The sequence below is a fragment of the Populus trichocarpa genome, chromosome 6, assembly GCF_000002775.5.
Source record: "Populus trichocarpa isolate Nisqually-1 chromosome 6, P.trichocarpa_v4.1, whole genome shotgun sequence".
Classification (NCBI taxonomy): Eukaryota; Viridiplantae; Streptophyta; class Magnoliopsida; order Malpighiales; family Salicaceae; genus Populus; species Populus trichocarpa.
This window is the reverse complement of record NC_037290.2, coordinates 8,874,241-8,929,328: the sequence shown is the minus strand read 5'-3', so window position 1 is coordinate 8,929,328 and position 55,088 is coordinate 8,874,241. Positions and strand designations below refer to the sequence as shown.

At 32.3% G+C, this 55,088-nt stretch overlaps 6 protein-coding genes across 7 annotated transcripts in view; 5 read left to right on the top strand and 1 right to left on the bottom strand.

Moving 5' to 3' along the window:
• Nucleotides 1–1,070, top strand: part of LOC18100057 (serine/threonine-protein kinase KIPK2) — a 4,803-nt gene extending 3,733 nt beyond the window's left edge. Inside the window, exon 3 of the mRNA XM_052453934.1 lies at nt 67–1,070. Within this exon, the coding sequence (XP_052309894.1) occupies nt 67–901 (835 nt within the window). The 3' untranslated portion in view covers nt 902–1,070. The remainder of the gene's footprint in view (nt 1–66) is intronic.
• A 5,884-nt stretch (nt 1,071–6,954) lies between these two features.
• On the top strand, nt 6,955–11,080 carry LOC18100056 (monodehydroascorbate reductase). The gene is made up of 10 exons (XM_006381238.3): nt 6,955–7,151; nt 7,714–7,785; nt 8,554–8,605; nt 8,756–8,836; nt 8,989–9,107; nt 9,209–9,428; nt 9,541–9,659; nt 9,761–9,886; nt 10,208–10,348; nt 10,600–11,080. The coding sequence occupies exons 1-10, from the start codon at nt 7,101–7,103 to the stop codon at nt 10,921–10,923; spliced, it is 1,305 nt and encodes a 434-aa protein (XP_006381300.1). The 5' UTR covers nt 6,955–7,100; the 3' UTR covers nt 10,924–11,080.
• Nucleotides 11,081–20,027: 8,947 nt separating this feature from the next.
• LOC18100055 (IQ domain-containing protein IQM3) lies at nt 20,028–23,952 on the top strand. Its single transcript, XM_006381237.3, has 9 exons — nt 20,028–20,424; nt 20,516–20,624; nt 20,739–20,804; nt 20,923–21,011; nt 21,408–21,495; nt 21,824–21,961; nt 22,070–22,162; nt 23,077–23,178; nt 23,373–23,952. The coding sequence occupies exons 1-9, from the start codon at nt 20,162–20,164 to the stop codon at nt 23,859–23,861; spliced, it is 1,437 nt and encodes a 478-aa protein (XP_006381299.3). The 5' UTR covers nt 20,028–20,161; the 3' UTR covers nt 23,862–23,952.
• Nucleotides 23,953–30,723: 6,771 nt separating this feature from the next.
• Nucleotides 30,724–34,263, top strand: LOC18100054 (uncharacterized). Of its 2 annotated transcripts, none has more exons than XM_024602706.2 (6): nt 30,724–31,180; nt 31,565–31,717; nt 31,794–31,871; nt 32,430–32,495; nt 32,708–32,773; nt 32,899–34,263. In XM_024602706.2, exons 1-6 carry the CDS (start codon nt 30,965–30,967, stop codon nt 33,772–33,774), a joined length of 1,455 nt encoding a protein of 484 aa, XP_024458474.1. In that variant the 5' UTR covers nt 30,724–30,964; the 3' UTR covers nt 33,775–34,263. The 2 variants fall into 2 exon arrangements, with proteins under 2 accessions (XP_024458474.1, XP_006381298.1); XM_006381236.3 differs by having other exon boundaries at nt 30,725–31,180; nt 31,562–31,717.
• A 486-nt stretch (nt 34,264–34,749) lies between these two features.
• Nucleotides 34,750–39,192, bottom strand: LOC18100053 (subtilisin-like protease SBT4.15). Its single transcript, XM_006381235.3, has 11 exons — nt 39,026–39,192; nt 38,430–38,518; nt 38,019–38,116; nt 37,754–37,897; nt 37,551–37,656; nt 36,689–37,193; nt 36,468–36,568; nt 36,046–36,267; nt 35,812–35,920; nt 35,533–35,746; nt 34,750–35,435 (listed from the first exon to the last, which is right to left on the bottom strand). Exons 1-11 carry the CDS (start codon nt 39,110–39,112, stop codon nt 34,888–34,890), a joined length of 2,223 nt encoding a protein of 740 aa, XP_006381297.2. The 5' UTR covers nt 39,113–39,192; the 3' UTR covers nt 34,750–34,887.
• A 7,535-nt stretch (nt 39,193–46,727) lies between these two features.
• Nucleotides 46,728–52,499, top strand: LOC7497615 (leucine-rich repeat receptor protein kinase HPCA1). Its single transcript, XM_002308256.4, has 19 exons — nt 46,728–47,222; nt 47,473–47,596; nt 47,692–47,763; nt 47,967–48,041; nt 48,146–48,217; nt 48,304–48,465; nt 48,593–48,667; nt 48,763–48,834; nt 48,929–49,000; nt 49,089–49,157; nt 49,232–49,306; nt 49,387–49,458; nt 49,545–49,679; nt 49,781–50,250; nt 50,343–50,495; nt 50,792–50,931; nt 51,008–51,227; nt 51,396–51,631; nt 51,729–52,499. Exons 1-19 carry the CDS (start codon nt 47,126–47,128, stop codon nt 52,260–52,262), a joined length of 2,925 nt encoding a protein of 974 aa, XP_002308292.2. The 5' UTR covers nt 46,728–47,125; the 3' UTR covers nt 52,263–52,499.
• Nucleotides 52,500–55,088: the final 2,589 nt, after the last annotated feature.

Below are 55,088 nucleotides of genomic sequence, written 5' to 3'. Positions count from 1 at the left end.
TTTTACTGTTGGTGTTCATATTATATGTCATATCCCATACCTAATCTTAACTGGTGACATCTGTAGGTTTTATGTTGCTGAAGTTCTTCTTGCTTTGGAGTACTTGCACATGCTTGGAGTTGTCTACCGGGATCTAAAACCGGAGAACATTCTTGTTCGAGAAGATGGCCATATTATGCTCACCGACTTTGACCTTTCACTGAGGTGCAGTGTAAGTCCAACTCTCCTGAGATCTTCAACCGATTCAGAGCCTGTAAAGATGTCTGGTCCATGTACAGAGTCTAGCTGCATCGAGCCATTATGCATTGAACCATCCTGTCAAGTCCCATGCTTCAGTCCTAGGTTTCTACCTGCTACTGCAAAAGCAAGGAAGCTAAAAGCTGAAGTTGCTGCCCAGGTTAGATCTTTGCCACAGCTTGTGGCTGAGCCCACAGATGCCCGCTCGAATTCCTTTGTTGGGACCCATGAATACCTGGCCCCTGAGATTATCAAAGGAGAGGGCCATGGAGCTGCCGTTGATTGGTGGACTTTTGGTGTTTTTCTTTACGAGCTTCTGTATGGCATAACACCTTTTAAGGGTTCTGGAAATGAAGAAACGCTAGCCAATGTGGTGTCAGAGAGCCTCAAGTTCCCTGATAGCCCACTTGTTAGTTTTCAGGCTAGAGATCTTATCAGGGAACTGCTAGTCAAAGAGCCGGAGAATAGGTTGGGAACACACAAAGGGGCTACTGAGATCAAGCAACACCCTTTCTTTGAGGGCTTGAATTGGGCACTCATACGCTGTGCCATCCCCCCTGAGGTACCAGAATTGTATGATTTTGGGGTTTCAAAGCATGGAAAGAATACCCAGTATTTGGAGTGTAAAGCTACAGGAGAGCTCCTTGAGTTTGAATTGTTCTAAACGTCGCCTCTCCTTCCCCGTTGTAACTTGTATCTATAAATGTAAATTCGAGAGACTATTGTTGTCAAGTTGTCATTTATGGCATGAGACGTCAATTTGACGGCCGAGGGAGTACTCTAAACAGAGAGACATGTCAATAAATTTGTCAAAATTAGGTTCTCGTGCTTTATGTTGTTGGTATGGATCCCAAGTTGTGAAGTAGGACCGTGTTGAGATTTATGGTCCAGACGTGGCCTTGGGTAATGAAAATTCCTTGTAAATTCCATGACATCTAGAAGACCATAGCAACTTCTCACGTCATATCATTGATCCATTTTAACCCTTCTAGATCATAATTTAATGTCACCTCGTGGATACCGACTCAACTTGACTTTAGAATAAATAAATATTTTTTAAATAGTTATTTTGATTGATAGATAATTGATAAGGTATAAATATTGTAAAATCTGATTTAAAACCTGATTAAATTGAAATATATATTTATATTATAAAAATATATTTATAAAACATTTATATTTTTCTTAATACACACGAGAGAGATAAAACGCATCTATATGTATATAATATTTATCATTTAATATACATATATGTACTTCAAATATATATATATTAATTATTTTATTTTTTATTAAATAATAAATAATAGTGAATACCTAAAATTTGATAGATAGTTTATGAATATCTAAATTTTTTATCCGATGAATAATAGATAAGATATGAATATCAAGAAATCCGATGTAGGTATCCATTGCCATCCATAAATTTCTCCCTCTTATTAATTTTTCTATTACATAGATATCTTTATATATTCATATTTTCTTATGCATGATTTTTAATCATTTTTATAAATGAAAATGCCCCTCAAAACTACAAAATAAAAATATAGAATAAGTTGAAAACACCATAATAAACCCACAAACATAAAATCTTTAACAGCTTGTTCGAAACCAAATCATATGTGAAATTGAATTCAATTCCATATGTGATTTGAATTCAATTGATAACTATTATAATTTTTATATTTGAAATAAAATATCAAACTACATAATTGAATTCAATTATATTGTTTGGAATACATGTGGAATTGAATTAAATTTAACTATTTTGTTTTTAATTCAGAATTGCATAACACACATTCTTAATGAATAATTTAACATTGTAAGTTGTAACAAATATTATAAGGAACTACCTTTCCATGATAAGATGAAAGATCAAGAAAAGAAATGTATTAGTTACTGGGTCTCCCATTTTATTTTTTTTATCTATCTCGTGTTTCTATTTGTTAAAAGGCAAAGATTATAAGATGACTAAGTGCCAACATCAATTTAAAAAAAAACCTTATATTCAAGTTTCAGTTTTATCATTCAACATCTAGATTATTGAGAATTGAACTTTATAATTTATATCAATTTTTTTTTATAAATTTATTCTAGTATTTTGATTCGGGTTAGTAGGTTAATCTAGGTGACACACCTTATCTTAGAAGTTGTTGAGCATCAAGGTCTCACATAGTAGATATGCTCTAAAGTGGAATAAATAGGTGTTGCTCTAAGAAGAAAGAAAGGGAAATTGTTTGACTATGGTTATTTTTTTGATATTTTTTATTTTTTTTTAATTTAATCTCTGAACAGTGGGTGATTGAGAATTGAACTTCATATCAAAAATTTATCCACTTTATTTAGGTTTACCACGATCTTATGACCCGCGTCGCGAATTAGGCAAGTTAACTAAGGTTTTTTTTTTTTTTTATCTTTTTTAGTTGATGTTTTTTAATTTCATACTTTAATATGAAATTGATTGAAAATTAGGCTTTTTAACTTGTTTTAGTTTGTGTTCTATGAGGTTATTCTGGTTTTATAACCCGAGTCACGAGCTTGGTTAGTTGAATCGAGTGGTTTTTTGTGTTATTTTTTAATTGTTTTTTTTTATTTCATTATTTAACATTAGACCGATTGAGAATTGAGCTTCATAATCTATTTTAATTTTTCTTTCTATGAGATTATCTTAGTCTCATGATCTATGTTTGATAAGTTAACCTAAGTTGACTTGACTTATTTTTTTTATTTGATTTTTTTATCTTTTAAAATTGGATTAATTGAGAATTGAGTTTAATAAAAAAATTATTTTCTTTCTATAGGGTTATTAGGGTCTCATAATCCCGGTAGTAGATTTAATAGGTTAACTCAAGTCAATCTAATATGATGTTGTTTTAATATTTTTAAAAAGATGTCGTCTTAATTTTTTTAATTAAAATATATTTTTATCGGTTGTCCAGGTTTTTTTCAAACATGCCAAGTCAACCAGGTCACATCAGGCTAGTCCTCATAAAGTTTTTTTTTTCTGCTAAAAAACACATTAAGAGTACTTGAATATTTTTTTACATCCAAAACATATTTGATCTGACCCACAATATAGAACGAGCAATGATCTAGTATATTACTAAATAATTTAACACGTGAGACTCTTAGTCTTATTTTATTGAAAAATTTACTCCATGCCTATGAAGTTTTACTTGCAATTATACTTTGCCTTTTAATTTCATAAATTATGATTTGCATACCGGTCAACACAAAACTAAAGTTTCAATGTAAAGATAAATTCACCCTCATATATAATAATAATACAATCTAAACAATAAATCAGTCCATCTAAAATCTACTCTTCATAAAAAAAAAAACCCCAAATTAAATTCAAACTTTAATGAATTCATTCTCTCCTCTCCATGAACACAAAATCTCCTAAGAATCATAGCATAATCTTTTTTGTTCAATTGACTTTTTTTCTTTACTTGTGATGTAATTTCATTTAGGTTGTGGGTTGTAGATCAATTATTCTTGTGTTTTCTAAAATCCTAGAAAAATCCCCGAATTTATCTCAAAACCTATTTTTCACCTTCAAAAGCTTCGAGAATTGCTTGATTGATTTACATGTTGTTGTAATGGTAATTTATTGATTACTAAACTTGTTGATGGGTAGATGAAGAAATCAAGGATTAAAGTCTTATTAAAGTCTTTTTGTATATAAATTCAACATGGGTTGATTGAGAATTAAGTTTTATAATTTGTTGTAATTTTTTTATAGGGTTATTCTAATCTCATTACCCGGGTTGCGGATTTGATAAGTTAAACTAGGCTGACTAAGGTCATTTTTGTGTTTTTTTTTTAATTATTTTGTTTTTTAATTACATCCTTTAACATTATGTTGACTGAAAATTGAGTTTCATAATTTATTTTAATTTATTTTTTATGAGGTTATCCTAGTCTTACAGGTTTTGCAGGTTAACCTGTATTAACCCATGATTTTTTTGTTTTTTTTAATTGTTTTTTTATTTCATCTTTTGATATTGTGTTGATTTGAAATTGAGTTTCATAATTTATTTTAATTTGCTTTCCATGGAGTTATCACGGTCTCATGATCCAGATTACGGACTTGGCAGGTTAACCCAAGTTAATCCAATATATTTTTGTAGTGAATCGACAGGGTTATATCGAGTTGATTTGTATACAGTTTAATTTTTTTTCACTAAAAAAGCATGCTAACAATACCAAAATATTTTTTTTACTTTAAAAATAATTAAAGTAAATAAATAAATCTTACCTGCATCTAAAAATTTAATCTGACCTGTATCTAGTGATACGTTGAAGGAATAGTAAAATAGTGTTGATTTGCAATTAAGTTGATAACTTGCTTTTATTCATCATTTTTGCCTAGCAGAAAAATATCTGAGTAGAATTGAACTGAATAGAGATTGAGAAGAATGATAATAAAGTAGCAGCATTTGAAGGTTAAATGGAGAAGGACTGGAATGAGGGGATCCAATGTAGTTTTGTTCTTTAAAAAAATCCTCAAAGTATTGGTACAATAAATTTGCGTGGATTCTGGTGAGAAGGTTATTTCTTTTAGTAAAATTATAATATTAAATATGTAAAGGCTATTTAGTTATTAATTTAATTTAATTATAATAACAATCTTTTAACTATTTTAAATTATTTTATTGATTTTCTTACGTGTTCCAATGAGAATACAAAATAGAAATTATGATCTGGAAACTGTAAATCTTGAAGCTAATATGTAAAATATAGTAATTTTCCCTATTTCACGGGACAAATAATGAATCCGGGAATGACGTCATTTGCAGATGAACCAGTCATCACCAATGACGTCTTCTTCCACACCGACGTCAACGCTATCTGCTATCGTATCTGCGTGGAACAAGCCCTCCCCTAAAATTGGATCTCAATTCTAGGAGTCAAAGTCCATACACGCTACCTAACAACCTCACCTTTCTGTCGTTCAAAACCCCAAACGGCAGTTCAATCACAATGTGAACGGAATAATCCTCGGCAATGTGAACCCATGCCTCCAACGGTGTCTTTAAAACTCTTCTTATATAGACTATCTAGATGGTGCCCAATAATAAAAACTTGGAATTAAGGGATTTGTTTTTTCTATGATCTCAGGTTCGAGTCCTGTAATTGCTTATATGATGATCACTGGAGGCTTACATGGTCGTTAACTTCAGGGCTTGTGGGATTAGTCGAGGTACGCACAAGCTGGCCCGGATATCAACGTTAAACTAAAAACAAAAAAAACTTCATATATATATATATATATATATAAAAGGAAGCATACAATAGAGACGTGGAGGATGAATTAGGTAAGGACGTCTGTCTGGGTTCATATCTCTAAAATAGCTATCCACGTTGTATCCCTCTCAAGTAACTTTTCATCATCTTCTTTTTCCTCTTCTTCTTTAAGAAAGGAAACATGTTACTCTCCTATCTATTTAAAACAAAAATACGTTACTCTTTGCAATTGGATCGATCTAATCATCAATAAATTTTACTTCATTTCTCAATTTTTTAAATTCAATCTTTGAAGTTATCATTTAAAATAATTATTAGAAAAAAAAAATTTCAATCTAAAAAAATTATCAAAGTAAAACAAATAACAATCAAAAGAGTAAAAATAAAATTTGAAATAAAATATCGAGGGATGAAATTGAAAAACAAATTCAATTAAGAAAATGGTTCAAAACAAAACAAATAACATTCAAATCGAAGGATTGCTTTAAATTGAACAGAGACCAAATCTGACAGGTAAAAAATATTGAAGGATAATGAAATTAAAAAAAAATTAATTTTATAAATCATTTTAAATAAAATAAATAGTAATAAAAAGAACATGGATCAAATATGAAGGCAACACAATTTGAAGGGTTGCTTAAAAATTTGGTGGTTTGGACGCAATAATCAAGAAGAAGAGGAAAGAAAAAGAAGAAGAGAAAATGTTGTTGGTGCCAAAACAGTGGTCCGTACACCACACGTGTTATTCAAGGATGAAAGGATCACCGAGACGATTCGAACCACACTCTGTAATCTACTATTTGGCTATCAAACATCTCCTTGTGTTTCGCCAGACTAGCACAGAGGTGTTCCGTATGGTGATGCGTGCAATGCATATATTAACCAATTTTTTTAAATAATAGTTTAAATTTATTAAAAGATCAAATTGTTCTCATTTAACTTGATTATAATAAAAAAACCAAGATGAAAATACAAAAAGTTCATATATGTTGGTTAAAGAAATTTTATTTTAAGTATAATTTAGTCATTTTATTATGTTTTAAAAAGTGAAGAGTAAAAAAGTGCTTAGATGTCAATTTAAATTTTTTTTAATAATAATTTAATTTTTTTTATTGTACTTGAAAAAGTTAAAAAGATAAATTTATTATTCATCAATCTATAATAATTAACAGGTATTGTAAAAAAAAAATTGAATTACCTAGTATCAAGGCTATCGATGTTTTTTTTTAAATAAAATAATAATTATTAATGTGTCTAGCGATGCAAAGAATTGGCGTTGGATCTTGGCTTATTGTTAAATTAATTTAATTCGAGGAGGTAAAAAGTAAAAAAAAAAACTAGTGGACGGGATTCAATGCTGTCGTGGCAAGTGGACGGTCAACATTTGTTAACGGTGATAGGCCTGCAATGTGGCGGAACACCTTTTACTAAAAAAAGGAAATAAAAAAAATAATTTCTAAACAAGACAATAAAAAAGGCTTAAAAACCTCACCAGTCACACAACCATTTCTCTCGGTTACACACAGCAATACTTTTATAAGAAGATAAGAAGGAAGCACAGAAATAGTCGCAACGTATTCAGAAAGAGAAGGAGAAAATCAATCACAATATCAATGGCGGAGAAGAGCTTCAAGTATGTGATCATCGGCGGTGGTGTATCTGCTGTGAGTCTTTCTCGATTGACATTCCTTCTTTTTTTATATGATCACTTCTAGCATGTGTTTCTGTTTTTGAAGATCGATCCAAGATGTGTAGTTGATGTATTTTTTTAATCTCTTCTTTTTTACAGATCTAAAATTTAGTACTCTTTATTTCTTTAATTTGATTACCGGTCGTTTTCAGAGAGCATACTTTCTCTTTTTAATATTATTAGATGAATGAAATAATTAGTAAGAAACTATGGACTGTTCGCTTAGTGAATTATAAAGGAAGCAAAGATTAGGCTAAGACATTAAGGCAAAACCTAGCCGAGGAAAACATTTTGCTGTTGTAGTTTCGGTTAATATTGTTTTTTGGTTCAACTAGAAAGATTCTGTTGGTTTTTGTTTGCTTAACTTGCTAAATTGAAGCATAATATAATTGCCCAATCAGTTTCCCCTCTTTGATGATTTGACAGAAAGGAGATAAGGCTAATTGCTTTTTGTTTTTCTTTCATTTGTTCTTCTTTTTTTCGGGCATGGTAATTGACGACCTTTTTTTTGCCTGAATTTTTACTCTACATTGCAGGGATACGCTGCTAGAGAGTTTTGCAAGCAGGGGGTTAAGCCCGGTGAGCTTGCAATCATCTCCAAGGAGGCGGTAAGCCTTTTCTTTTGACCACATGTGAAATAAATTTCAGATCATTGCTCGCAAAGTCATATCATGTGTTTTGTTACTCCTGCAAGAGCAAGATTGGTTCGAACGATAAAGTTTGTCTGCATGTTCTTATCAGTGTTTCTACCAGTTCATTTTGTGGACTTATACTCAAATAGTTTTAAACAGAACTTTAATGTTTTCGGTATACCCAGAGCTTGTTTCATGTTTATTGCAACGATGAAGATGTGGTAACTTTTAAAAATGCAGCTTGGTTCTTCTTTGATAGAACTTCAGAACTTGGTGTTGTATTTTACAGGTTTGAATTTTCTTATTCAAATTATGACTAAAATGAAAGAAATAAAAGGGTTTCAGAGAAATTTGACGAGTAAGAATTTTAATTAATTAAATGGCACTTTAGATAAATGAAGTTGATCCTGCAAACAACACATGTTCACATTCTTGCTTTAGTGTTCTCACAGGATGCTAATCAATGATTTTTTGGTTATGCTGCGGTTAATTAGAGTAGATGGATAAAGTTTATCTTGTGAGCAGTATGTTATTATTTTATTAGCATGTGTTATGGTCATGGTTTCACTGTGATGCAGTCTTATACAATGTAGTAAAGTTCATGAAACTATTGAAATATTGGGATCCTTTAATATAGACACATGGTTGTGGTTTTGGATCTGCTTTCTTCCTGCTCAATATGCTGTTTCTAGTACCTTTTTTACGGTGTCCTACAGTAAACTTGTATTTCTGCTATTTCTACAGGTGGCTCCTTATGAACGTCCTGCACTGAGCAAGGCTTATCTTTTTCCTGAGGGTAATCTTGTTAATACCACAAACAATTTTTTTTGAATGCAGGGTTATTTTGTTGTACTCCTTTGACAGGATTTTATTGACATCAAACTTGGTTTCTTTTCCATTTATACTCAAGACAGCTTTGTTTACCATGAAAACTTGTTTCATGTAGGAACTGCAAGACTTCCAGGATTCCATGTCTGTGTTGGAAGTGGAGGGGAGAGATTACTTCCTGAGTGGTACAAAGAGAAAGGTGAGTGCTACTTTAATTTCCCCATGGAGTCCATTCTTTACCTTTCATATAATGTATGAGAAATTATAAAGCACAAGAGAAAAGTCTGTTATTGCTGGAAAAATAAGGAGAATGGATGAGGTAACATTATCCTATGGATCTAATGCCTGCAGGGATTGAGTTGATCCTTAGCACAGAAATAGTGAAAGCAGATCTTGCTGCCAAGACACTTGTTAGTGCAGCTGGAGAAATATTCAAGTATCATATTTTGATTATTGCAACTGGTTCCACAGTAAGTTTTATAGCTCTGTTTCAAATAATTTCCTGATCAAGCATCCTCCTTCCTTTGGCCTTCTTTCCATGAGCAATGATTTATTTATTTCTTTGATACAGGTCATTAAGTTGACAGATTTTGGTGTCCAAGGAGCTGATGCCAAAAACATTCTCTACTTGAGAGAAATTGATGATGCTGACAAACTTGTAGAAGCAATTAAAGGAAAGAAGAATGGAAAGGCTGTAATTGTTGGAGGAGGATACATTGGTCTTGAACTTAGTGCAGCTTTAAGAATCAACAATATTGATGTTACAATGGTTTATCCCGAACCATGGTGCAGTAAGTGGATTACTTTTTTAATATTTGTTAAAAATAAATGAAAGTCCATCTCACTTGCCAGATATCTTACAGTAGTTTCTCCAAAATCCTAACATAGACAATGTCCGTGCAGTGCCTCGCCTTTTTACTGCTGGTATAGCTGCCTTCTATGAGGGTTATTATGCTAACAAAGGAGTCAAGATCGTTAAGGGAACAGTTGCTGTTGGGTTCAATGCTGATTCAAATGGAGAGGTGAGGATTCAACAGACCGTCTGAAAAGGCTGGAGATTGCATATTCATGGGAATGAAAGTATTATTGGTTGAATTTTGTTTTGTGTTCTTCTTCTTACCAGGTAAAGGAAGTGAAACTAAAGGATGGCAGGGTGCTAGAAGCTGACATTGTTGTTGTTGGTGTTGGTGGAAGGCCTCTTACAACACTATTTAAAGGGCAGGTTGAAGAGGAGAAAGGTGGAATAAAGGTCAGTGATGACTTTTGACATCACATCAATGCCACTATCATAGTATGTTAGGATTGGGGGTGAAATATTCTGATATATTAAGTACAACAGCAGAACATTATCATCAATGCTACCATCATATTATGTTAATTGTTAGGATTGGTGGTAAAATATTCTGATATATTAAGTACAACAGCAGCAGTATCTCAGCTTGCCCTTGAATATTGATCTATTGAGGGGGATGATGTATGTGCGGGTTGGGTGTGTGTGTGTTTTATCCCACAGTAATGACTAGAACCTAGAATCTGTTCTTAACATGTTCCACAACTTGCTTAATTGCAGACTGATGCGTTTTTCAAAACTAGTATTTCTGATGTATATGCTGTCGGTGATGTCGCCACATTTCCTTTGAAGTTGTACAATGATATCAGAAGAGTTGAACATGTTGACCATGCCCGTAAATCAGCTGAGCAGGCTGTGAAGGTAGGCAGTTTTCCTGCTTTTGTGGTTTCGTCTTCCTCTAACCCAAGTGAGCTCAATTTGTCTAGATCCATTTCTGTAAATGGCGCTTTTATATCCTGTTTTACAATCCTACTGGAGATATCAACATGGAGGGTTTTCAGGGATATTTTTGCAGTAAACAGTATCCTTGGCTATGCTAAGTTTCCATCTATTGGAACTGATGTATTTACTCTCTTTTTATTTTTTTGTCTTTTCGTCTATCTTTTTGGCAGGCCATCAAGTCAAATGAAGAGGGGAAAACAATTGATGTATATGATTACCTTCCATTCTTCTATTCTCGTTCCTTTGATCTGTCCTGGCAATTCTACGGTGACAATGTTGGTGATGCCGTGCTATTTGGAGACAATGATCCAGCATCACCCAAGCCAAAGTTTGGATCATACTGGATCAAAGATGGGAAGGTTGTCGGAGTTTTTCTGGAGGGTGGAACTCCCGATGAGAATAAAGCAATTGCCAAGGTTGCTAGGGTCCAGCCTCCTGTTGAGAATTTGGACGTGCTGACAAAAGAAGGTCTTTCTTTCGCCTGTAAGATATGAAATTTCCTTGCTTACGAGATCAAAAGATTATATCAAAGGTGTTTCTATCAAGAATGTAATATGAATAGCTTGCGAGCTCTAATAAGGTGGTTCTTGTAGTTGCTATCTTGCTTGTTGGATGATGTTTGTTTTAATACATGTTTCATGTTTGGGATTAGTCTCTCATTTCTATTGTTTGAAGGAGCAGCGCCGCCCTGCATGAGCAAAAACTTCCAATGGAATTTGGTGGCTTGTTTTATGAATATTTGCTTGCTGAAATTATCTGAGAAATGCATACGAATGATGATATGACTATGACAGCACGTCCTTCTTGATTGATTTCTTTAAAGCATGTGCATGCTCTAGGATTTTCTTTCTCGTTCAAACATGTTTCTACCAGCATCTTCATGCGATAACATGCTGCTTAGAACTTTTCGACACGTGTTTGCATTTTGATGATGTGATTTGGTCAAATACTTGTGTTTTGATGTTTTTCCAAGCATATTATTCTAGGATTTTCGTCGTGTTGCTTTCTAATGTTCTACTGAATAACTGATTTTCTAGTGCATACACAACTGAACCGCTATCTCTATGTTATGGTTGTAAGAAGATATTTGATACGTATAACACACTACCTATCAAATATCTATTGTGGCTGTAAGAAGATATCTAGTGAATAACTAATTTAAAGCATGTGCACACACACTACTCTACTACAGGTTGGATAAAAAAGGATTAAAATGCAAAAAAAGAAGAATGTTAGGGTGTGTCTCCATACTTTTAAAAACTTTAATTATTAATCGAAAGCTTGATAGGTATGTTTAATATAAAAAAAAAATTAGAGAATTATATGTGTTAAATGTTAGAAAGAATTGTTAATATTAACTAAAGATTTAGGAAACTTGAAATTAAAACAAATTAAAATATCTGATTTCATAATAATTTTTTTAAAAAAATTTATTTACTCACATGGCGTTATACTTTTAAGAATAGTAAAACAAAATAATTTGCTAATATGATTCCTTTTTTTTCTTGTTAATATATTTTTCCCATCAAAAACATTTTTTATGTTGTTTATTTAATAAAAATCACAAGCAATAAGAACAAATATATATATGATAATTTGAAATAAGTATAAGAAAGTATCTCTCAATTTAAAGCCATTTTATCTTATTAATGCGGTAAATATATTGAAAAAACATAAGAACAATATATTGGTCGTGCACAGGGAAATTTTTTTTTTTTTTTTTTTTTAAGTATTACCAAACTTAGCTTGGCTTAGGGGGCAACCGGGAGCCCCCAAATGAGCCCCTTATCTAGCTAAGGTTTTAAATCAAATGAGAGCTAACCTGAATATAATCTGATTAAAAAAAAAAAAAAAAATAGCATTGTTTTAACCTCTTAATATATATAATGTTTTAGATCAACTTGGATCAACCAGAATTTATAAGTCAAACCCATAACTTAATTCATGGACCCAATTTTAATTAGGGTTTTTAAGAGTTTTCATTCTTGTCCTGTACTTTAATTTCATCATTTGCGTCATCAATTAACCCGAAAACTTCTTAGTTTTTGCAATTGCATTTATAGGAGTATTGATCGGAATCCTTTAATTCACGTGCCTTCTACAAATTAGTGATTGGTTTTCAAATTATGCAATTTTCCTTTATTTGACCACTAAATTTTCAATTTGTCTCAATTTGGCCACTGATTTCATCAATTTAAATCCTTAAATGTACGTGCCTTTTGCTATTTGATCATTGGGTTTGAATTTTTACAACTAAATCCCTAACTGGCCTCCAAACCTTTTGTTCTTTGCAATTAAGCCCCCAATTAAGTTAATTAAGCTCATTAAAAGCTTGATTAAGTCCTTAAACTTAATTAAGTTTTCTAATTTTTATTTAATTGACTTCAAACTTAATTTTTCTTCATTTAAGCCCCCAATTATGTCAATTAAACCTATTAAAAGTTTAATTAAGTCCTTAAACTTAATTAATTCTTCCAATTTTGGCCAAATTGACTTGCAAACTTAATTTTTATTCAATTAAACCCCTTATTAAGTTAATTGAAACCATTAAAAGAATAATTAAGTTCTTTATCTTAATTAATTCTTCTAATTTTGGCCAAATTGACTTGCAAACTTAAATTTGTTTCAATTAAGCCTTTTTTTACAACCTATTTTTTTCATTTTCAAATCTCTTATCCATCTATGATCTTAATATACATTTATTTATTTATTTATTATTATTATTATTACTACATAAATTTTGTGGAACCTACGTCTTTTTTTTAAAAAAAAGGCCATTTGTTGTTTGAGTTTTCAATTTAGCCCCCAAAGTTTTAGTTATTTGTAAAAAATAAAATAAATATTATTTTCTTAAATTGAGCATCAACGTAGCATTGTAAACTTTTTTTGAGACAACAAGAATTATATAGCAAGTTAATTAAAATAAACTATATGGAACAAAATAAAAAAATGTTAAAGAAATAAAAAAAAATTGAAACATTGTGCAAATCCACAACGAATCCTCTCACACTGCACAATAAAACAATGAGAAGTTTTAGTTATTTTTTTAATAATTATTTGTCATTAGTTAGAAAAGGTAATATGCTCAATATAGAAAAGGAAATACAACTAATAATAAGTTATATATAAAAAAGGGGAAGTTAATACAACTACTAATAATAATTACTAGATGATTGACCCGCGCTATGTTTTAAGTCAAATTATTTTTTTCTTAAATGTAAAAGAAATATTCAAATGTTGCTAATTTTTTTTTCCTACCAGAAAAAAATTAAATCGTGTGAGGGTTTACTCGATGTAACTCGATTGACTTTATTGGTCCAAAAACAACCTATATAACCCGTGAAAATAATATTTAACTAAACAAAATTTTAAAACGATATATTTTTTTAATATTAAAATAACAACATATTAAATTGACTTGAGATAACCCAAGTTAACATGTCAAATTCATAACCCAGGTTATGAGACAATCATAATAAATAAATGAAAATCAATCATCTTCTTTATAAAATATACAAAAGATATAAATTTAAAAGATAGTTATATTTAGTTCTTTTCAATATTCTTTTTCAATAGAAAATTTAGTTAGTTAATAGTTTGCACATATGCGATATGTTATGGGTTGACCAAAATGTTTTTATACATAAAACAATATCCATGTCTCGAAGAATTATTTGACATTGTTATTAACCCTGAAAATATAATTGTTTTGAAAATATGTTTTCAATCAAGATAGTTTTTCATTGTAAAATAAAAATTTCATACGTGTGTTCAATAAAATAAATCAAGAATTTTATGTGTCAATAAATAATAATAAATATGTTGATTTAAACCAAAGATTGAGTTAGAAAGCTAAGATAAAGATGCATATTAGAATATTTGATATTATATCGCTTGTAGTTTTTCAAATTATTTTTATCTAATCATAGAACAATTTTTTTTGTTAAAAAATGTAAATTATTTTAAATAAGCATAAAACATAAATCTCTCAAGTGTAAAATCAATTTTCTTATTAAAGTATCACTTATTTATCTCAGAATGCAAGGTTTTTAACTGAAATCATGATTTCTGTTAAAAACATTATTGTTAAAACAAGTTAAGAAAATATCAAAATAATATTTTCATATTTTACGCATGATTGAAAGTTAAAAAAAACCATAAATTTGGTAAAATAATTCTTATTTTTATTTTTTTAATTCCTAAATAGATTTTTAAAATGACTTATTATTAATATTATTTTATTGTATTAGATACATAATAATTGAAAAATAAATTATTAAAATTCAAATAAAAACTTATAATATTATTTAGATAACATGACAAAACTGAATTGTAAGTGACATCTTGATAAAAATTTTAGTGCAAAAAATAAACCCAAAGAAAAAAAGAAAAAGACAAAAAGAGCTAGGCCCACAAACCTAGCCTTAGTTTTTTTATATTTTTTTTAATTAAGGGGATGACATGTACATTTTCAAGTAAAACAAGGACCCGCCACCACCTTAAAACACTTCCATTGAATAAAATATTTTAACACCAAACTTTGACCATACCAAATAATTTTACAGGTCTATCATAATTTCATGGCACTTTCATCCAATTAGATTAGAGAGGGGCTGAATTAAACAAAAAAGAAATTAAAAAATGAAAAATAAATAAATAAAGAGTCTCCCTATTCATATGAATAGGGAAGCAGCACCCTATCAAAAACCATAGATGTTTTAGACATTTAGGTAATCATCTAACTGCAATCGATAACAGTAATAAATAGAAAGAAAGAAATGAAATATAAATAGTAATTATAATTAAGAAAATATAATTTTAAATACACAAGTGTGAAAAAAACAAATTAACATCACGTGGCCACGCCACCGATGACATGGACGCTTTCGGTGAGCAAACATTGAAGAAAGACAGACAGTGCATGTTGCTAGCTTGGCTTCGGCGACCAAGTACAGAAGGAACAATTGTCAATACTCCACCGACAAAGATTTTTGGCGAGTAAATAACATAGCAGAGGCCATAATAATAAATGTTGAAACCATTGCGTCAGCGCTGTTGACTTGGCAGGAAGGTGGTGTTTGGTTTCGTGTTTTAAAAATATTTAAAAATTTTTATTTTTTTAAATTAATATTATTTTAATGTTTTTAAATATGTTAAGTGATATTAAAAATAATTTTTTAACATGTATCACATTAAAAGTATTTTTTAAAAAAAATGCATGTATCGCATTAAAAGTATTTTCGAGTTTCAACGCCATAAATATTCTTAAACCATAGTCAATTTAAATTTATTTTTTTCTGACATGTTTTTTATATGGATACAATATGTATATAGACAAAATAAATTCCCTTAAATGCTGATAAAAAAGGAAAAAAAAACCAGAAAACAAAATCGGACGATCCACTATACATAGAGTTGCGAACTTGAAATTTTATTAACTTCACGATGACTAGAATAAGAATCTTTGATACCTATTTTTCTTATAAAACTAATTATTATTAATTATATTAACTTCTTTTTTCGTAGAAACTAATTATTAATTAGTAGTTGTATTCAATTAACAAAGATACCAAAATGATAATATATATAATTTTTAAAAATCAAGTCAATCCCTTTTTTCTATAATAAATAAACTAAAAGGAAAGGGGATTAAAACAATGTTTTTATTTATTTATTTTAGATCTATAGATTCATATTCATTGTGAGTTGTGACAGTAAAATTACGACTTTGTTTCTCATGGTATAAAAATTCAACTTGATGGTTTTTTTTTTTTTAAAATAAATATATTAAAATGCCTTTCAACCAAAAATGACATATAGGGTACTCTTGTCTTTCCAACTTCAAATATACAGTTAAATTACTATAATGTTCTTAAGATAAAAAAAAAAATTAGCTTCGGTCAAGGGTTATTTATGTCATTTTAACCTTGATTCTCCGTTGCTGTTAGGTTGAATCACGAGTAAGACTTGAATCTTTTTATATTGTTAAAATTAATTATAATATTTTTATTTTTATTTTTATTTTTGTTAATAGACAAGTCACTAGTAGCCATAAAAAAAAAACTAGTGGTAAACATCACCGCTTCATGGTGATCATACGAGTAAGACTTGAATCTTTTTATATTGTTAAAATTAATTATAATATTTTTATTTTTATTTTTATTTTTATTAATAGACAAGTCACTAGTAGCCATAAAAAAAGATTAGTGGTAAACATCACCGTTTCACGGTGATCACACGAATAAGACTTGAATCTTTTTATATTATTAAAATTAATTATAATATTTTTATTTTTATTTTTATTTTTATTGATATGCAAGTAACTAGTAGCCATAAAAAAGTACTAGTGGTAAAAGTCACAGAGCTTGACGGTGACCAGCTCCCAAATTTGAACGAGACTGGCTTTGTATTTTAATCGTTTATTGTAATATATGAATGGTTGGATAACGTCCTTCTCGTTGACGGACTTTGTACCCATCAATTTTCGAGTACTAGTTGTAGTATCTTTGCTAACCTTTAAGCCAAAATAAGCCGACAAGACAAACCACTGCGTATAGCTCCGTTCTGCTCCGTTCTTTTTCTTATTATTATTTTTACGCAAATCCGGACAAACATCAATTAATAGCAGGTTTAGTATTATTGCGGAGATTGGATTTTAAATTATTTTTATTTAAAAATATAATAATATAATATTAATTTTAAAACAAAAACTTAATTTTTTTCAAAAACATTTTTAAAACACAAAATCAAATGTTTTTCTAAATTCATTTTAGGTTTGGTACAGCTCCTCTCCTTTCTATTACCTTTTTTCATTAAAATTCATATGCTCCTCACTTCTAATGTAATTATATCTGGATTTAGGTGTGTTTCAACTAATTAAAGTATTTAAAAATTCTATTTGTACTTCAAGTTCATATATATATATATATATATATATAGATTGTCTTGATGTGCTATGTTAAAAATAAATTTAAAAAAATAAAATAATATTTTAATATATCTCCAAATAAAAACACCTTTAAAAAGTAATAATTACTTGTGTTCCAAACCATCTAAAACCTAGCAGCTTTACTTTCTCGTTCATCTACTTATAATGCCATTCGCACCCCCAAATTATAACATTTTTTCCCCTAAATTTAAAGAAAAAACAATGGAGGTCAGGGAAGAGAGGAAGGGGATAGCTGCCTACTGTTTAAGGATGCATAAATCCAATTTTCTCCCCGCTTCCTGCTCCCTTCATTTGCGAAGGAGCTAGGGAGGAGACAAGAAAGAAAGCATGAACCATAAAGAACACGTGTGCTTAGGAATCGTGTCTAGTTTTCTTTCCTTTTGGCTTTGAATCAAAATCCCTAGTTTTGATGTTGCGGTTTTACGTGGATGTTTTGGGGATTTTCCTAATAGAGATTCTCGACAGTCCATTTATTCTGTTTAATAGATACATTATCTCATCATTGTCTGTGTCTGTGTCTGTGTCTGTGTCTTCATCACTGTCTCAGTGGTTTTTGTTTTGTTTTCTTTTTTCTTCTCCCGCGTGCTTTTCCATTGATATAACTATTGGGAGTCGTGTAAGAGGAGATTAGTAGTAATTCTAATTTCAAGGTGTCATTACACGTAAAAAAAACACAGAGAGAGACGGGAGCGAAAATGGATTGGCAGGCAAGACAAGGATCCGTAGTTTTCAAAATGCAAAAGGAATAAAATGATTTTCCAACTTTCAAGAGTAAGTTTGACAATTTAATTTCTTACAAGGAAAAAAAAAACATCATAGTAGGAGATTTGGAGAAAAATCAAGATGTTTTAATAAAATAATGGTCAAAAAGAGTCAGCTACAATCACACGTACAGGACTGTTTAGTCAGCCTGCAAACATGAGAGGCCTGGGTTATGATTAGGTTGAAAACACACGGATTGAAGAATAATTTACCTAACAATCAGCGATGTTCAAGAAAAAACTAAAAAGGATTGATGACCAAGATTCGTTTTACTGTTAATTTGCACCCTGTTTCTTTTGACTTTTATTAAATTGAAAAATAGGACAAAATGCTTTATTTCTTCATTATAAAAATTAAAAAAAGTAAGAATTATACTAGCTACATGTAATTTTAGATTTATTTTATTAAATAAACATATTAAATTTTCTTTTCATAGTTACAATTTTTTTTATACTAAAAAATATCTTTTTTTTGTTTTAAAATATTTTAAAAAAAAATTACATTTTACAACTTATAGTTTAGTCGTTAAGTACTCACTTACTCACTATACTTTAAAAATTTACAATTTATATTTCAGATGAACAAGAATTTTCATATCTAATAAAATTACAAATCATCCTTTAATATATATATATATATAAAAAATTTAACCAAACAACATATTTAATGTCTCTGCAATTGAGGAATAATATCTCTCATTAAGAAATTAATTTCTCCTCTTTCCAAACTCAAATTGAATAACAAAACACAACCTGTTGATCTAATCAATTTCTCACATGATTTCTTTTATTTCATCATGCTTCATGTAACGATGCTAGAATCTCCCATGGGTTTCATCTAGAACTTTTTAATAAAAAGTATGTTTTTATTTTTTTTTTCAAATGAAGACTGAAAAATCATTGCCGGTGCATTTTGGTTTTGTTAAACCTAGTTAATTCATTTGTTTATAGTTGTTTTTACTCTATGTAAATAAAAAAATTATAAATTTATGAATGTCCATATGTAAATCTCAAAGCTAGAAACACCCTAAAAAAAGTCAATTAGTTTTGTTTAATTGACAATAATCAACATCTAAAACACAATTTTTAGTCTTGTTTTCTAAACACCTTATAAAAAATCATAATTTAAAGGTCATGGGTAATTATTAATAGGACTCTAATTTTATTTTTTATTTTTATCTTTCCTTCAAACATGTTTAATTAAACTTTAACACTTATATTAACTTTTTTTAAACAATTATGGAACCTAATTATTTAGATTTTATTGGAAATCCTAAAAAAAATCCAAATTGTATCCCATGGGTTACTTATTTATAGAAACCTAATTTTGTAATCTTTGCTTAAAAACATGTTTGATTGTGATAAAGCTTCTATTTTAAAAGAAAAATTTGCAATGGTAATTTCATGTATTTTTATTATTTTAATCTAACATAGGCTTTTTAGCTATTAAAAAAAATAATTATAATTTTATAAATGATTAATTTTTTTTGTTATTTTTTTTTGTGTTAGAGCGAGGGTAAAAAATACGGGTCTCCTAAAGTTCAGTAATTTTCTAAAATATAGCAAGTGCAGAAGCTTTTATTTTTAACATAGGTTTTTTTAGTTATTAAATAAATTTTTTTTTTTTTGTAAATAATTAATTTTGTTTTTGTTAAATTTTTTATGTTAGAGTTTTTTTTTTTGTGCACAATTTTATAGAATAAGACTAATCTCATTTAGGATTTATAATTATTCCTCTTAATAATTGCAACTTGTATTTTGATTATTCCTAGAATATAATAATATCTTAACTGGTATGATAACATTTCATTGGGTGATGTTAGAGCGAGGATAAAAAGTGCTGGTCTTGGTCTACTATTATTTTATTTTATTTTATGTGTATGTCTCATTGTCTATATAAAACCGCACAATAAGCCTGTAAGCATCTGCGAAGACGAAGGGAAGAGACCGAACAAGTGCGAGAGTGAGATTCTTTCTGCAGAGGATAGTATTATTCTGTTTTCATTTCCACAAAATTACTGTATGGAGGTTGAAACTCAAACTCTCTCTCATTTCTCCTACTCCCTTGATGGAAATGACATTTCTCACGATCTCCGTACTCACGAATCACCGCGATTCGAAATGCTGAGTGAGGAAGCCCAGGTCACCAATTCCTGTGATACGGACGATCCAGTTGGCGGCGCGTGCTTGGACAGTGCTGCTGCTGTCAAGTTGCAGAAGGTCTACAGGGGTTATCGCACCCGGCGCAGGTTAGCGGACTCCGCTGTCGTCGCCGAAGAACTCTGGCAAGTAATTTAGTTGTTGGTGCTTCAAAAATCAAAATTTCTCTAGATTTTATTTTATTTTAATAAATTAATGTTTGATGAATTTTTAAAGGTGGCAAGCTATAGACTATGCTAGACTGAATCATAGAACCATTTCCTTCTTCAATATGCAAGAAAGTGCGGCTTCGAGGTGGAACCGTATTAGCTTGAATGCTTCTAGGGTCTCTTCCTTCATCTCTGCTCGTTTATTTTTATTTTTATTAAATAATTAGATGTCTTTTGTTTTTTGTTGCTTTTTTCTTTCTAACATCATATTTCGACTATTTCTTTGACAGGTGGGAAAGGGTTTATCCATGGACGTTAAAGCACAAAAATTGGCTTTTCAACATTGGATTGAAGCTGTAATTATATCGTTTTCTTCTCTTAATAATATTCTCATATGGGAACACCTGATATTGTGTTCTTCTTTCTTTCTTTTTCTCAATTTGCTGACAATATTTAATATTATGATATAATTAGATTGATCCAAGGCATCGATATGGGCATGTCTTGCATTTGTATTATGAGGAATGGTGTAAGGCAGATTCTGGTCAGCCATTCTTTTACTGGTAACCCAATTTTGCTTTTCACCTCTAGCTATGTGATTTTTCAGGGTTTTTTTTTTTATTTATATAATTTCCTTTTTGTAGTAAAAAATGAATTTTCAATTTCAAAAGTTTATTCCTATTGGATTTGCGTGCTATTTTTTTAATTAATTAATTAATTCCACTCCTTTCAATGATAATTTTCTTATTTAGATTTAGCCATAGAGTGAAAATGAGACAGTGCACAAAATTCCATAAAACATTAATTCATATCCATGTTCTTCCTAAATGCAGGAGTATTTTATTTTGTTTTTATCTTAGTAGTTTTAGAGGCATAACAATGCCAATATGTGACTAGTGTTAATAGTTGTAGAAACCTTATTTGATAGCTAAACGTGTTTGCAAATGTACTCTATTTAGGTTGGACGTAGGAGATGGAAAAGAGCTTGATCTCAAAGAATGTCCAAAGTCGAAGCTTCGAGAACAATGCATCAAGTATCTTGGACCAGTATGTGCGCCCATACTCCACCACTACACACTTATCATTAAGAGCAAAATAGTCAATATTGCAAATTCAATTCATTTCCATAGATAATCCAAACAGTAAAATTGAATTCAATTCTGTGGTTTAGTATTTTATTCTAAACATAAGAATGAATTGTAACAGGTTATGAATTGAATTCAAATCTATATATGAATTGAATTTAATTTAACATGTGATTTGGTTCCAAACAATCTGCATATTAGTTATTACTTGGAACAGAAATCCCATAGTAATATCGAGGAGTGCAGTTCCTAACATGCTGCCTTCTATTTTCTACTTGATTTTGAACCAGCAAGAGAGAGAACATTATGAGTATATCATTTCTGAAGGCAAAATCATTCACAAACAAACTGGAGATCTCCTTGATACAACTCAAGGGGCAAAGTGGATCTTTGTTATGAGCACCTCTAAGAGACTATATGCTGGTGAGGTAAGAGGTTCATTGATAGGAGCAAGCTTTGTTATAATTCTCCCATAATTGCAGTGCTCCTACTTAATTCTAGAAAAGAAAAGTTGATGCATCATTGGTTCCTTGCAGAAAAGGAAGGGAACGTTCCATCATTCAAGTTTCCTGGCTGGGGGTGCTACGGTAGCTGCTGGAAGGCTGATGGCAGAGCATGGTATTCTTAAGGTATGGATTGGAAGGCATCGTTGACTGTAAAATTAGTCATAGTGGCACTTTTGGTATTGAATGTTCCTTCAAAACTTGTGTGTTTGTGTATAAAGTAATTGGATGACATGAAATTGGTATTCTTTTCTACTTTTAAGAGTCCCTGCCGAAGACCTGTTATGTAGCCATCCATCCATGTATTTTCTCAGACCAAGTTCCAAAATTCATCTCCAAGAGATTAGGATTCGTCCACACTAGAGGTACAACCAAATCCAACCTTTCACCACTTAATGTATCCTAAGAAATAATCTGAAAAAGGTCATGCAGACTTCCTTAGTGTTTTGCCAGCCGTACTGTTTTTCTTTTGAAATTGGCTCATGGCTGATTTGTAGTGCTTTTGCGTTCATTTAAATTTCTGCATATTGGACATTTGCGGGGCGTATATTTTCTTTTGATATTGGTTGGCCTCAAGTTATGAGGGAATACACATGCGTTTAAACATCTGTTCTTGTGTTGTGTGTTCACGCCGTGCACATCAACAGTCTTACACCTTTTTTACAGGCTGCACCTCAAACCGGAGGAACTTGTACTAAATTGACATTCATTTGACCATCAACAGAAAAGAAATCACTGTAGAAAATCAACAAGTGATGAAAATTCTGAAACTTTTTTAAAATCGTGGTCAGATGAATAAATTAATTCGATATGGCGTGTAAGTCATTGGAATTTGTATTTGATGGGATACCTGTAGGCCCTATATGGATAGTGGATCTTTTTTCCTCTGCCATCTTCTTCTCCATATTTGTTTACATATGTGTTCTGGTGTTCTGTTCGCAACCACAACCAAAGTTTCAGTAAAGGGTTAAGGGTTTCAATATGTGTCATGTTACTGATTAACTATTTTTATTGATGAATAATTGATTTTGACATTGCAGTCCATTTCTCCATATAGTGGACACTACCGACCATCAGAAGATAGCTTCAAAAGCTTTTTATCCTTTCTCAACGATAATGGAGTCAATCTTGATGAAGTCCAGGTAATTACTTTTGTCTTATGTACTCTAAAAAACATTCAACTTAAAAGTCCTTGTAAAGGTGATTTGGTCATGATCCTTGTGATCATCTTTGCCATGGGACTGTAGCCTTTTGAATTTTTTCTGCTAGTATTGTTTTTTGTTTTTGTTAGTGGCCCGGTTATTCATGGCACAAATTCAAATACCTCTTGCTCCAGATAAACAAGGCTAGTGAAGATTCTGACACCTATGACGATGGCAAATACAATGGAAGTGGGAGGATGATTGACCTTATAAGGAGCCTGGAGCCTCCTAAACTCAAAATAGAGGAGGATCCTATCTCCGAATTGCCAGAAGTTAAACAAGCAGAAAAGAAAGGTGAATACAAAAGGACCTTATCCGGTGGCCTTCAGAGCCCGAGAGCTGAGGTGCCCAAGGCGACTATACTGCAAAGAATCAATTCTAAGAAGGCAGCAAAATCATACCAATTAGGGCATCAGATTTCTCTCAAGTGGTCAACAGGTGCTGGCCCAAGAATCGGGTGTGTTGCTGACTACCCGTTAGAAGTTAGAGTACAGGCCTTGGAGTTTGTCAATCTATCTCCACGAACTCCACGCACTTCCACTTGCTGGCGCACTTCTGGTCTGGCATCACCCGCAGCTCAACCCGCACAAGATTTGCCAGGCGGTGATGGGACCTCTCACTAGCCCTTGCTCTACTGTCATTTGCCTAGTGGATTGTCAAGTGAATGCTAATGACAAAAAATAAAATGCCAATGATATCTTATTTGGATCTAAATGCGTTCCAGTTCATGATCATTAATTTGGGTTTTTCTTCAATCCACTACCATGGAAACTTTACATTTTATAGGAACACAACACGCGTGTCCGAGCCAATCGACCCGGTCCAAGTATCTTAGCTTCAATTATGCTTCCCAGGAAACCAAAAAGCGTTTAAACCTCAGTCAAGCCAAGTCATCATCTCAATATTCATGTTCTTCTCGCAATTTCTCCCGTGTCCTTGAGAACCTTTTCATTTCACGCTCGTAGTCCCGGTTACCGAAAGGCCTCTGCTCACCTTCCTTTACCAGAGTTTCATCTATAGAATTGTCATCTTTTATGGGATATGGATTTGTGATGAATGGTTGGTGATGGCGGGAACAATCAAATCTATATATAAGCTTGCGCTAAAAACTAGACAGGTGAAGCTAATGAATTAAGTTGCTTTTTGCAACGCGGCTAAAACGTTGTTTGTTTAAAATTTAAAATTTAATTTTTTTAATGTTTTTAGATTGTTTTTGATATATTGGTGTTAAAAATAAATTTTAAAAATAAATAAAAAATATATTTTAATACATTTAAAAAAAAAACATTTTGAAATGCAATCTGCTCAAATAATTTTAATTTTGACATTTTTTTTTGCTCCGAAATTTTATATATATATATAATTTTGGATGCTGATATTAAAAATAAAATTTAAAAAATAATAACAATAATATTATTTTAATATAGTTTTAAATAAAAAAAACACAAGTGGTTGATACCACGTATAAAGATAATTCGATTCTTCACTTGGTAACTGGGCAGTGCAAACAATTCCATATTTGGGCTACCTGCACGGATGGCCCGATAGCAGGATTCTTACGAAGGTTAATTGGAAAAACCCTTGCAGCAGCCATTGTTACCAATCGGGCAAATTAGCCCATGTGAGGGGAAAATATATATATAAAACTCAATCCAATTGTATTAAATTGTGACCTGGATTTAATTAAGGTTTTTTAAATGTAAAACAAATAAAAAATAAATTACTTAAAATGACATTTCAATAATGATAGAGTAAAAAGGCTAATGTCTTTCAAAAAGAATTAAATTTAAAATATTTTAATAAATAAAAAGATTTTCAACAATAACTCAGCAACTAAGATTTTAAGGGGGAAAAAAACTTCAAATTTGAAAATTCTTAAGAAATAAAGAAACTAGATTTTTTTTTAAAAAAGGAAATGTTAAGCCATGGAAACGTTCAAAAGTACAACAAAAATTAACATTTTCAAAAATTTAAAGGCTGAGATTATTTATTTACTTTATTCCTCAAATATCTTCAAAAGTTTAGGTTTTTCCCAAAACATTATTTTGATTCCTAAAACCTCAAAATAATAAAATTATCATTCATAATTCATAATTAAAATAATATTATCCATAATTCTCAAAATAAAATTCCCTTCAAACATTTCATTAAATAATTTTTGGGCAGCAAACTTTCTTAAAGATTGACACCATGAACATGAACAAAAGTAACCCAAAAAAAAAAAAAAAAGCAACCCATAAAAAATTAACTAATCTTCTTCTCTCAGGAGATATTGTTAAGAGATTTGGATATAATCAGAAATATATTTAAACCATTCACTACAATCTCCCTCTGTCCAGTCAACACAAAAAAAGAGTTTCATACACTATTAAAATCAGACTAGCCGTCTTGAGTTCCAAGAGGATAATCAGAAGCACTGAGGTTGATAAAACCAAATCCCAATCTTTGCTTCTTTTGAGTGGAATTGCACAAACACGAAAGAAGTGTATTACAAACCATGGTTGCTCCTCTGCAGGTGCCACTGGTCAATAGACCTGCACTTTGTCACGGATAAAATTAATTTTTTTAAAATGATAAAAAAAACTTTTTGAATATTGATACAATGACAGATTAGATTAACCTTCGTCCTCCAGCAACTTAGGTCATGAATTTTATTGAATTTAATAATATTTTAATACACTTGTTTTATTTAATTATATGATAAAAATAAATACTTATAAGATTAAGTATCGATATAAAAATAGATAATTATTTGAGAAAGTAATAACTTTATAGAAAACCAACAAAAATAAATCATACAGTTTATTTCCCAATCAATTTATATTGAAAGATAACATCGAAAAAAATTTAAAAACAATTAAAGGACAAAAAAATATTTAGTCAATGGATAAACTCGTCAAACTCGTGAATCAGGTAATTCATGCTAGCACGTCAAACCTGTGAATAGGATTATGGCCTCTATTGGGATTATAATTTGTTTTTTTATCTATTTTTTTATTTAATTATATAATAACAAAAATAAACAATTACAAAATCAGACACCAACCCAATACCAAGATGTTTTTGTGAGACCATAATAACCCCATAAAAAGGAAAATGAAATCAATTAAGAAACTAAGTTCCCAGTTAACCAATATCTAAGGATAAAAATGCAAAAAAAAATTAATTAAAAAAAAAACAGGAAACAGGTCAACCAGCCAAACCTGTAAAAAAATCTATGGACTTTATAAAATTTAATAAAATAAATTTTCTCTAAAACTATTTTTTTTAATTATATGAGAAAAAAAAATGATAACAAAATTCAAATTCAATTAAAAAAAATAGACAACCCACCAAACCTATAAACAGGGGCAACATAAGTTACCTTAGTAAACTACACTAACTCTATAGAAAGACAAAAAAATAAAAAAATAAAAAATTATGAAGTCAAATTCTCAACCACCCAAGTATTAAAACATGAAATCAACAAAAACAAATTTGAAAAAAAAATAATAACAAAAATTCAATAACAAAAAAACATAAAAATAAAAGATAGGTGTAGATAAACAGTGATTTCCCCATACTCTTTAGTTTTTATTAACTAACTATTTGACTCGTGCTTTACTGCAGACCGTAATTAAAAAAAAATTGGGTATGTAGTCTATTTCATATGTTTTTTTTATTACATAAAAAAATTCAAAGTATAAATTAAAAAGCTTTTGCAAACATTTAATCAAATAAATTGAGAATCATCTATGTAAATAAACAAAAAAAAAATTGTTAACAGTAATTAAAAGAGAAATTAAAAAAATTAAGAGATAAATATAAATTAAGATATTTTATCTTGTAAAATGAGACATTTAATGTTTATGTCTGTTGAATTTGTTTATTAAAATCAATAAAAAGTAATAGAAATAGAAACATATATAAAACTGATTGAGTAAAAAAAAAATGAAAAAAAAAATATTATGCAAGGGTGAACATATTAAAAATATTATTTTAAAATAAATATTATTTTAAAAAAGTAAAGCTAACCCTATATAAAATAAAAAAATTATTCAAAAATTAAATACAAACAAATGTTTTTTTTAAAAAAAAACTCTATTGAAATAAAAGCTTGCAAAACTCATTCTGTAGGTTATGTGATTGAGATAAACTGATAGCAAAGAAATTGAAGATAATTGCAAAACCAATCCTTTTTAAAAAAATAATAATTTAGAATGATAAATTGTAAAAGAAAATAAAAAAAAAAGATACTGAACCACATTAACTTCAAAGTCGTTATTTGTATCATTAGATCGAAAGCACCACAAATGAAAAAATCACGAAGCTCAATCCATAACAAATCAAATGCAGAAGGATGAAGTCAGAAAAAATCAATCACATAAAAATTGTAATTAAAAGAATGTGGGTGAAAATAAAAATAAAAAATAAATTAGAGGGCGTCAAAAAAAATTAAATTGGAGGGTTAAATTGAAAATAAAAAATCATTAACAAAAAGAAAAGGAAATAAAAAGAATGAGGGCTAAATTAAAAAAATAAAACAATATAAACTTGGATTGAAGAATAAAATTGAAAACCAAGAAAACTTTAACGAAAGAATCAATGAAAAAAAACAAAAATCAAAAATCAAAAGTACAAATATCAAATTGAAAAAAAATATATATGATAAATTGTAATTTAATGACTAAATTAAAAACATAAAAAACTTTTATAAAAGAACCAATAATGAAAATTAACAATAAAAAAATATAAGGATTGAAATTGAAAAATCAAAATAAAAGAGGACATACTTGTACTTTCTCTAGAAGATAGAGAAAAAAAATTAAGAAAACAAATTGACCACCAGTGATTAACAACCCATTATTTGCCATCATGTGCCATATTATCAGGAAGAGGTTGCGATGAGGCTTTTAAATAGACGGCAATGGGGTAGGTTTGGCCACTAGATATCGTTACATGCACCTTCTAAAATACACGGACATCATCCACCGCTGATAAGTAATGAGCATCTCCTAATAGTTTTTTCAAATAAAAAAATATTTTTTCAACTTAAAAAAAGGTACCAGAATGCCTTTTATGAGTCTGAGAGTCACAAAATATGAAAGGACACAAATCCCCCCTTGCTTTGTTTTTTTTTTTTAATTTATTTTTCAAGGGTAAAAACATATTTTTACTGTTTTATAAGAAGCGAAACATGAAAAAAATCATTGGTGAACATCTTTAATTTTTTTTTTAGCATTAGAGGTAAATAATTACTTAATAGTTTAAAGTTTTTGAAATGACTAAATGAACTCGTGTCAACAATTCAAGAATTTGTTGATCTTAGAGGTAAATTTATTAGTTTACCGTGCAAACAAATTAAAAAAAAACAAATATACTTCTAAACAATCTTTTAATGACTAATGAACTTTTAGAAAAGATCAAATTACCTCTACCACTAAAACTAAGGTTTCATATTTGTTTTTTGGTTTTTTTGTTTGATTTGAAATATAAAGTATAATTTTTCAACTTTAGCGAGAAACTGAAATCACGACTAAACTTTATGAGATTTTTTTTATATAATTATTTCATTTAATTATTATGCATTATTTATCAGTTTAGTGATTTCATAATATATACTATTATCTATTGGTTAAAACCTTCCCCTTCAAGTTGTCTCATGACACATATGATCTAGAGTTTAGACTGAGTCAGGTCAGGTAAAAATAAAGAAAGAATTAACCCAATATGACCTAGTAAAAAATCAAGATTAACCGCGTTAATCCATCTAACCATCTAATTACCATACCGATTCATTTACTTTTAAGTTTTAACATGTTTTTTTAAATAATATTATAAATTTGTATTTAAATTTTAATAATTTATTTTTCAATTATCACGTATCTAGTATAAAAATAACAATACTAATAATAAATTGTTTATGAAACTCAATTTATTTATTTTTAGTTTCTTAAAATTTTAAATAGATTTTGAACATGATTTTAACACATTTATAATTTGTTTTTAGCTTTCAATCTTCTTTTTTTAGTTTTTAAAAATCTTAAATAGATTTTGAACATGATTTGAACATATTTATAACTTTTTCAGCGTTCAATCATACTTCAAATATGGACATAATATTTTGATATTTTTTAATCTTGATTTAATAATCATAAGTTTTTTTAACAAAAACAATGATTTTAATTTAAAACCCTGTGTTTGCTAAAATAACATAAGAGAGATGTTAATAAAAAAATTTATTTTAGTTGAGAAATATATGTATTGTGATTATTTAAAATGACTTATATTTGTTTTTAATACAACTGTTGTTCTATAATTTGATTAAAAAATAATTAAAAAGTTATATATAATGTAAGATTAGATATGTTAATATACATCTTTATTTGAGTTTCTTAACTCAATATTTGGTTTAGACCAATAAATTTATTATTATTTATTATAATATATAATTTTAGATTTATTTTATTTATTGCATATATTAATATTTTTTTGCAATAAAAATTTATATGGATGAAAATGAAATTTTTTTAACTAATTATATTTTCAGATTTAATAAAAATATAAAAAAAATCCTCAATACCTGAATATTTTGCTTTTTACGTTTAATTGTTTTTATACCAACGCGGCATGCAAACTAGTATAATGGAAAAAGTATGTGGATTGTGGATATAGATAGCAAAATGTAATTTTTAAACATAAACCCTAATTCGTACACACAATTCAATTCTAGTTAATTCACAAACTTACTGCAGTGACGACACGTAGGTAAATTGCCAACTGTAATTTTGAAACATGAACCCTAATTCGTACGCATAATTCAATTCTGGTGAATTCACAAACTTACTGCCCTGACAACACGTAGGTAACTTGCAAATGAAAAGAAACGGAGCAGAGTAGTGTCGTAATAAGAAAGTGGACCCAACTAACGCCAACAACCAGCAGTCTAGTCGGGACACGTGAATAAAAATCTATTTAATATGATAGTGTTGTGATTATTTTTTAAAATATTTTTTATTTAAAAATATATTAAAATAATATATTTTTTTAAAATAATATTTTTAAATTAAAACAACAAAAGATCTAAGAACACATCAAAAAAATAATTAATTAATTTTTTTTATTTTAAAAAAACGCTTTCCATTACAAAAACAAAGCCTAAATGAGCTCACAGCTGTAAGTAACCAGGTGTCATCTTCGTACTCAACAGCTGTAAGCCCACTCCGCAACTGCAAGTCCTATTTATTAAATTAAACGACAGTAAATGCAAAATGGCCGCCTTCCCCCCTCAGTTTTCATTGCGGGCTCGCCTAGACGCGGCAAAATGGACACGTGGAAAGATATACTATCATTTCCACGTGTAGATCCATAGCCTTGCCACGTATGTTATGGCCTGTTACCCAAAATGAAACTCCCGGTCTGGGCGCACGTGCGAGGGCTCACGCGTGTGTAGCTAGCCAACGTGGGCTAAAAAAAAACTTGGCAAGCAGAGGTACATGGGCGCGAGTTACCAAAGATGTTGAGCAGCGAGCTGGCATGACACGTGGCGAACGCACAGAATCTGTGGGCTAAGCTAACCAGTAGTAGAGAGTAGTAGGAGTAATAGTCTCTCTCCTCTCTCTTCTACTTCTAAGTTTTCGCACTAACCTTACCTTCCATTCCCTTGAAGTATTGAGTGAGTGATATTTGTCTCTTGGTTTTTTTGGTTCTTTCTTCCCTGTAATAATAACCATTTGGGTTCCGGGTTATGGATTTGGATTTAGAGAGATGTTCGGTTTCGAGTTCGGGTTCTTCGTCGGCCGCGGATCGGATGGAGCTCGAGGCGGCGGAGGCTTTGGCTGATTTGGCACATTTAGCGATGCGAGAGAGCAGCGGCAGTGAATGGGGAAGCAAAGGCAAACGAGCTAGGAAGCGAGTCAGGGCTGAGTCTGACTCGGTCTCCACTTATTCCGATCTCCCCCGGGTTCGTTTTTTAAATTTATTTTTATTTTTCTGCTCGCCAACTCTTATTATCTACATAGTAGAATACTTCAGCGTATATATTTTTTTTAAAGTCAATTTTACATCTGCACTGCTTCACATAAATAAAAGTGGAGTATAGTAAAATATTTAACATTCGAATTAATTTATGTATTTTTAGTTTCATCGAATTAAAATAAAGTCACCAGTCTAAACAGTAATGCTAATGCTAATCTTACCGGAAATTCTTTCCGAATTCACTTTCATTTTTTTTTTAAATTTTTTTGAGGTCTAAATTTGTTACGCGCGACTATACTGCTTGCCCTGTATCAGTAGATGCACCGAAAGTAGTAGCACTATTGAGATATGTTTTTTTGGTTTATAGCAGGATCGAGCAGTTGTGGATCAGCAGCCAATACATAGCAATGTAGTGAAGCCTGCAAGACAAGAGCTGGATGCAGATGTGCCAAAATCAAGTCCTAGTTGTGCAACAAGTTACCCATCGTATGGCACTGGCAGGTCAAGGCTAAATTTAACCGAGGTAAATATTAATTCCTTTGGGACTGCAATGTTGCTTCGCTGCTTCCTCAGTATAACCATCTGAATTTTCCACACAGGCTGAAAAGGAAGAACGAAGACTGCGTAGAATATTGGCAAACAGAGAGTCCGCTCGACAGACTATTCGCCGTAGACAGGTATGATGTGTTTGCTTGATTTGGTGGATTGTTTTGCTTCTTTGTTTAAGTTTTAACTAAGTGTTGCCCAATGATGAATGGCTATAAAAAGATTCGGCACATACTTGCGCTCATTCAAGTCTTGGAAGAATGTTTAGGGATCTTTATTGCTCAGTTACTTGTCTTAGCTTTCAGTCATTGGGGCCTATCTCATTTGCACCTCTCTTACCAATATCTAGTAGCTTACATCTGTTCCAAAGGCCAATATTTATAGATTGTTTTTCCTCGTCAAATCAAACTGCACTTAGCTGTAATAGAGATCAAATGAGAGGTCCACTATTAAATTGGCCATTAACTACTCATATATTGGCCTTTTCTTCTATTGCTCGAGCAAATCTACTTCAATTAACAACAACTTGCCATTATATATTTATAAGATTTTCTATGTGCATGCCTAATTATTTTTCTGTTCTTTTTACTCGTTTAAACATTTAGTTTTGTACTCTTTAATCTTTGAAGTGGGTAATTTATGTCTAGTCATGCTGATTCTCAGTTACTGTATTTGCCCTCTTGCTTCAGGCTCTGTGCGAGGAGTTAACTAGAAAAGCTGCTGATCTGTCATGGGAGAATGAAAACTTAAAGAAGGTAGGCACTAGGCATTTTTGCTTCTCCAGAAACTTCAGCATCTCCCACCAAGAGTTTTTTTTATAGTGATACTAAATAATTCTGCATGTAAACATTTTGGTAAAAGTTTCAAAGTTTTTCAAGTTATTTGCTTTTTTTTTTTAATGCTTGCATAAAAATCCATTATCTTATGCTAATGTAAGCTTTTTCATATTTGACGAAATTTCGTTCAGGAAAAAGAGCTGGCCTTGAAAAACTATCAGTCTTTAGAGACCACAAATAAACACTTAAAGGCACAGGTGAGTTGTAGATCACCCCCATATTGGTTCTCCTGTTTTTCCTCCTTGGATCAAATCTTATGGTTGATCATAACAAGACAACATAAAAGTATCTGTCTTCTTATTGTAATTTCCGAACTTTCCAGATGGCTAAGCAAATAAAAGCTGAGATGGAGGTATCTCCTGGAGACCTCAAGTCAGCCCTTGTTGACATACCTACTACTGCACCAACAAACTGCCCATTGCTTGTATATAACCAACATGCATTTTCACCTCATTGCTGGCCTTCTATTATTCAATCATCAAATCCTATCCAATCACATTATACAACTGAAAATGCCATTGTAATTCCGTCAAACATGCCCATGCCAACTAATGGAACACATGATTCATCACAGCTGCAACAAGAAAACACTGTAATTGTCAGTGGCCCAAGGACACCCTTATATGTAGTTTCCTGTCCATGGTTCTTTCCAGGTCCTGATCATGGGAATGGACTCCATGCTCAGCCTTCTTTTAGCTTTAAACACAGACAAGATGGGATTTCGTTGAATAATCTATGTTGTGGTAGTTCATCTCCAAAAGCTGCTGCACCTATGGAGAACCGGCATTCCTCTTTATCCATTATAGTTAAATCAGAAACTACTAGCTCAGAAGAAGTCAGGGTTATCAATGATCTCAATGAGACGCCAGTAGGATTTACCCTGTATGGAGGTGGTCAGTGCGAAGGAACTCACCCTAAAGAAATGATTCTTACTCCTGTACCTCCAACTTCTGTTACGCCAGCAGTAGCTGTTAAAAATGAGGCTGGGCAAAAGTCAGAGCATGCTTTCGGTGCTAATGGTATTTGCACAAAAGCTAGTCAACTAAGGTGTGTTTTACCAGAAAAGAATCAAGACCCATTTAAATTCCCGAGCAAGAAGCTAGTGGATGCAGCTTCTGCAGCAGAGGCAAGGAGGAGGAGAAAGGAACTTACAAAACTAAAAAACCTCCATGGCCGCCAATGTCGATTGAATTGTTGAGTCTTTGGCGTAGATTTGGATGGGTTTTTTTAGTTCCAGGAGCTTAAGCTGGTTGGAAGGATTTGGAAAGCAGGAAAAAACACTTCTAAAGGGAATACATATTAATCGGTTATTTGTTAAATCTTTGGGGACTACTATCAAGTTTTGAGGTTCCAAAGCTCTTTATCTGTCAGCCGTGTTGAATTCGGGGTAAATTTTAGTAGCCCTATTATTTGGCATCAGTAGCTCGACATGATGAAAGCTTCTAATTAAGAAGACAACAATACCTCAAGCATGTAACCTTTTTCGTTTTCTTTTCCCTGTTGTCTGTCTTTGGAAGTTTGCTGTCGAAATGGATAATTTAGCAAAGTGAGGCTGCCATTTTGATGGTCGAGATGGAGAGGGCAGCAAAAACTGAGTGACTTCAAAATTAGTTAATGGTTTGTAACATCATTTTGTAAGATGATGATGTATCTTTTTCTGAAAGCGCATCCATGAGTTTAGGCTTAACGTCTTGAAATCTGTTTTTATTGTTGGTCCTTGATCATCTTCACTAGAATGATTGCTAGTACCTTTGCATCTTCTAATTATAACACTCTGTTATGGCCAAAAAACATGAGTCCATCCCCAACCCTGTTCTGATCCCTTTTTAACTGCTGAAACTTTTGTAATTAGCGGCTCCTGTGGATAATTAGGGTTCTTTCCCAATGCTCTCAAGAGAGTAACTTTTTCTTTGTTTGTTTGAAATGCCTGAGCTAGTTCTTAGAAAAAACTAGTCTAGCTCCACCCTTGGCGTTGTGTGTTTTCTCAATGCTACATGTGGGCTGTGGCAATTTTTCTCTGAGGAACATGAAAGCTTCCTCAATGAGGATGATGGTGTTAGACGGGTGCAGGCGCTGTGTGCATGATTCTGTTAGAACCTTCTTTCCGGTAAAATTTAAGTAAGCTAACATTTACGATTGCAGTGCGATAGATACATGGATAAAATGCAAGGAATTGATGCGTCTCTGCAATTACTGAAATCTTTATTTACAGGAAAAAATAGGAGAGTTAACTTAAACATTAATACTAAAGAGGTAATTATGAAAAACGAGCAGACAACAAATCTGAGTAAAAAAAGTACATAAAGAGTACCTATTGCGATGAATTGTAGATAATAATGGGGCTCCTAACAATGTGCTTTGAGTCGCTCCACTCGAGTAGAGCTGATAGGAGTCGAGTCCCGTTTTGCATGGAACCACCCTCCACAAAAACCTTGAAAGATTGCTTTTGGTGTGGCCGATTGAATTTCAAACTGTTTGGTACAATTTTGATTGATAGATCCTTTGGTGAAGTTACAGTCGCCTTATAAAGTGAATTATTGCCATACCCTACATTAGTCAATGTGCGGTAGAACACAGCGGAAATGTTGGATTCGGCACTCTTGAGCTGGGCATGCATGGAAGGGTAGTTGAGGCCATCCGTGCCTTGAGCAGGCTGGAAGTTGGAGCACCTGTACTTTTTCTTGCCACCTAGTAGTAGACTGATGGTTGTGCTGTTGTAGCCTTCCTTGCATAGGAATCTAATGTACGAACTCATTGGAATGTCATAGACAAGTCCAGGGTGCACCGCCTTCAATGGGTTTATTTGCCCTGATCCAGATCCTAACTCTGCATCTACGTCTTTAATCTTGATAGGCGTGGCTGGATCAGAAAAGAGATGCATTGGAATATCACTTTCGAGCACGCTATCAATCAAAAATTCTTCCTAGTAAATATGGTTTTAGTAGAGTTTTGTCACCTGTAGTCATGAGTGCAGACTTGATCGCAGCAGGTGACCAGTCGGGGTGGAAGGTCTTAACATAGGCGGCGGCGGCTGCAGCATGTGGGCAAGACATTGATGTTCCTGATATAATGTTGAATGGGGAATATCGGCTGTCATTTGGATCCCCTGTCACTGTTGCCAGTTTTGAGTAGGCAGCTAATATACCCAGCCCTGGTGCTGCAATATCAGGCTGTCCAACTGGGAATTTTAGTATGTGGAAACCAACATAAAAGAAACTAGTAAGGTCTCACCCACCTTAAGGATGTTGAGGTTGATCAACTGAGGTCCTCTTGATGAGAAAGATGCTACAGAGGGAGCACTCATGTAAGTAGTTCTCGTCTTGTAGATAACAGCGCGAGGGTTCCTGCAATTCATTTATCCCAAACGCCAAAAAGATCAACACCGTATACCATATCGTGAAAGCTCTTATATATTTTTCAGATAGTAATAGGAGCAGCTCTATCAAGAGTATGATCAGAAACTAAGTACCTGGTGGAGTTGATGTACACATCAATCTTGTAGCCATCCTTGAGCTGGACGCTGGTTCCAGGTATTACGGTGGCATAGGCTGTGTCTGTTGGTGCATCAAGCGACGTGATCACTCCAGCTCCTTGAAGCTCTTTTATAGTGTAATCCTGGCCGTTGCTCCCCAGGCAGTACACCAGTTTTCCTTTCACTTTGTCCATGCTTAGAGTCCCATAATCGCAAGCACTGTCATCATCGTTTAAAACAGAAACACTTGGTTAGGAATTGAAAATGCAAGCCAGAAACAAGCACCATGACATGTACGCACCTAGGATTTCGACTTAAACACGGTGAAGAAATCAAGTAAGAACAGGGGGTGTAAAACAAGGCTTCAGTTTTCAAGTTGCTTTGGGTACATACCCTGAAGCATATTCCCGGACACGTACCTGATATTTCCGTAGTGATCTCCTGAACTGTTGGATGCACGGGCTCCATCGATAAGAGGGTATGTCTCCTTTTTTGGTGAAAATGTATTAATTGAAATTCCCTATCATCAATCAGAACAAATTTGAATCTGCATATATGAGCTTTCTGCTGAATGGGCTCCTAAATGTTCACTCATGGAGTGATTAAAAGACAAGACTCAAACACACAGAGATTAACTTACAGTGGCTTTCATGCCATTGCCCAGCTTAACTGCAGTTGTAAATTGCCTGTCAATGCTAGTAGCGGCAATTGTCATGATCCACGGTGCAACGTTTTCAACTGATCCTGGATAAGGCCCGTTATTCCCTGCAGAACAAGAGGTCAATATACCTTTCTTCATGGAATGGAATGATCCAATGGCAATCGGGTCCTGGAAAAAACTCCTAGAAGCCCCTCCTATTGAAACTGATATTATGTCGACCCCATCAGAAATGGCATCGTCAAATGCAGCTAGCAAATCCATGTCACTGCAACCAGATCCCCAGCACACTTTGTACATGGCAATGCGGGCTGATGGTACACCTCCACGTGCAGTTCCTTGTGCTATGCCATATAAGCTTGCATCCTTGACAGCAATACCAGCAGCGGTTGAGGAAGTGTGGGTGCCATGTCCGTCTAGGTCGGCTGGACTTGGGTTTTCTACCTCAGAGTTCTCAAGATTGTAATACCTTGCACCAATAACCTTGCTGCCACAAGTTAGAAAGTTTCAGAGTTAAAATCATCGAGAGGGAAATTGATTTAAATTTTGTCTGTTTTCACTAGTCCTGGTTGTTAGTCTTTTATCTTATGTTTTTTCAGAGAGATGATAATTAAATAACAAGAAAATGCTTTAAGAAAGTTGTGAGCTATATTGAATCATAACCTTAATTTAAGATCTAATGATGGATTGACTCATGTTTTTTCTTAAGTCTGTTTTTTTCCATAATCTTAACAAACTAAAGCCAGCAACTACACCAAAGGAGAGTTGCATTTCATTTTGTTATTAGCACATTTTTGTTCTTCATGGTCGACATCATTGACAGGAAAAAACAGAAAGGAAATACTTGTTGCAGCCCGTGAAGTTGGCTCCCTTGACACATTTTCCCTTCCATTTTGCTGGGACAGGCCCGTAACCTTCATCGTTGAAGCTGGGAGCATCGACATAAATTCCTGGACACAAAGTAGCATTGATTTTTTTTTTAATAAAACCCCTTCCTTTTTTTTTTTTTTAATTTCTTGTCAATTAAAGGAACATTTAATTACTCACCAGTATCCAGCACACCAACTATGATATTGCTCTCTATATCAAGTCTCCTCTTCGCTGTTTGGGGCATTCCCAGAAAATCCCATGATCTTGTTGTGTGAAGTTTGTTCCTAGTATTTGCAAACACTGACACTACACTATCTTCATCTGCATCAAATGTAGAATGTTACAGATAACTTGGGCAGCACAAGATGTGTCTAAAGCTGGATTGCACTTGGACAAGTATTGATATCCTCGATCAGCAGTATATATATATATATATATATACCTGACAGTCTCTTCACTTCATGGGGCAACAGCCTAGCAGCAAAACCATTGAAGTTCTTTCCGTAGCTATATATTTTGGAATTCTTGGCAATAGATTCGCTGAAAGATATCAATAATACATAAAATTTAATGCTCTCTCATCCAAAAGTCTTATTCTGCATGTACTGTTGTTAAAAGTATTTAAATAATAAATTAAAGCCATTAGTATTCGAAACTGCTTCGCTTCGCCGAAGAAATTATTAGGTACAAAACAACGGTCAAATTATATTTGCTTTTCAGGATGCTATGATGCATTATGATAGTCCTGTATTTATTTGTAACTTAGTCATGATGTGAGTTCTCTGTCCAAAAAACAAAAAAACATGTAATTGAGAAGAGGTTATATTTTGGGTAAAAGGATGGTGATTCATACTCTCCGGTAGCAGCCAAAAGCAGGCTGTGGTGTTCGTCTGACGTTGATATTCCCGCTCCACGCGCTTCTCCCATGTAGACAATGTACGGCTGATGATCCCAAAGCAAATTATTAGCCAATGGTTCAACTTTTAAAAGTATTTTAAAAAGAATTTAATTTTTTTTGTTTTTTTCTTTAAATATTTTCTTTAAAATTGTTTTAAAAATATAAGAATATTTACAATATTACTATATACGCGCTTATATTATTATCCTTCAGTTATCCACTATTCTTTACCAATTATATCCTTTAATTTTACTCTTAATAACTACCTAATATTTCTAATTCTATTCGTCCATTAAACATTCACATGACAGCTCTAAAATTTAAAGATTGATCAAATATAGAGTTAAGAAATTAATTTAAACTAAAATATTTAGAATAATTAAATCCATTTAAACTTGAAATTAAAAAGAAGCAAGGAAACTTTGAATTTAGAAGTTACGAAAATTAAAAAAAATAAGAAAATCTCTCTACTAAAAATATTAATTTAAAATAAAAAATAATTTTTCTTAAAAACATAAAAAAGTCTACAAATGAGCGGAGACAAAAGGTACCTTCCGTTCACTGCCATTGGATGCGTGAACTGCAGTTACAGTGGCTACTAACGCAAACACGAGGAGATTTTGTGTCACTGTCTTCATTGTAGCTCTCTCACTAATTTCATTTTAAGGTGAGAATTTCTTGCTTTTTAAATAGGTTGTGAGTGGAGAGTATCGACCACCAGACCCTCTTGCTGTATCGATTTCTGTTAATCAGGCACAAAATATATGCCTGCAGAATAGATCCTTGGGGAGGAGCAAGTCGTGAGAGTTTGGTGGCTTAGCTTTTGGATCTTCACTTGCTCGGTCATTATACATTTGTGTTCTTCATCAAGACAAGAGGCTTGTCCCTCGCATAATTAGTTTTATTACTAAAATTATTTTGATTGCTTCACGTGTGAAATGTTTTTGAAATCATTTTTCTTATGTGAATTTGAAATTTATAAATCAAAATTGTTTTTTTTAATAACATTTTATTGAAAAATAGTTGAGAAGGAAGGGGCCGGGGAGGTTTTTCTTCTTAGAAATGTTGTTGATATTGTCATCCTTGTCAACCCATCATTCATTGTTGAGGACAAAGAAAAAAAATAAAATAGTGATTATAGAAGAAATCGAAGATGATGGAAGCTAGCTTACAAGACTCCAATGGCAGCATGCATGCAATTATCACCTCCAGGCATGGATGCTTAAGATCATGACCGATAATTTAATTAATGCTAAATAATTTTCAAAAACTATTATGAATATTAAGAATTTTAAATTGTTTCCTTTGATCATATATATTAGTTCATCTTAATTTCAAACTATTCAAATGTTAATTAATTCATAATAAAGTATATTTAATTGTAGTTAATTATTTGTTTAAATCAGAATTTAGTGGAAAGTAATATCAAAAGTTTTATTTAATTAAAGGTTCTTTTGATCATTATTCAAGCTCAGCAAATAATAAATAATTCTTTTTTCGAAAAAGTGTGTTAGATATAGATTTTGACATAAAATCTATACTCTTAGATTTATTATTAAAAATAATAATAATTTAGTAGTAATTCAAATTATGGCTAACAAAATTCTTAAGCAATACAAATATAATATATGTTTTTCTTTTTTTATAATCTCATCAATTGAATTAGATTATCAAATATAACTTTACAATGAAATAAATTAAACTTTAATATGAAACAAATTGGATGGAGAGGGGGGGTTGGAGTTTTTATTGTTTCTTGCAATTATATAAAATCATAAAAGCTTACATTGAAATTTAGTTTGTATTTCTAACTAGCTCAGTGCTTGACATATAACATAAATAATTACCTCAAATTCTTTTTGCAAGGGAAAACTTATTATTGAACAAAATTAAATATTTAATTAAGCTATTGGTTTTTTCAATATTTATTTGGAATGTCTTGAGATTTTATATTTTATAGTATAATTTAAAAAATATTATTAAAAAAAGACTATATATATATCATGATTTTAAGCAAAACTATTCTACGAAAAAATATAGTTTAAGCAAGGGGACGTCACTGTAAAGCATGGATCAAGGTAAACTAATTGAGAGCACTATGCTATCAGCATTTCATAAATGTTGTCAACAGAATTATTTTTCAAAATCTCCACATCTTGATTTCTGATGCTCCTCGGAAAAAAGAAAAGAAAAGTGTGTATATTTTTAAGCATGTATAAGCAATAGACTGCAATATTAGTCAATTTCTAATATTCGTTCTAAACATATTAGACATGTATATAATATATCTTACTGAGACAAGTCACATTAGTAAGCGTCCTGCTTGCGATTTCAAAAGTGATGGATGATGATTTATTAGTAGTTTTATAATAAATTAAATTTTGTTTACTTGAATCAAATTTAATGGGCCAAAAATCCTTGAAGAAAGAGTTCATTCAATATGACTGGCCTAATTGATAATTGGTCAGAGTGTCGCGTTCGAGCATAGTGTTCATGGATCCTAGCAGCATGTTTGAGCTCATTTTAGACACCAATTAGGCTTGATAGTGTGATCTGAGCCCAACACTTCAGACCTGGTTTTTTCAGGATCCCAAGCAAGTTTCTCGGGATTTTTTACTGGCTAATTAAATACCTTTTATTTTGGATCCTACACCTTTTGGTATGCAAAAATCTCTTATGGCTTACTTCATCTCCATCTTATTAATATATTTGAATGAAATACAACTGATGACCAACAATATTAATTTATAACGATAAAATTACTCTTTAGATTCAAGCAAAACGACAAGATTCATGAGTTATAAATATCTCATAAATCACTAAGATAAATAGTTCACAATCTGTTCATTCTTTACATATTTGCTTATATATTTTCATAGTCTCTACAAAGATAGTTATTTAAGCATTTAAGAATTTCCATATTTACTAAAAAAAATCTTTTACAAGTGCTTGATTTTTTCACATCAAGCCACTACACACCTTGGTTTCTCACACCAAGCTACTATCTACCTTGGCTTTTTACAGGAAGCTACCACTCATTCTCATATCAAGCTACCTTTTATCTTAGCTAAAAAAAATAAATCATATTGCAAGAAATAAGTAATTAACATATTATCCAACTACATAAATCTTATTCTTAAGTGTCTTAAATTTTGAAACATCATTAATTAGCATCGCCTATGAAAAACTGGTTAAAAGACTATCAATTTCTTTATAAAATTTGTTTTTAACATTCTCAAGCCATTCCATGATAGATAATTGAGACAAACTGAGTTAAGATGCATAACAAATCTACATGATACTGTCATCACGAACACTTCTGTTAAATAACTTGAATTTTGAAATATCATAAAAAAGGAAATAATTCTCTCACTATAAGTTGTATAGAAAGTTACTTTGGACTGAGACAACATTTATGCTTTCGGACATCAAATATTTCATTTTGATTACTGAGTCTGAACTGATTCATTGTCCTCTAACACAACATTTCAATTTATAACAAGTTTTTGAAAATTTCTTATTGCTTTATGATATTTGTCCGCAGTTTGTTGCTTTTAAGATTATTTGTCGCTGGTTTTTCTTTTTATTACAGTTTTGCTATTAAGGGGATTCTGCAAAGACCATTAAGGGACTTCCTAAAGTAAGGTTAAAGTGCTTGATCTGTTCAGAAAAGCTTTTTACAAGGTTTATGCTCTCTTTTCTTTCAAGCTTTGGCCTTTGCCGGTTGCACTGTCAGTTTAGTCATGGTTGATTGTTTAATTGGTTTTCCATTTGTCTTTTGAGATTGATTTTATTTGTTGTTCATGTGTTGCACAGGGGCCTTTGGTCATGTTTGCTTGACCATCTCTTAAACTTCAGACGCTTATGATCTCTGTATCTTGGTAGTACCTAAAGTGCAATCTTGGCTAGCAAAGGAATACAAAATGTATAACTTGACCAACCAATTATTCAAAGCGATGTCCTAAAATTTCAAAACCGAGAACAACATAGTTTGACAATGTTATCTGTTGCTGCAAGAAAGAAGCACGTTTCTTCATTTTTTTTTTCAGTTTTGAAAATTATTGACTAAATGTTATATATTTGATGACACTGTAAACACAAATAAATGAATGACCATAATTAAAAAGTCAAGCCATGAAAAGAAAAAACATGAATTGGCCAAATAAATAAAGATGGGAATCTAAAGCACAAATTCAACAACCATAAAAGGGAAGAAAACATAGCATAAACAATTTTCAATACAAACTCCTAGCAAGCAACGCCTTTGCTGATTGGTTAAAAAGCAAATGGAAAAACAGAGAAGCTGGCCACACAGTCCAACAAAGCAAGAAAGAGACAACCATTAATCTTGCAGACCATAAATATATGCACATACCAGCAAAGTAAAGTAAGCAAGCCTTAACCTGAACAAAGCAACAACCCAACCGAAAAAAAAGATAGAAAAGCTCAACAAATCTGCTGAAAACAGAGGCACCACACATATTAATTATGGATGCATCAGAAAACAAACTAAATAAAGATAGTAAGAGAGGCAATGGAGAGAGGGAAAAAAGATTAAACTGATGGTGCAACAACCAACAGGAGAGGCAATGGAGGGAAAAAAAAGAGTGCAACAACTGGTGGGCAAAGAAATGCACAAACTTGAATCTAAGAGAAACAAAAGGAACCCACACGCAAGAAAAACAATTGCCACAATAACTCTTTAGAACTGCCATCTGGCCAACGAAAAAACCAACACTAAGGAACAAAAACACCCCCAGTAGAAGTCCATCACATGCATTGAAACAGACAAACCAAAAGAAAAGGCATTTGATTGTAAACTAAAAAAGAACAAGAAATTTTTAATTTCTGGTCAGACGAAAAACAAAGCACAATTGCTGCACAATGAATCACATGTAAAAAGTGCAGAATCTTATCTCTAACAAACATGATACTATTTTCCAAGCACACCAGACAGCTCTCCCAATATTATAAAGAGACCAAGGCGACATCAAACAGGATATCAATGATGCCACTGCCTCACTTATTTAATGCACCAATTAAGAATAAATACAGGCTGAAGAAAAAGTACTGGCCTACTCATCTAATAATGCAAAAACCAAAAGAAAAGAAAGGGCATGCGTGCACAAACCAAAAGAAAAGATATGCGGGCTGAAGCAATTGTTACAATCCACAGTTGCATGAGTCTGGATGAATAGTAATATCGGCACATGATTCAGTTTCTTTGTTAATTGTTAATTGTCACTGCAATTTATTTGTGGGGGGCGTTCTTCCTACTGTTATTTTCACTTCATGATTTTATGGGGCTTCTCATATATATATATATATATATATATATATATATATATATTTTGAAGTTAATTTCGGCATATTAAATATAAATAAATATCTTTAAACCTTATATAAAATAAAGTTAATATTAACTTTAAAAATCTTATATGAAATTTAGTGCCATTGATAATTTCCTTGTGTTTTTTTTTTTTTTTTTTTTAAATACATAGTTAATTCCGAAATAGGTTATAAAATCTTGTGATTTTGTTGTTATTTATGCTTTTCTTTTATTTTTTATGCAAATATTATCTTTATACTTGGATATCATCAATACAGTACTACGTACTCTTAGGTATTAATTAGTAAGAGTTTTATTTAATACTATGATAATTCCTTGTAATAAAAAATTATTTTATTTGAAATAAAGTTTGAATAAAAATCTATACCTATGTATAATGTTCAGAACATTTTGGAGGTGGGATTTCAATTTAAAAGGATATATAAAGAGGGTAGGTAATGTCAGTCTGTTAAACTGTGGTGTGGGAGTAACAATAAAAGTAGTGGGGATAGTCGAAACGCTGTGTGATGCTGACGGATCACGTTGCCGGTGGATCTGAAGTGGTCAAGCTTTCGAGCATTCAGCTATGAATCCTTGGTTGGCCTGCACTGCAGCAGTGGACAGCACAAAGCCACAAACCATCTGGGAGTAATATTTGCGCGTTAGTTTGGAACACATGCAATGTAGACTTCATGGTTCCGTATCTGCAGCCCCTGAAAAGAGTAGCATACGGGTGGGTAGATGTTGATTTTTGTGTTTATCTACCTAGTTTTAGTTTTTTTTTTATCGACGATATCTAAATTCATGCAACTGTAGACAAACTGCTACTTGCTTTGGCACAAAAAAAAAAAAAAAAGCAGCTTCCACCCCTCGTAGTAGCGAAAAGGACTTAAGGTCTTGGTCATTTATTTTAAATGATTAATTCTATAATTAAATGAATTGAATATATGTAGACGGTTTTTCAAGGGGTTTTTAAAATCATAATTGCTGTGGAAAAAAACTGTAATGATTATTAATGAATATTATAATAAAAGAGAAACTAAAAAGAATATAAAATTTAATGTGGTTTGATAATGTGTTTACTTCGGCATGAATGATGAGATTTTATTTTTTTTACATGATATATATTTCTATATATCTAGCCATCCAAAAAATCCTAACAATTCAAAAAATATTAATATTTTTTCATAACATCTTTTTAATATAGCATGAGAGCATTGTCTTCTCATTCCAAACCTATATATAAATAGTTCATAGCAACAAAACAAGAAATAAATTCTAGAGAGATAAATATTGTCGTTTCGCTACGTTTCACTCATACGCTCCATTTTAATATCTATTTATGAGCCACGAACTACAACAATAACAAGTGTAAATTTACTTTTCATGAAAAAATAAATAACATTGGTAAATTAATTATGTACTTAATAATTAATGGAATTTTAATGTCTTGGGGGGGGGGGGATATGAAGACAAGGATAATTAAAACACCCTTCATTTATTTATTATTTCTGTATTATCATTCATTCATCCGAAAATTGAAAGGATTGAATTTTCTGTATTTCTCTCTCTAATTTAGAGGCAAAAATCTTTGACTCCTAGCCTTTATCTCTTTGTGTTCTTCAGAATCCATAAATTGAATTTAAAGGCCTTCTTTTCTTTAATTTCCTCCATGCATCACTGTAAAAAGAGAAGAGGAGAAAACCCATCTCTCTTGTCGAACCGATTTGTTTCATTATTTCCTCTTATTTTTCAAGCTACAGATGGGAAAAAAAGCTTGAAATTAACAATTAATGGTATGGATGAATTCTTTGACGATATTAATCCATTATGCTCTTAAACTTATTATTTTTCAATGTTAATTGTTGTTTTTCTATACATGAATTAGTTTAATTGCCTTCAACCATCCGATTCTTAGTTCTTTAATTCAATATTCTTCTTGGATTTTCTATTTTGTATCGTTTAACCTTCTTCTTTTTTTGTCTACTATCTTTACCAATTGTTTGTCAGATAAATTCTCAATTTCCTAATTTTTTTTCTCAATCAAGATTCATATCCATTTGTTTGAATGGATATTAATCACTTAAAGAAACTTTTAAGATCACGTAAATGTCTAATGTTTACCTCTCTAGCTAGGTTTTGTTATTATAAACGGTTCCCCCACGGGCATAAGTGCTACCAAGTAGTTTTTTAACCTTAATTTACAAGCAACCGTACGTACATAAGTGATTATTACAACTTCATATGCTAGCTAGGCTTTCTCGTGCCAGAAAGCTGAAGAGTTTCCTCGATTTGAAGTTTGGTCAGAAGATCCGAACACAACAAGAGTGCGGGGGTGTTTGAAGTGGGGTTATAATTGTTTTTTAATTTTTATTTAAATTTTTTTAATATTAACACACCAAAAAAATTTTGGAAATAAAAAAATAAAAAATAACTTTTTTAAAAATATTTTTAAAATATAAAAACAATCAGATATTACTCGGATGGTGAGTGGACGCACGCGGTGGAAACAAAGCATTGATATGGGATGTCGGACCTTTGTTTTTTTCAACGAGGCAGGGAGCATGGATGATGGACGGGGAATGGCTTCCACTTGGAGACAGCAAGGGGATCAAAATGCCGCTTAGTTGGTGGATCAGCCGTTGATCTGTCTTACGTGGCCTGTTTCCTAGATTTTGGAGTCCATAATAATGTCCGGACCAGTGACCCCCTAATGCCCAGCTGTCAAAAATAAAAAGGTGTTTTTGGATAAAAATAAAATCATGGCATAGACTTGACGAGATGGACGACGATGATTGTAAAATATATTATGGTGTGGTTGGGAGCAATAATAGTAAGAAAGAATGGAAGTAAGAGAATATCGACCATTGGGCCGTTCTGAAAGATGCTGATGCAAATTTCCTTAGTGGCAAGATAATAAGTTGATGGAAGGGTGGTGGAGGAAACAGCAAGACGTCCAAATTAAATCTGTTTTTAATAATGATTATGAAAGAGACATGCAGAAGAGACGCTGTGGAGATGAAGACGAAGGAGATGATGGCGATATCATTATGGCTAATTAAATCTGCTAACAAGCATATGTTATAGTGGGAATGGTTAGGGCATAGAGTGGCTTCTAAGACAAGACAAAATCAATTAAAAGAAAGCACATTGGAGAGGACTTTTTATTTTTTTCTCTCTTGTTGATATGACAGAGCAGCAACGTCCACATTCATTCCTTGTTCCTCGGCAAATGAGGCCAGGCCGGCAACAATCTTAGACCTGTTTTTGTACCTAGTTTATGGTGGAAGTAGCCTGGCATTAATTCAGAACTGCAGCGGCAATGGGACTGGGCGGAGCCACTGCCCGGTTACTCTTCTTCCTTTCTTTCTTTACTTCAGGAATTCATCTCCTTCTCTCCGACACAGACCCTCGTGATGGTGATTGGCCCAACCGCTTTCCTGCCTTCCTTCCTCCATCTTCTTCTCCTATTCACTCCATTCATATATTTTCTTCCATGAGTCAGTTATATTATTATGACTGTGATCGATATTTTTCTGACAGTTTTCACAAGTTGTAGCTAGCTAGCCAGGGTTGCTCTATTGGATTTATCACATTTCCTACTGCATGCTGCCACACCTAGAGCCACTAGTTGATGATTTTAACAATGGTTTTTGTGCGGTGGTGCAGCGGCAGCACTCAAATCACTCAAGAGTCAATGGCAAAATACACCACCTAGCTGGGACCAGTCTGATGATCCATGTGGAGCACCCTGGGAAGGAGTCACATGCTCCAATTCAAGGATCACTGCATTGTCAGTACTGAATTTCCTCCACATGATCAGTAATTTATTATTATTAATCGTCTCTCATCTTCTCTGATCATCACTACGTATTCTATACATTTCAGGGGGTTATCAACCATGAGCCTCGTAGGGAAGCTAAGTGGTGATATTGGAGGACTGGCCGAATTGAGATCCTTGTGAGTTTCCTGATATCTATCTAACAGGAACTAGTTTATATATTACAAGAAATTCAAAACAGCGTTCTACCTTAGCAAGATTATTTATAACCAAGCATGTTTCTAATTGAAACATACACATTTCCACAAAACTGTCCGATGCATGTAATAATCTATATATCTTAAAGCTTAAATATTCAAGCATGAAGGCTATTTTATTGCAGGGACCTGTCATTTAACTCAAACCTCACAGGACCCCTCTCTCCACGGTTAGGAGACCTGCTAAACTTGAACATCCTGTAAGATGAAATACCCACTTTTCTACTTGGCCGGCCGGCTTATATAATTCTTCCATGAATATCAAAGAAAGTGTATTTTACGCGTCATTCCTGCACCTTTTCAGAATCCTTGCTGGTTGTGGCTTCAGCGGTAGTATTCCAGATGAGCTGGGCAATCTCGCCAAGCTATCCTTCTTGTAAGACTAGTTAAAGTAGTAACAATTATGAATACATACGAATCAACAGGGGTACTATATCTTCCCTTTACTCAACACTTTCACAGGGCTCTCAACTCAAACAAGTTCTCTGGCGGAATCCCACCTTCTCTGGGTAAACTCTCCAAACTCTACTGGCTGGACCTTGCAGACAATCAATTGACAGGAACCATCCCAATCTCGAAAGGCACCATCCCAGGCTTGGACCTGCTACTAAATGCTAAGCACTTGTGAGTAATTTTTTTGTAAACACCTCTCATGCGAAAGATGAGTAAGAATTGTATTTTGACTGTGTCTAGAAATTCAATTAAATAAATAAATATAGCACATTTAATTGTTAGTCTTCTGAATTTGCAGTCATTTCAATAAAAACCAGCTTTCAGGTTCCCTTCCACCTGAACTTTTCAACTCTGATATGATGCTGATACACGTGTAAGTTGGTAGCCAGACAATGCTTTTGTTTCTCTAATTATGTTCTTTTACCCCCAGTTGTGCCCTTCTAATTGCTTGTGATTCCTTAATGACAGATTGTTCGATGGGAACCAACTTGAAGGAAATATTCCCTACACAATATGCCAAGTTCAGAGTCTTGAGGTTCTGTGAGTAAAACCGCCCCAGTTTTATCTTCCTCTCTTAAATAATAATCCTCTCTGCGAGCTCAATTGGGACTCTGACTCATTTTGTTTGCTTCAGTCGACTTGACAGAAATTCTTTAGATGGGGAGGTCCCAGATAATTTGAACAACCTCACGAACCTCAACGAATTGTGGGTACTTTTACTCTCACAGTTTAACATGGCCGTGTTTCACTCCGTTAAACATAACAACCTTTCCTCCCTAACATGTTTCTTTCAGGAATTTAGCACACAATAAGCTGAGAGGCCCTTTTCCAAATTTAACTAGAATGGATGCCCTCAATTATGTGTAAGTTCCCTTTTCTGCTCTTTTAAGTCCTTTTTTCATGCTAATGAATGCGTATCCATAATTTATTTTTGCAGGGATCTTAGCAACAATTCTTTCGAATCTTCAGAAGCTCCTGATTGGTTCTTAACCTTACCATCTCTCACAACCTTGTATGTATCCGGCACATCAGAAATGTACTATCTGGAAACGTTATAGATTTGTAGTCTCATTTCGAAAATCCATGCTGCAGAGTTATAGAGCAAGGATCTCTTCAAGGGACTTTTCCATCAGAAGTCTTCAGTTTTCCTCAGATACAGCAAGTGTAAGTCTTGACCAAATGCCATTTGAGCTCCTAAAAACAATTTTAGAAAGTGCAAATTGATCATTCGTTTCTTCAAATTTTGGAAGGTTGTTGAGGAATAATGCATTCAATGGCTCCTTCAACATGAGTGTCAGCATCAGTCCACAACTCCAACTTGTTGATCTGCAGAACAACCAGATTTCCTCCGTAACACTGACGGCTGATTACACAAACAGATTAATGTGAGCAAATTTCTAGAACTTGCATTTATTTACGTGGAGAAATGTGATTCTTTCAACCACTCGATCGCCATCAATCTCAATTTTCATTATTATGCACTCAGACTTGTAGGAAACCCAGTGTGCATTGCTCTCTCAAATACCAGTTACTGTCAACTCCAGCAACAGTCTACAAAGCCTTATTCCACTAGCCTTGCAAATTGTGGAAGTAAACTGTGTCCCATTGAACAGAAGCTCAGCCCTCAGAGTTGTGAATGTGCCTATCCATATGAAGGGACTCTGTACTTCAGAGGACCCTCCTTCCGGGAATTGTCCAATGATAATACGTTTCACTCACTAGAGATGTCACTTTGGGACCAGCTGGGCCTAACTCCTGGTTCAGTTTTTCTTCAGAACCCTTTTTTTAACGTCGACGACTACCTTCAGGTGCAGGTCGCGCTATTTCCACCCACTGGAAATTTTTTTAATAGATCTGAAATTCAGAGGATTGGATTTGCCTTGAGCAACCAAACGTACAAGCCTCCCAAATATTTTGGGCCCTACTATTTTATTGCATCGAATTACCCTTTTCCAGGTAACTCAAGTCGCATCTTTATTCATGCATCTAGTTTCTGTCCTACCATCCTTGGAGTGGTCAATTGACTAGAAAAAGAAAACATGTTTCAGATGGTTCCAGAGGAAATTCTTTGAGCACTGGTGTGGTTGTTGGCATAGGAATTGGCTGTGGCTTACTGGTTATGAGCCTTGTCGGAGTAGGGATATATGCAATTCGTCAGAAGAAACGTGCAGAAAAAGCTATTGGATTAAGTAAACCATTTGGTAATCAACACGTAACATCTTTAATATTCTTGGTACCAATCAAGGGCACAGTTTGGAATTGCATTTTAAACAATGTTTTATGAAAATTTAATTTTTTTTATTTAAAATAATTTTTTAATATTTTTTTTATTGTTTTGATTTGCTAATATTAAAAATAAAAAGATATTATTTTAATATATTTCCAAATAAAATATACTTTAAAACACAACCATTATATACTACATTTACAAACACCCTCTCACTACATCATCAAAGAACTTTTGGCTTGTGCAATAAAACCTTTGTGTATTTTCCAGCTTCTTGGGCTCCGAGCGGCAATGATAGTGGCGGGGCACCTCAGTTGAAGGGAGCAAGATGGTTCTCTTATGACGAACTTAAAAAGTGCACTTGCAACTTTTCGCAAAGTAATGAGATAGGTTCTGGAGGCTATGGAAAGGTAAATATTCAAGATTTTGTCAGGATATATTTACCAGAAAATTGTTCCTTGGTCATCTCGTATACATTGTCTCCAGGTGTATAGAGGAATGCTTTCTGATGGCCAAGTTGTGGCAATCAAAAGAGCTCAGAAGGGATCAATGCAGGGAGGGCACGAGTTCAAGACTGAAATTGAGTTGCTATCACGGGTCCATCACAAGAACCTTGTTGGTCTTGTGGGTTTCTGTTTTGAACAAGGAGAACAGATGCTAGTCTATGAATACATGCCTAATGGAACATTGCGGGAAAGCTTGTCAGGTATGCTCACTTCTACTACTATATATAATCATGCAAGTAAGCATTGAGAATAATATTGCCAGGACATTGAGTAAGTTTCTGTTTAAATTTTTTCGGCCACCCGCGGGCATTTCAACGGCCCCCCAAGAAATTTTCGTCTGAATCAGTATGCACATTGTTAAATTGTAGGAAAGTCTGGCATTTATCTTGACTGGAAAAGGAGACTTCGCATTGCTCTTGGCTCGGCTAGAGGATTAACTTACTTGCACGAGCTTGCGGACCCTCCTATAATCCACAGAGACGTCAAGACCACCAACATTCTGTTGGATGAAAACTTAACTGCAAAGGTTGCTGATTTTGGCCTGTCAAAGCTGGTATCAGACATCTCAAAAGGACATGTTTCAACTCAGGTTAAAGGCACCCTGGTCAGTATAATTACTTTTCCTTCAGTAAATTCAAAGGATGAGAATATTGTCATATCTGTCTTCATGGACAAATTTGGCGCTAATCATTTTCATGCAGGGTTATCTGGATCCAGAATATTACATGACACAACAATTAACGGAGAAGAGCGATGTGTACAGTTTTGGGGTGGTCATGCTTGAACTGATAATAGCAAAGCAGCCTATAGAGAAAGGGAAGTACATTGTCCGGGAAGTAAGAATGACAATGGACAGGGATGATGAAGAGCACCATGGATTGAAAGAAATAATGGATCCAGGTATTAGAAACATGGGGAATCTTGTAGGATTTAGGAGGTTTTTGGAATTGGCAATGCAGTGTGTTGAAGAGTCAGCAGCAGAACGTCCACCAATGAGTGAGGTGGTGAAGGAAATAGAAATGATACTGAAAAATGATGGGATGAACACGAACTCAACTACATCAGCATCTTCTTCTGCTACAGACTTTGGAGCTTCAAGAGTTGGTCCTCTTAGGCATCCTTACAATGATGTTACAGCTAAGAATAAGGATGTTAACAGCGTCGACAGTGTCAATCACGATGCCTTTGATCACAGTGGTGGCTCCACCCTCTCAGGAAAAGCTGAGTCAACGTAGCAAATGTTCAACTCTTTTTTCTATTTTTCCTTCCCTTTTCAGGTTAACTACAGCAATATTGATTTATACTGTGTTCAATCCAAAATGAAAACAAAATGCCTTTATTTTATTGTAGTAGTAGAAGTGTGCAGTTTACACATTTTGACCTTATTAGCCTTTCTTTTCAATCATATATATGAAAGGTCTGTAGAAGAAGAAGAAGGGATTGCTTGCCTTCTTTTCTTAATTTCTAGTTTCTCTTTTCCTTCGGCTCCATGAATTTAGCTCAGACACAGAATAATTATTTGTGCAGGTGAGGGTTTTTTTCCCGAGGATATCTGCTTAAGAAAAGTAATACTTGTCCATTAATTAATAATGTCACCATCAAATTAGTTTTTTCTTCTAAATTATTTAGGTGACAAGATAATTAGGTCTTGAATGCAACGCATCATTCAAATTAGTATATGGTTAAACACTCATCGTCAAATTAATATTGCAAATGTGATATACATAATCCACAGTGTTTGTTTTTTTTTTAAAAAAAACAAGAATTATCATTTTTAAAAAAAATTATTTTTATTTATTTTATCTTTCAATATTATAGTAATTAAACATTGAGTTTTATAATTTATTTTTTTTTATTTTTTTATAAGGTTAAAGTGGTTTACGAGTTTATTAGGGTAATCCAAGTTATTCCAATTTATAAGTTTGATGAATTTTTTTTAATTAAACTTGACTTTGTTGTCATCTTTTTCTTTCTCGTATAGTTAATAAAATATTTTTGAATAAAAATCATATTATTAAACTTTATAAAGTTTACTTATTTGTTCAATATTCATTGCAAGTTTACAATTTACCAAAATGACATTAATTACATGACATAAAGGAATTCAAACTTATTTACATACATTGTGGTTCACAATATTATATTACATGATTATATTATCCAGCAATTATATTAATATCTAACACTTCGGTCACAAACGTCTAGTTTGTGAGGAACCTGGAATACCACAATTAATCACATTAATTGCATAATTAAACACATAATTATTTTTTTAAGTATTATTAGAAACAACAATTTACTTGCTAAAGGATTAACATGGTTATCAACGATATTATACTTTATATAACATTTTAACTCATATTGGATATTTTATCATACCATCAAAATATAGCCATCCTATCATGAATGCCAATAAATCTAGTGAACTCATTTGTTTGCTAACAAATCCGGTTATCTTTTAACATATACCAATAAATTCGGTCATCCTCTCACGGATGCCAATAAATCCACTCATCCTCTCACGGATGCCAATAAATCTGGTGCATTTGTACCCTTATACCTTTCTTTATTTTGCATTTTCCTTCTTTATGTTATTCGTCTAATATATAGTATATATATTGATCTAACAAAATATTGACAATCGAGAAAAAAACAAAACTTATTTAAATACAAGTAGGGTAATGATCACCTATCTGGTGTTTGACCTTTGGACGTGACACCCTGTTGTTGTCTCGCAAATGCAGCCTTTCTTGTACCAATAAATATACAAACATCATCGACAATTCCATTAAAGTCACAAACTCCACTCCAACTTTTATTCACTTTGAATTTTTAACTTACTAACAATTCCTTAAAGTTTTACATATGGACACTTTTGTTTCATTTTTCATAATTTTCATTGTTCCAAACTCGAAATCAATAGCACTTCCAAACGAAGATTGGAAATTGAATATTTTCATCACTTTCAGCCTCAGCTTCTCATAATACTGTTCAATGTTTCAATCATAACTGGAGTTGTAGAACTCAATTTTAAGCATGATTTGTTTCGTTATAAAGCTAAGATATAAAGATACAACTTTTATGCAGAATTATGAACCCATTTATTCCATCTATACATTTTATACATCGAAAATCATCCTTGACAATAACATGTGGAATCTGTCCAATGAGGTCCTAATTAGACCTCTCTTTAATTTTTAACCCATATCTGAAGTTTCATAGCTCCAATTTATGAAAAAGCAGTTGGATTTGAAAGCTAACAACTATATCTACAACTTTCTTGAAGATATGTATATCAAATTTTATCATTTTCAGACTTAATGTTTAGCTGGAAGTTAAGGTGATAAAACTGTCCTATTTTTAGCTTGTAAAATTTAACAAGTGACTAAATGTTTCCAAGTATTTCCTCATCATTCAAGGCAACCACATCATGTCAATACTCCTTTTAATACCATTTAACATTAATCTTACATAATTCAACTTAATCAAATCTTCCTTTTATAGACAAAACTCTCTCAATCAAATTGTTATTCAATTACTACTCATAATAAACAACATCATTCCACCATAAAAACATCAAAGGAAACAACTACAGTTCAAAATCTCATTTTCACATAAACTAACACATTCAACACATCTTATATCACATTTTCATTCAATCTAATCAACTTAGATGAATTTCTTACCTTTAATGGATGATGGATTAAGAGAAAAATACAAGAATAACCCAAGTTACCTTTTCCTCTCTCCCTTCACTTCCTCTAAAAACCCTCAATTTCAAACTTATATTCTCTTCAATCCCTTGACTTTGAGTTCTTGATCTCCCAGAACTCCCTTAAATCTTTTTTTTTTCATACTGTTTAACAAAAAAATTATGAGAAAATTGCATAAATCCTCCTCTCTCTATCTCCCTCAATTTCAGCCAGATAGAACTTGGCTTCCTTGGAAAGCCAAGTCTCCTATTTATATGACATCTATCATTAATTTACATATTAAACCCTTTAATTTTTTTTATTTGCACATTGGCCTCATATATTGTCTTTATATACACATTAACTCCA

Bases quoted from the DNA above. Each gene is read 5' to 3' on its own strand.
- LOC18100056 (XM_006381238.3), top strand. From the start codon at position 7,101: ATGGCGGAGAAGAGCTTCAAGTATGTGATCATCGGCGGTGGTGTATCT. The intron at 7,786-8,553 runs GTAAGCCTTTTC...CTATTTCTACAG, and splicing joins CAATCATCTCCAAGGAGGCG to GTGGCTCCTTATGAACGTCC. The intron at 9,887-10,207 runs GTCAGTGATGAC...GCTTAATTGCAG, and splicing joins AGGAGAAAGGTGGAATAAAG to ACTGATGCGTTTTTCAAAAC.
- LOC18100055 (XM_006381237.3), top strand. From the start codon at position 20,162: ATGGAGGTTGAAACTCAAACTCTCTCTCATTTCTCCTACTCCCTTGAT. The intron at 20,625-20,738 runs GTCTCTTCCTTC...TTTCTTTGACAG, and splicing joins TTAGCTTGAATGCTTCTAGG to GTGGGAAAGGGTTTATCCAT. The intron at 21,496-21,823 runs GTATGTGCGCCC...ATTTTGAACCAG, and splicing joins GCATCAAGTATCTTGGACCA to CAAGAGAGAGAACATTATGA.
- LOC18100054 (XM_006381236.3), top strand. From the start codon at position 30,965: ATGGATTTGGATTTAGAGAGATGTTCGGTTTCGAGTTCGGGTTCTTCG. The intron at 32,496-32,707 runs GTAGGCACTAGG...AATTTCGTTCAG, and splicing joins AGAATGAAAACTTAAAGAAG to GAAAAAGAGCTGGCCTTGAA. The intron at 32,774-32,898 runs GTGAGTTGTAGA...CGAACTTTCCAG, and splicing joins ATAAACACTTAAAGGCACAG to ATGGCTAAGCAAATAAAAGC.
- LOC18100053 (XM_006381235.3), bottom strand. From the start codon at position 39,112: ATGAAGACAGTGACACAAAATCTCCTCGTGTTTGCGTTAGTAGCCACT. The intron at 37,898-38,018 runs GTATATATATAT...CATTTGATGCAG, and splicing joins TGAAGTGAAGAGACTGTCAG to ATGAAGATAGTGTAGTGTCA. The intron at 35,747-35,811 runs GTGGGTGAGACC...CCAGTTGGACAG, and splicing joins TCAACCTCAACATCCTTAAG to CCTGATATTGCAGCACCAGG.
- LOC7497615 (XM_002308256.4), top strand. From the start codon at position 47,126: ATGGGACTGGGCGGAGCCACTGCCCGGTTACTCTTCTTCCTTTCTTTC. The intron at 47,597-47,691 runs GTCAGTACTGAA...TATACATTTCAG, and splicing joins AATTCAAGGATCACTGCATT to GGGGTTATCAACCATGAGCC. The intron at 50,251-50,342 runs GTAACTCAAGTC...AACATGTTTCAG, and splicing joins ATCGAATTACCCTTTTCCAG to ATGGTTCCAGAGGAAATTCT.